At 41.6% G+C, this 72,089-nt stretch overlaps 2 protein-coding genes and 1 pseudogene across 2 annotated transcripts; 2 read left to right on the top strand and 1 right to left on the bottom strand.

Annotated features, from left to right (window-relative positions):
* The first annotated feature begins 34,610 nt into the window (after positions 1–34,610).
* LOC147465065 (pentatricopeptide repeat-containing protein At3g02330, mitochondrial-like) lies at positions 34,611–37,577 on the top strand. The gene has a single exon (XM_086517845.1). The coding sequence runs from the start codon at positions 35,001–35,003 to the stop codon at positions 37,191–37,193; it is 2,193 nt and encodes a 730-aa protein (XP_086373971.1). The 5' UTR covers positions 34,611–35,000; the 3' UTR covers positions 37,194–37,577.
* Positions 37,578–39,119: 1,542 nt separating this feature from the next.
* LOC147465064 (pentatricopeptide repeat-containing protein At2g33680-like) lies at positions 39,120–43,134 on the bottom strand. Its single transcript, XM_086517833.1, has one exon. The coding sequence runs from the start codon at positions 42,873–42,875 to the stop codon at positions 40,050–40,052; it is 2,826 nt and encodes a 941-aa protein (XP_086373959.1). The 5' UTR covers positions 42,876–43,134; the 3' UTR covers positions 39,120–40,049.
* Positions 43,135–64,294: 21,160 nt separating this feature from the next.
* LOC147465063 (uncharacterized) lies at positions 64,295–65,077 on the top strand (annotated as a pseudogene).
* Positions 65,078–72,089: the final 7,012 nt, after the last annotated feature.

Below are 72,089 nucleotides of genomic sequence, written 5' to 3'. Positions count from 1 at the left end.
TATTTGAAAGTAACCTGAGTAACCATCGCACATAGTGTACTTCTCATGACCAGCTACCTCATTTAGTATCTCATCCTGGAATGGGAGGGGAAAGTGCTCTCTTTTTGTTGCCTCATTGAGGGGACGGTAATCCACACACACCCTCCACTTGCCATTTTTCTTAGGAGTGACAACAACAGGAGAGACCCACTCTGAATTCTCCACTGGATAAATGAAACCTGCTGCTAGAAGCTTTCTTACCTCCTTGAGTAGAGCCTGCTCCTTTATAACTCCTAGCCTTCGTAGCTTCTGAGCTTTAGGTGAGGCCTCAGGCTTTAACTCAATCTTGTGTTGAACCACATCTACCCCACGCACGTCGGTGTAGTCTTTAGCAAAAACCCTAGGAAACTTCCTTAGCACACATTTGAACTCCTCTCTTTCATCCTTTGTAAGTGTTGTTGATAGCATACCTTCCAGCATCCCTTCATCTTGAACACCTTCGTTCTCTTGAGGACCTACCTCCTCCAAGCCTTGACAAGAGGTATCTTGGTTGCTTGGCTTAAACCTTACCCCCATGACTTCGATGGAAGATTCCTCTTCAGTAATGCTGCCGCTACTTTCTTCTTCTGAAGTGCTATCGGTCCAACCTTCTTCCGTCTCACTTTGAGATGATTCTTCATGGAGCTCCTCTTGGCGTTGCTCCTTCATGTCAAAGACAACCTTCTTATGATTGTCATTCCTGCAAATTAATTTCCCACTCTCCCAATCCTGCAAAGCTCGCATTTTCATTAGCCATGGTCATCCTAGGATAAATGGATAACCACTTCCTTTGGTCGACATAACATAAAAATCCACCGCTTTCTTAATGCCAAAGGCCTCTACAAAGACATTTTTACAAATGCCTACACACCTAGCCTTGCTATTGTTTGCCATCTTGACTTTGATTTCAGGTGTCTCCTGGATGTGCATGCCTAGTCTTTGCATGAGTCCCTCTGTCATGATGCAAATTTGTGCACCCCCATCCACTAGACCTTTCCTAACCAATCTTCCTTTGATGTAACAGTCTAGCACTGGTGTAATGTCCTCATTCATTTCAGCTTGTGCAATTTTTACAACAGGCACACTCTCTTTTACCTTTCTCCTAGTGCTAACTGCCCTTGTTAAATCCCTCCTAACTTGTGGACATAATGCAAGAAATTGAGGCCATGAAATATCAGGACCCTTACCTCTCATGTCTTCCAACAAGTTGTACGGAGCCATACCATGTCCAAGAGGGAAGTCTTGGAGGTTGATACGACGTCGAGTCCTCTTGGTTTCCTTGGTTTCCTTTGCCTTCTTGCCTTGTCCATGGTCACTCTGTGATGTGACTCCTTCTTTCTCTTTACCTTTTCCTCGGCCACGCTTAATGCCATTGGCTTCCATGTCAACCTCATTTGAATTTGTCACCTCTACCACATGCACGTTTGGGTCTGGCAAAGGTGGAACTCCTTCCACTCCTTGTGGAGGTGGTCTTGCTCCATTTGGCCTTTGTATAAGCCGTGGTTGCTGACTAGTTCCTTCACCTGCATTCATCACTGGGTAATTCAAGTTAGGTCTCCCTGGCTCCCCACGGGGCCAAGGACAATTATACATCCCATGTCCAGACTCACCGCAATTCCAACATTGCAAGACTCTCCTAGGTCGTGGGTCTCGCTCTTCAGACTTCTTTGCTTGTCCCTTTGGACCTACAGCTTGCGCAAGGTGAATTGACAAGCTGCTTAAAGATTCATTTAACTTCTCAATCACTTCCGCCGTTACCTCAGGAAGCTCCTTACATGTTGATGCTTGTGACTTACCTTTGGGTCTAAGACCTTCTATTGGAACCTCCCCCCTTAAGCACTTGAGTTTCCTATATTTCTCAGCAACCCTAGTTTCAGCTGCATCAAAGGTAGCAGGTGCACCCGCCTCAACTTTTACCCTAAGGTCAGGAAAGAGTCCGGCTATGAACCTCTCCTTCTTTAGAAATTCTGCACCATCACCAGGGTTAGCAACATTTCGTATCCATAGAGCCCAAAGACGTAGGAACTCTTGCTTGTACAAGTAGTAGTCATCTAAGTCTTTTTGCTTACGAGAAACAATGTCTTGCCATAATTTCTGAGTGTTTTGGGGATCAAAGAAGTATTTCTTGAAACGATTCAAAACTTCCGTGTAATTCCCTTTAACTTCCTCAGGCAAAGAGTCAAACCAAGTGCTAGCATCTTTCCTAAGGACCACCTCAAACATTTCTACACGTTCTTGATCAATTACTATCCTCTTGATACGGCAAGACATCTTGAAATTCGCTAGAAATAATTCTGCATCCTCTCTAGGCTCTCCAAAGAAAAGAGGATATCCAGACATTTGGCGTTGGCTCTCCATTGAATTGATTTCAAAGTGACGCGTTTTTGTTTTTTTCTTTCTTTAAAAGATTTACACAATAATATTTTCTAAATTGCAATCTATTCTACAACAAAATAAAAATATTCACATCAAATGACCTATGATAATCAATAAGAGGTAGAATGACAGGGTTTGGTGACGCGAGAATTTCTCCTACTCTTTGGGCACCAAACATGAATACCATACGTTGTTGAAAATGGATTTTTCTACTAATTGCAATGTTTACTCTAATGTGTGGAGTGAAATGAAAGGGAAAAACTTGTATTCCTGGGCCATTATCCATGGTCTATGCATGACCTAATTCTTAAAACAAAACAAAAATATAGACGTCCAAACTAAGGTCATACCTAATGAGAGGCAAAATAAAAGGATTTACTGATGCGTTTATCTCTACCAACCTAAGAGGACCTAAAATTCTACGAATTACTCGCTGAAATTGCAACTTAGTACTAACAATTATGTGTACCTTTTTCCTTGCAATGGGAATGAAGGGATCGTACAAATTCTCGTGATTCATGCAAGCTACTTGATTATGCTAAAGGTTGAGCCTTCACAAAACATACACAAGCCTGTCCTCAGTGGGGGCACCAATTTGAAGCGGTCCGGGGCGGCCCTCCCTGCAAATGCCTCTGCAAATTCATCCACAATTGGACCTGTACCTACATTTCTAATTGTCACCTTGTTCACTGGTTGCATATCTTGGATGAAGCGTAGAGAACCATTCTTCTTTGGAACTGTGAACCACCTGTTTGAGTATGGAGCACAAGAAGGCTCCAAGATTCCCATTTTGATTTTCTCATTCAGTAGCTCTACTAACTTTGGCAAATGAGCCTTTGCAACCGGAATAGGCCGCAGATTCCAAGGCACATGAGGTATTGTGAAAATTACCATAGGAGCTACAATATAAGGATCAACACATCCTATCTCATGTGGCTCAAATGCAAAAGCCTTACCATGCTTTGAAAGCATTTCTTTGAAGCACTTTGTCTCCTCCTGTGTTAGAAACTCCTCGCAACCAATCTGCAACTCTTGAAAAGACTCCTTTGTGAAGGTATGCCCGATCTTTTTAGGATTCCGCAAACTTGGTTGTAAAGAAGCCTGTTCAATCTTTTCCCTGTTGTTGGGTGGTAAGGGTGAAGCTACTGGTTTCACCTTCTTCGCTACACTCTTGTATTTAGTTTCAACATGGACTTCTGGGCCTACTGTTTGGCTTTCTTTAAAGGCTTCTATTACTTGATACATTTCCGTAGAGCAAACTTCCACAACTTCATTTTCAAGATGCAAACTAGACCTCATTATAGCATCAAGCTCACCCATAGTATCTACAAAAGAAACTTGTTCACACAAACCCAAAACATTTTCAGTAGGCTCTAGCAACCCACTCTTTTTCATGCCTATTTGTACATTATGCACATATTGCTTCTCACATCTCTTCAAATCTTCAAGTTTTGTAAAACATACTGATCCATTCTTTGTTACCAAGGAGCTCGTTGAAAATGCTTCACCTATTTTTGGATCAGGCGAGACCCTTTTTCTTTCTGTACCACTGCAATCCCGCTTTACAATGGTACTTGGCCAAAACCCATCATTTCTCTATGATCATGAAACTCTTTGCTCACCTTTGGTAGAGGTTGTTCTCTGAGGTTGTCACGATTTCTTTCATGGTTTACACAAACTGTGAGAAATTGGACAGCACATTTACCATCTTTGCTACGTATCCTAGCATATGCTGAACCATCGTCCATTACCTTTGTTTCCATTCGAACTCCCACAATGTAGGGCTGTCCAAGGATGAGATGTTATGAAGATGTATCCTATACAAAGAAGTTTTGGTCAATCTTTACATCACCTATTGTTACCTTCACACCTGGACATGCTGCATACAATTCACCGGATGAATTGTTTGCCACTTTTACCATCCAGCCATGATCTGTGTCCATTGGCCATTTGCACTTGTTGTAGAGACTCTTTGACATTATGTTTATTTCTGAACCATGGTCAATCAAGGCAACAAATGGCTCTTCAAGATCACCTACCTTGACCAAAGTTTCTGTAGTAGCCCTTGCCCAATGACTTCGTGAATAGTAACTCCTAGGAATATCTTCAACTTCTTCATCATCATTTGAGAAATACACTTGCTTCACTCTCCCACTAGATTGGTAGCATCCTACCACAGCTCCATCATTCTCCTTATTTTGCAGTTGCATCCCTTGTGTCTTTGAGGTTTCCCCTTCAACCTGTGGACAAGAAACTTCAGCAAGGGTTTGCCTCTTTCTCTTGATGATGTCAATGATCTCCTCATGGAATTCACGCTTTGCAATGCCAAGAACTTCTCCCAGAGTAAACTCAATCTTGCTATTCAAGATCCCATCTCAAAAGATGTGAAGATACTATAGCAATTGTCCAAAGATGTCAACTGGAAGCTAGCCATGTAAGCTTATTGATCATATAACCAAAAACAATTCTGTCTTAGCATACATCCAAAAACAAATCTACTGCCAAGTAACCTGCTACTACAGGAAAATAAATAATATCTTTGAATCTGCAAGTTGCTCTTCAATAGCTCCTCGGATCAAATGGGATAATAAGAAATTGCCCCAATAGTGGCACAACATAATATCCACATGAGCATACATATCCTGTATCCATCAACTTCAAGCATTTCTGCTCCAAATATGCTATTCCAGGATCTAGTAGAAAGAAACCACAATATATACCCAGAAATACCCATCCATAGTGAACCTACTTTTGAAGATCTGTCGAATCACCTGGATCAAATACCACTAAGATCACATAGCATTGATGGCCTCCGCAATATACTAGAGCAACAGCCACATCTCATAAACTTTTGGTAACTTAAGGTCGTTACCAGCAAGAATTAAAGAATTTTGACTCCCTTTCACTGGGAGCCAGGACATCATTGACATAAAGAATTACTAGGAATAGTATCCAAATCTAGTCACATTTGGCACATTGTCCAAAGAAATGAAAAATCTTGTGCACTTTATGCAGTATCAAGGATGACCTAGCCTCATCACCCCCTCTAGCTTCATAGCCATTAAGAAAACCCTTAGGACATTATGAACCTGTATCATCAGAGAGATTTTTAACTGGGTTTTGAGTTTGATAATGGAGAATAGCTTTATCCTGAAGATCTTCATCCATAGGATCCTTGGGAAAATCACCCCTTGAAGTATCAACATTCATCTAAGGTATAGGAGTTGGCTCCTCTAGCAGCCCGTATATAAGCATAGAGGTAAAATCCATGTCAACATCCTGTTCACAATCAGCATGATGTAGGCAATCTTCAATAACGTCCTCTGCTTCCTCATTTGCATCCATGCTACTTAGGAAGCCATTATAACTTTGAAAAGGTTCATCAGGCACCCCCTTTGAAGGAGTACATGCATCACAAAGCTCTTCTATACTAATATAACCTTCTTCTTCAGATTGGGCCAAAAAACCATCAATTATGGAATCTGCTTCTGTGATAATAGAATCAACAAGCATATTTCTAGGAGCAAGCATAGGTTCATTAGCATTATCGGGTTCATCCTATGTTCGGTCCACAATCTCGGCCACTTCATCAGCTATTATATATATAATAGCTTTATTTATGTAATCATCTGTAGTAAATCTCTTGCCTTGCTCAGCTATAGTGCCGATAGATCCATTAGAAGCATGTAGTGGCTCATCTTCTTGATAGATGTTTTGAGAGCATCCCATGTCAAGGTCAGTAGCTTGTAATATTTTTGTTGTACAATCTAGCTCTTCACTAGAACCATTATTTGAGGTAACTTCCATGCGAGTAATCTTTGAAAAAAAATCATATATTTGTGTTTCAGCATTAAATTCATGATTTACCTTTGCTAAGTTGCTCAAAATATGGTCCTTTGAAGTTGAATTTGCTACTTCCAAATCTGTATTTGCCTTGGCTTTACTTCTTGCAAAAATATGATCCCAAAATTGATCATAATTAAGGAACTACGTCTGATCCCCTTCTTCTTTATAGAAAACAATCTGGCTTCGTTCGTTAATCTCCTTCATTGCCAACTCGATAATGTGTTTTCCTGTCTCAGCCAGGAGGGTTGTGTAAGCCGAGTGGTGCCCCATAGTGTGTGTGTGTGTGTGTATCATTCCAAGAGTGTGTGTCGGGTCGTTATAGAGGCGTTCTGTGTGTTTCCATCCCGCCCACATTCTTTTGGTGCCCCCACTGAGGATCTTCTTTGAGTACCTTCTGCTTCGAGCTTCAAGCTTCGAGATTCGGGACTACAGGTTGCAGAGTGCAGATTACAGGTTATAGGTTACAGGTTACAGGGGCAGGTACAAGTACAGGTGATTCACACAGGTACAGGTAGCTCGAGTACAATGGTATACTACCGGTGAAGTCACTTGTAGTTGTTGTGGGTATGCATCATTTGGCGCCTGTTTGAGCGCATTGTCTCTACTGGTATTGTACGTTACTTGTGGAAATTGCCATTGTACGCCTTTGTGGAGCCTACTTGATTTCTTTGGCAGTCCCAGCCATTTCTGAGACTTGGTCTGGAAGATAGTCATTTCTGAGACTTGACTATACGCGATTTGCATTAGCCTTCGTGTGAGGGTCGATAGCGTGAGGTTTTATTGAGCTGGGGGATTCTCAAATGTGGAGATCCTTTTGGTGATACAGGTAGCTGGAGCACCCTTTTCGTGACCTCGCCATAGGCTATGTACTAGTGATTCCTACTTGATGCTCGCGTTCTATTGTTGGCAGTGTATGCATACATATACAATCTATATTTTGGGTTCTCACTGCTCTACTTCTGGGGAAACTCTGCCAAAATTTTTCCAAAATGTGATGGCTGGTTTTTTGGTCTTTTAAGCCATTTATGCTGTTATGCTGCTGAAATTTTGGCAAAATCAGAGGATAGGTCAGGTGTGCCTTCTTGGGAGCTGTATGGTTGACTTTAATGGATGATCAAAATGGACCTCAGTTCACTCCTTTTCATTTAACTCAAAGAATCCAGATAAATGTTCATGTGTCCAGGAAGATTTTTTTCCAGCAACGCGCATAGTCTTTATGTTCGGGCCAAGAAGATTAAGAGAGACATTGGAATGTCCTTTGCCTGTGGTAATTCCGATGATCAACTATGAAAACTCATTTAATTTGCATGTGTTTGTCCTCATCAAAAGTTGAGCTCCATTGAAGTTTCTGGGAATTGGGTAGTGAAAAGTTTTGGGTTCTTGCACGTGTGTTCGAAGGGGTTCTCAAAGCATCGTAACTTGGGTAGCAATGGCTTTCTTTTATTCGGAGTTTCATGGAAGAAGTGATAAAGATGTGGAAGACTTTTTGGAAAAGATGGAGGTTGCCTGCATTAGCAACTAGATTCATGACCCGGCGCAGATGTTACGCCTTCTCCAAATTTGTTTGAAGAATGATGCACGAGTTTGGTCCAAAGCATTTGAAGAGGATTTGGGTGTGGCTGATCCACCCGTAAGGTTGAGTTGGGACAATCTACGACATGGATTGGAAGTGGAGTTTGTGAAGACAGAAGATCCTGACAAAGTGTGGCAAGAAGTACAGGCTTTAGTGCAAAAGGAAGGTGAGCCGATAGATTTGTACATACGAAAGTTTTCATTGGCATGGGAGAGGATGTGCAAGGCTTTAGCACCACAGGTACCTCCACCTAACATGATGAAGAAGGACAGGTTCTTGGCTGGTCTTTGGGAGAATATACGATGGAGAGTGGAGCTAAAGAAGCCTAGGACATATGAAGATGCACTAGAGGTAGCAAGAAACAAAGAGTGGAAGCTGAGGAAAATGAGCCAGTTAGGGATTGAGTCTTTGCCCATGAGGTATGAATTTCAGCCTATGGATTCTTCCCAAGGTCGCATGCCAGGGGTTCATCATGAACCAGTGGTTGCTGTTACTCCTCAGGTTATGCCAGCACTGGTCACTACAGCAGTGCAAGATGATGGGCTAAGGCAAGACATGAGGCAAGTGGTAGATTTAATGAAGAATCTCAACCTAAACATGCTAGGTCAAGTGGGAAATAATCGAGGTCGAGGGAGGTTTGAAAATCAGCCAAGAGGTGAAGAAAGACCTAGGAATGGTGTTGGACAAAGTAATGGTAGGTTCTGGAGGCAGACGCCCACATGTTATAATTGTGGAGAGTTGGGCCACATCAGCCCGCAATGTGATAAGCAACCAAGGATGGGTAGAGACATGTATCCGTTGCCAAAACAGGTGCTAACTAGGTCGAACGACTATGGCATCGAAATTAAGGGAGATGCAGGAACCAATGGATTACCCTAGGAGGAAAAGGGAAAGACAAAAGTGCTAAGTGTAGTCACCTTGGAGAAGGAATCAAAGCTAGAGGATACATTAGTGATGCCTATTGGGAAGAGGACTACACAGGACAAGGAAGGAAGAAGTGCCCCAGGTCCTAGTAAGAAGAAGGGAAAAAGCCATGAAGGCGAGGATGTCAAGGCCAAGAGGAAAAGGAGGGCTCGTCGCAAGTTTCATGTTTCAGATTTTCCACTAGGGGATGGGAAATTAAGCTATGACTTGAAGGAGGATCTGACAAGCAGGAAGGCAAATGTTACTTTTGGGCAGCTTATGGAGATGGTGCCTAAGCTAAAGCGACAGTGGAAGAGAATGGTTAACCCAATGGAGAAAGAGCCAGAGAGAGGTTCAGTGAAGGTGTTGGTGATGGATGAGCTACCATACATTTGTCCAATAGTAGATGTGTGGCATAAAAGAAAAAATCTAGGACAAGGTTATGTGGATGGTGGAGCCCAAATGTGTGTCATAACACACTCATGCGTTGAGAAGATGGGTCTTACAGTGACTGGGGTGTCAGGCTTCTGGATCAGATTGGAAAACCATCAAAAAGTAAAATGTTTGGGTGTTGTAAAGAGCTTAGAAGTGGAGGCATATGATGCAAAGGCAGTGGTTGATTTTCATGTGATGCCAGCGGGGTTGGGAGCCTATCCTATTATACTTGGTAGACCATGGTTACGTGAAGTGGGAGCTGTTCAAGATTGGCGACATGGTACTATTAGCCTCTATGGAAAGACAGGTGCCAAGAAGCTTTATAATATGGACACAAGGAAACTATTGGAGGAGCTTTATGAAGATGAGGATGAGTCTACTGATGAAGACTATTCCACAGTGTCTGATGAGGACAGTGATAGTACTACTAGCAGTGATGAGGATGCTGATGTTGCATTTCTTTTGATGGACAAAGGAATCCAGGAGTCTGGTGTAGTCGCATTTGCAAATGAGGTTGAAGATGAAAGTGAAGGGCCTTATGAAGTGATTGAAGGGCTGATGCAAACCAAGGTTGAGTTGTCAAAGAAGCAGGAATTGATGACACAAATGATCAGTGGAGACTTCTAAGCTATGGAGAAGGAGATATATTTGCACATGCTGGCTAGTTTTCCTGATTTGTTCATTACTTCATATGAAGAGATCAGAGGGTTCAAAGGAGAAGAGATGCATATAGAGCTGAAACAAGGTGCTAAGCCAGTGATGCAAAGGCTAAGAAGGATGGGTCAAGAGCAAATGGAAGCCTTGCGGGAAGAGGTGGACAAGCTATTGAAGGCAGGGTTCATAGTCCCTGTGGAGACCACAGAATGGGTGAGTCCAGTAGTAGTCAGTCCAAAGAAGGATGGGAAGTGGAGGATTTGTGTAGATTTTTAACCCTTAAATGCAGCCACTAAGAAGAACCCATATCCTTTTCCATTCATCGATCAGATCTTGGATTCAGTGGCAGGTTATGAGAGGTACAACGTGTGTGATGGTTTTTCAGGCTATTTTCAGTTGAAGATTGCTCTTAAAGACCGAACAAAGACAACTTTTATTACGCCATGGGGCTGCTATTGCTACACAGTGTTGTCGTTTGGGTTATCAAATGGACCATCTTTCTATCAAGAGAGAGCAAATTGGGTGTTGGAACCATTCATTGGTAGTTGTGTTAAAGCTTTTATGGATGAATTTTGTGTTTATAGCAGTAGGGCTGAACACCATGAGAAGTTACAGATGGTATTGGCTCGATATGATGAATATGGAAGACAACTAAATCCAAACAAATGTCATCTAGCATAGCCAAGGGTGAAGTTGTTGGGCCACATGGTGTCAGAAAATGGCATTGAGGCTGATCCAGACAAGGTTAAGTCTATTATTCTTCTTCCATCACCTACGAGTACAAAGTAATTGGCAACCTTTATACACAAGGTGAAGTACATGGCGCGGTTTATTCCATTGTCTTCTCAGCTTCTTTATCCATTACAACAGGTGGCAAAGCATGATCCATTGCAATGGGATGACAAGTACGAAGAGGTGTTTCAAGAGGTCAAAGAGGTGTTAGGGGGGTTATCAACCATGTAGGCTCCAGATTGGGAGCAAGTGTTTTATGTAAATCCATCAGTAGGGGATGATGCCATTGGGGCCATGCTACTGCAAAAGGGGAAGGGCAGCCATTATATGCGGCCAAGGTATTGTTCAAGCCGAGTGAAGTTGGTAGCAGAGAGAAAGTTCTCGGAAGTAGAGCTAGTGATGGCTAGTGTAATATTTGCTTGTCGACGATTTCGTCATTAGTTGCTACTACGACCTTTTGTTTTCTTGACGAGTTATGCCTTTTTGCCACAATTAATTAATGGTACTAACATGTCAAATGTGGTGAAGAAATGGGTAATTGAGCTGCAAGAGTTTGAGTTCTCTTTTCTAGTGGAAGACAGTACAAGGGCTACCCTAGCTGATTTGTTGACCTACAAGGAGAATCCCCTTCTTGTTAAGGAAGAGGTGGTGAGAAAGGTAGTTGAAGAAGTACCACAGATCAGCAATGCACATGTGTTGTTTTTTGATGGATCATACAGAAAGAGCCATGATGCAGCTTCAGGGGGTATAACACTTTATGATCCAGAGGGGAAGCTAGTATGCAAGAGAGGGTTTAAATTGGATGCACATAGTAACAATGAGGCTGAATATGCTACTTTGGAAGCTGGATTACACATTTGTTTGAAGCATGGGATTAGAAGGTTGAGCATAAAAGGTGATGCCTTGTTAGTTGTGAAGCAAGTGCTGGGTGTGTGGAGGAGCAAGAACACCTCATTGAAGAAAATGTGTTTCAGAATTAAAGGCCTGTTAAAAAAGTTTGAAGCATGGAGCATTAGACACATTGAACGTGCTCTAAATGGAGAAGGCACATGAAGCAGCTCAAAGCATGATTGGGGAGCTATTTGTGTTGAGGACCACTTTACCTCTTTACCATGGTCGGGAAAGTTTGGCTCAAGAAGAGGAGTTTTTGCTAACAGGAATCATTCCAAAGGAGATTCAGAAGTCTAAGAAGTATGGTTTTGTGCGTAGAGCATCCAGGTACAAATTGATCGGTGATGTCTTGTACATGAAAGGGGCTGATCTCGTGTTGAGACGTGTACCTTGGTGGGAGGAGCTTTATAGAGTGCTGGAAGAGAATCATGAAGGTGCATGTGGCGGACATTTTGCTCTAAAGATCACTTTGCATAAGATCTTGTTCACCATTGGTGTAGGTCTTGCAATAGGTGTCAAGCATTTGGGAACAGAGTGTTGAAGCCACAGTTACGAAAAACCATTATGGCATTTGATGTGTTTGAAAAGTGGGGGATTGATGCAATAGGCCCGTTACCTATCACAAGCAGGGGCAAAAGCTATATTTTGACTGCAATGGACTATCTCTCTAGATGGGCAGACGCTATCGCAGTAAAACAGATCACTGCAAAGGATGTGGCAAAATTTGTGTATGATGAAATATGTTGAAAGTTTGGGGTGCCACTAGAGCTACTTTCGGATAAGGGGCCAAGATTTAGAGCTAAACTGCTAATCTTCTTATGCGCAAAGATGAAGATTAGGCACCAGCATACCACTCCTTATTACCCGCAGTGCAATGCCTTAAATGAAAGATTCAATGGTGAGTTGGTACAGATTCTTTCGAAAGTGACAGAGCACCAAGGAAAGAATTGGGATTTGGAATTGCCTAGTGCATTATGGGCTTACCGTACTTCGGTGAAGACAGGTACAGGGTTTACTCCATTTCATTTGGTGTATGGAAAGGAAGGACTATTGCCTGTAGAAGTAGAGTTGCCTGCCGTAAAGATGTTAGAGAAGTTGCTTGGGCCGCCTAGTTATGCATTCAAAGAGAGGCTCTTACAGTTACAAGAGGTTCAGTTGGATAGGATGAGCGCATTGGAACATTATGGGCAGATGCAAGATAGGGCTTTGGCAAAGATAAATGAAAAGGTCAAGAGTAAGGGTATTAAGAAGCATGACTTGGTTTTGCGCTACAACAGTAAGCTGGACAACACCTTCCAAAAGAAGTTTCAAATTAAGTGGAAAGGCCCTTTCAAGGTAGTGGAGTGTTTCCCGAATGGTACATATCAGTTGGCTAACCTGGATGGGATTTTACATAAGTCAAGGGTAAATGGATTGCGTCTTAAGTTGTATCATGCCAGGTTGATGATGGTGGAGCAAGATGTGTTTTCTGAAGAGCAAGTGATGTCTGTGAAGGATGAGGAGACCTGTGATGCGGCGAGTCTCATATCTCTCTTTGTTGCTGCTGATCATGAATGATCTAGCAGGCTAGGGGATGGGCAAATTATGTCAGGAGTTTTTTGGAGCAAGGGATTGCGCATAGGTACATATCCATGCATGGTGCATCGAATAAAGGATTGCCCATTTTCCAGAGACAGGTGGTTACGTGGGGCCCACATGTGTACAGGTAGGACATCATGTACATAGTGCATCGATTTTCACTATTACTAGTACCAGTGTGTTTTTTCTAGAATAATGAGGATTTGGTAGCGCGTAAAACTTCTTGAGGAAGCTATCCACGGGCCGACGACATGAGGTAAGCAGATGCGTCAGATAGCATCTAGTGGCGTCAGGACGTCGAATGGGGTCAAAAAAATGAACTCTTTTCAGGATTCAAATACAAATGATTTTGTGCAAGCAGATCAAATACACGTGTTAAATGTTGTTTATGCTCTTCTTCAGATTTACTGAATACCAAAATGTCATCAAAAAATACAATCACAAAATCTTGATGGTCAATGAAAATTCTATTCATCATGCGTGTGAAGGTGGCTGGTGCATTGGTCAAACCAAATGGCATGACAAGGAATTCATAGTGTCCAGTTTGTGTTCTAAAAGCAGTTTTGTAGACATTATGTTCAAACATTTTAACTTGATGGTACCCGGATTTGAGGTTAATTTTACTGAAGATGTTTGCCCCCTTTCAGTTTGTCTAATAGATCATCCACTCTAGGAATAGGAAACCTATTCTTAATGGTGATCTTGTTTAAAGTCCTGTAGTCGATACACATACGAAAGGTTTCATTTTTCTTCTTGACAACTTACAAGAAGTACTGAAGCGCCGTATGGTGAACTACTAGGTCGGATTAGGCCTCGATCAAGTAAATCAGCGATTTGAGTTTGTATTTCCCTGTGTGCGGTAGGATTTACACGATAGGGTGCTCTACAAGGAGGTTCACTACCCGGTATAATGTCAATTTTGTGGTCTTCTGGGCGTGATGGTGGAATTCTAGGTGGCAGATCATGCATGAAACAATCTTTAAATTGTGAGAGAAATTCATCGTGTGTGGAGTTACGTGAAGTTTGAGTTTTAGCAGAAATTTGATTTACCAATACTAGATATGTTTTCCCCTGTTTTCAAATTGCTCTTTTTGCTTGAGTGTGAGAGAGGAGTGGAAATTTTTGATGTCCCAATGTTGCTTGGATGGAGAAATTTTTATTATTATGAGTGAGAGACATTGTACGTATTTTATAATTAATCAACGGATCAAATTCATGACAAAATGGCATTCCCAAAATCATATCAAGACCATGCAATGGTGCTACCAGAAATGTACGTGCTTGTGTGAATTCACCAATGCAAACTTCAACAGTGACTTGGGTTTTACAATTAAAACGTTGATTATTAAAAACAGTTTGGACCTTCTGAGGTGATGAGATTTCAGAGAGAGATAGTTGCTGTGCCAAGTGTGTGGAAATGAAATCATGGCTACTACCATCATCTAACAGAATGGTGACATTTTCACCCTTAACAGTGCCTTGCACTTTAAACAAAGTGTGAGGGAGGATGGGTTGTCATCATTATCATAATCAGGATCATATCCCTCACCGTAGTTAGCTTCCACTTCATTGTCGTCGGGTGTAGCATCTTCGATGAGGGTAGCTCCGTTGGGGCGGTTGTTGTTGAAGGGTTTTTGACTTGGATTTTTGTTGACTCGATTGGAATGGCCATTGGATTGACCATTGCCCTTAGCATGACCAGTTGGGCACTTATCTGCATAGTGACCATACTGAAAGCATTTAAAACACTTCACCTTTTTGTTACCATTAGAATTTGGAGGAGAACGTTGGTTGAAAGAATTTTGGTTGCCACGTTGCTGGGTGGTGTTGTTGTTGTTGCTTGTATGAGGTTGAGCAGTTGTAGGAGAATTGTCAAATCTACGTCTCTTGAAAAAAGTATGGCTTTGGTGTTTGTTTATGTCAAAGTTAGTAGAGAAAGGAGGTCTCTTGTTGCGGTTAGTGTTAGCAGGTTGATCAGTGTGAGAGGATTGTCCACCTTTCTTCTTTTCTTCGTTGAGAGCCAAATTAATAACCTTTTGAAAGAGAATCTGGTTTGAACATATCTACCTCAGCATCAATTTGTAGTGCCAAGTCTGATATGTACTTTCACTTCAATTTCCTGCAACTAACATGTTCAATAGCTTGCAATTGAATTAAAAAATTCCAAAAACGGTCAGTGTAACCCTGTACATCTTCATTTCGACCCTGTCGAATTAGATCCCATTAACGTCGTGCTTTAGCTTTATACTGTGTGGGCAAGAATTGGGGTAGAAACACTTTTTTAAATGCATGCCAGGTGAGTGGTCTTCTTCCATGTTATTTGGTGGCGTTCCACCACAATGCAGCGCTGCTAGTGAGATGATTTGATGCACATTTTACCATTTCACGCTCGAAAAAGTCTTCATCATGAAAATAGTCATCTAGTTGACTAACCCATGCTAGAACCGTGCTAGCATCTTTAGTGCCATCAAAATCCTTGAAAGTGAATACTTTTCTGCTAATTTTTTTTTCCATGGGTGCCGGTGCAGATTCGGTAACGTGCAGAATGCAATAATAATAATTTCAAGTTCTTGCCTTTGCATGCATTCATATGTGAGTGATTATTGCAGATTTTGAAGTTGTTTCGCAATCGTGGGTGCCTGAGAAAGGTGTGCCATGATTGTGTGGTTTTTATATATATTTTTATTATTTTTAAATGAGAATGCTTAAAAGGGCTATTTAATGATATTTACAGATGCAATATGCGGAATAAAATAAATAACAGAAATGTAATGTACTTAGCTGAGAAATAGCGATGGCGTCCAGTCCGGAATGGCGATGCGCTAGGAAATTGCCAGAAAAGAGAGTGGTCCGACGGTGCGTCAGCGAGCCGGTCTCCCATATTCCCAAAATTAATGGCAGTCACAGTTGGTAATGTAAGGTAAGAATTACCATAGCTTGAATGAGTAGAACCGGCTTCCGTGAAATGAAAAGCCAAAGGTCATCTAACGTTATTTTTCTTGGTAAGTGTACGTCGATTGAAGAGTTCGCCCCTTTGAAATTATAACTGTGATCGTTGAAAGGGAAAAGAGTGGGGCTGACGGACTTCCAAGAATAACTGATCAATTTTTGTTGAGGAGAAAGGGGAGATCGACCGCTTAAATAAATCGGTGTTTTGCCTCCTTTTTGTTTTTTTATAAAACAAAAACCTGCAATGGGCAGCCAAGGAAGCAAGGAAATGCTTTGGAGCTTTATTTAAAAAGGAGTTGAATGTCTGCAGTGGGCGGCCGAGGTAGCAAGTGAAAAGCCTTTGAAGGTTTGTGGTTAAATTTTTTTTTTGGTAACTATAATGGGCGGCCGTGGAAATCCAATGGGCAATCACTTGCATGCATGAATTTTACTTTAGAGAATAAAGTGTGAAAAGCTTGTAATGGTGCTACAGGCAGCGAGGACGATAGCGCACTGGGTGATGATGGAGACTAGGTGTCGTGCAGAGGCCTTTTAAGGCTGCGAGGAAGAAGAAGAAAGTACCCGGCAGACCAAGGCACCCCTAATGGGGTTAACCGGGTGGACTTTGGTGAAGGTCGATACAGGCGATGTTGGCTATGCTAGGGACGGTTCCCACTGCAGCCTGTCATCTCCATGGCTGAATTGTTTGAGTATATTGAAAAAGGGGCACCATTGATTCAAGCTGATGCGAACTTGAAAGATTTTTTTTTTTGGAAATCCTGTAGCCCAAGCTGCTTCCTAAGTGTTCCTTCCTCCTTATTCTTGCTAAATCGCAATTCTCTTGATTTTTTTGTTTTGTTTGTGCCACCCGATGCCGCTTCCCAAAGTCAAGCCGAATCACTAACGCGATTCAATTGTCACTGCTTTCTTCGTCTCTTGCTCTCTCTCTCTCTCTCTCTCTCTCTCTCTCTCTCTCTCTCTCTCTCTCCCTCTCCCTCTCTCTCTCTCTCTCTCTCTCTCTCTCTCTCTCTCTCTCTCTCTTTCTTGACTTCACAATCCGCAATTATTAGCTATTAATTTGGAATTTGAGATTCGACATACGGTATATTGGTCGCCATGAAGCCAAATTGGAAACCAGTTGCCGATTTTCCACCAATTAACAACCAAGTAGAATTTCTTCTGCAAATTCGATCAATTAAATTTTAAATTTCCACGAATCATTGAATTGCAATTTGGAGTTTGTCGATTCGAGGAATTCCTTCTTGAGATTGAAATCTGGTGCCGATTTGTCCTCGAACCACTGTTTGGAGAAGAGGGGGGAGATCCAACACAAACTCCCAAGCATCACCATCAACCTGTCCACCTCTTCTTCCAATTTCCAAGCACACACACACACCCCTAGACTATCACACACACACACACACACACACACACAGTGAACATATAATTGACATAGACATGCTTGTAAGAGAGTGTAAGATATGTGTAAGGGATGGACACTAGATTAGAGAGTACACAGCAAAATAACCATAGCATAAGAGAGTAGAGAGGAGAATCTGCAAGAGAAAGGCCTAAATCTAGCCCCAAACTCCATGGCACCTCTCTTGTGGAGTTGGTATTTAATATATCACTTTTGAGTTTAAGGTGCCAAAAATTGAGGCCCCTCTTTTTACAACCACTTTACTTTTGTAAATGAGTGAAGCTCATTAGGTCTTGCATGACCCATAAGGGGAGTTCCCACTACAACTATTACAGAGCCATAGTGGCTTATTGAAATGATATTCTAAAATACTGTGCAAATATAAAATGGCCAAGAATAATTGCCATCGCCGCTTCATCAACTCCCCGCATTCCACTCTACAAAACCATCATCAACTCAATTAGAAAATAAATAGAGAGCACATAATTAACCATTACGCCAGCTATCCCAATTGGAGCTAACCACTACAACAGGAGAGTGCCCAGTCTCGTAACAGGAACTCTCCACCATCACCAGGGTTAGCAACATTTCTCACCCATATAGCCCAAAGACGTAGAAACTCTTGTTTATACATGTAGTAGTCATCTAAGTCTTTTTGTTTGTGAGAAACAATGTCTTGCCATAGCTTTTGAGTGTTTTGGGTATAAAAGAAGTATCTCTTGAAATGTTTCACAACTTCCGTGTAATTACCCTTAACTTCCTCAGGCAAAGAGTCAAACCAAGTGCTAGCATCTTAACTCAATTAGAAAATAAATAGAGAGCACATAATTAACCATTACGCCAGCTATCCCAATTGCAGGTAACCACTACAACAGGAGAGTGCCCAGTCTCGTAACAGGAACTCTCCATCATCACCAGGGTAAGCAACATTTCTCACCCATATAGCCCAAGGACGTAGAAACTCTTGTTTATACATGTAGTAGTCATCTAAGTCTTTTTGTTTGTGAGAAACAATGTCTTGCCATAGCTTTTGAGTGTTTTGGGGATAAAAGAAGTATCTCTTGAAATGATTCACAACTTCCGTGTAATTACCCTTAACTTCCTTAGTCAAAGAGTCAAACCAAGTGCTAGCATCTTTCCTAAGGACCACCTCAAACATTTCTACACAATCTTGATCAGTTACTATCCTCTTGATACGGCAAGACACCTTGAAATTTGCTAAAAATAATTCTGCATCCTCTCCAGGCTCTTCAGAGAAAAGAGGATATCGGGACATTTTGCGTTGGGCCTCCATTGAATCAATTTCAAAGTGACAACACGTTTTTGGTTTTCTTTCTTAAAAAGATTTACACAATAATATTTTCTAAATTGCAATCTATTCTACAACAAAATAAAAATATTCATATCAAATGACCTATGATAATCAATAAGAGGCAGGATGACAGGGTTTGGTGACGCGAGAATTTCTCCTACTCTTTGGGCACCAAACATGAACACCATACGTTGTTGAAAACGGATTTTTCTACTAATTGCAATGTTTATTCTAATGTGTGGAGTGAAATGGAAGGGAAAAACCTCTATTCCTAGGCCATTATCCATTGTCTATGCATGGCCTAATGCTTAAAACAAAACAAAAATATAGACGTCCAAACTAAGGTCGTACCTAATGAGCGGCAAAATAAAAGGATTTACTGAAGCGTATATCTCGGTCAACCTAAGAGGACCGAAAATTCTACAAATTACACGTTGAAATTGCAACTTAGTACTAACAATTATGTGTACCTTTTGCCTTGCAATGGGAATGAAAGGATCATACAAATTCTCATGATTCATGCAAACTACTTGACTATGCTAAAGGTTGAACCTACACAAAAAGATACACAAGTCGTCCTCAGTGGGGGTACCAAAATTGAGGCAGTCCGAAGCGGGCAACAAGAGAGGCGACCTCTAAACACCTCTCAAGGCTCCCGTGCTGGTCAATTGGGGCTGGGGCAACCATAAGCAAGAAACAACAACAACAAACCCACAGCCAAACAAGTGAAGGGGCACCACCTAGTTATGGTATGCGAACTAGGACGCAAGAGAGATTTTGGCACAACCAAGAAGATGCGCCACAAAACACACACAAGCAACCTCACACCAAGACACACACAAAATGGACCAGAGAGAGCTAGAGCAAAGGGAAGAGAGAGAGGAATGGATCTTGCGTAATACATTATTTGTGACTTGCAAATGGAGATGGTTCATTATGTTGCTATCGTAGAGCTTGTACAAAACTCACTCAATGCTTAGTGAATGCTAAACATTACCAGCACACACACACTGTCTTAGGGTGTGGGAGACCTCTCACCACAATACTTTCTTACAAAGGACACAAAATTGGCAATGAAAACACACTAAAACACTTTCTAAAACAAGATCAAACGATAGAACTCAAAATACACAAGTCACCTTGAATTCACTAAACCGTATCACACAAGTGGAAGGACGAAAATTTGAACATCGAATCACGCCTTTGATGCACCAAACCTCAATTCATTGATGATGGAGGAACATATACAATAGTTGTTTTGAGATTTTGAACTCATGCTCTCTCACTTGCAATGTGTAGCTTGAAAGCTTTTCTCACACCAAGAGTGAAGCTCACAAAGTGGTTGCTACACCTAAGTCTCTCCTCACGCATAGAGTGTTGGGGTGCTATGTGAGATATTGGAGGTTGTTTTACAAGAAGGAGAGGCGCCTATTTATAGGTTGGAGACCCCTCATTAAGATTATTGGAAATCCTAATTTACAAGCTAACAAATCCGGATTATGATTTTTTTGAATATCGAAACATTGCGGGCCTTCTTTGTTTGCTTGAGTCATGGATGTGGGCTCAAAAGAGAGCATTACTGATGGTAGTGAGGCGGTCCGGGGCGGGCAACAAGAAGAGTGGCCTCTAGACACCCTTCAAGGCTCCCGTGCTGCTCAATGGGGCTGGGGCACAACACAACACAAACCAAAACAACAAACCCACAGCCAAATCCCAACTACACAAGGGGCACCACCTAGTTTAAGAGCGAACTAGGACGCAAAAGAGGAGAATCGTTGGAGCAACCCACAAACAAGCAAGGAATTTACACTAACCCTAACACCAATGGAACACTCTCACACACTAAAACACGAAAGAGAGAGAGAGAGAGAGAGAGAGAGAGAGAGAGAGAGAGAGAGAGAGAGAGAGAGAGAGAGAGAGAGATAGTGCCCGGGCTGCTTTGAAACGTATCGGCAATGATCAAGCAAACACAACTATATATTTAAGAAAGAGAGAGAAAGGGGGAGGGGGTGCTTGTTGCATTAATACCTTCTTACAAATCTGTCATGACAAATCAAAGTGAGATTAGTATTTGTTCAACATAGCTTGCGTAAATTTCACCACAACACATCACAAGAAAAGCCACCCCAATCACTGTCTTAAGGCCAGGGGAGTCCTCTCCACGCTGTCGCCCTCTTACAGTATGTGGGACTTATGGCTAGATTGATGACAACACCAGAGACAAGCTATCAAGAACTTAACAAAAAACACCAAGACACTTACGCATCATTGTTGTCCATTACTTCACGTTGGAAGGGAGACAAGGTATCCAAGCTTAGTCCAAATCCACCCTCCTTGATTCAGCAAATGTTGGGCTTACACTAGTAGGAGAAATGATAGATTTTCTACTCTCAATTGAATGATCACTCTCTCTTTTACAATGGCATAGAGTTCCCTTGCTAATCCCCTATTACAACACATGCACATGCATAAGACAATGAGCTTCCACTCAAGAGCTCCTTGTAGAGAGGTTGAGCTTGGCTTCTCAAGCTATAGCATAGTGCTCTTGCTTATGGCTCCCCCTTTGTGCTAGCTACACCCTCCTTTTATAGCAATTTTGAAGGCTAGGGTTACTCCTCTAACCATGGTTGGGTTAGATTTTCAGCAATTTATCTAATTTCTTTTGCTTGGAATTATCAAGAAGTTGGTGAGGAAAGAGAGAGGAGAGAAATGGAGGTGATAGGACTTTTCATAGTGGGTTAGTGTTAGTAGAGTTAGTATTAATTTACAAATGGAATTGGATATTTACAATGGGAGTATCCATGTAGGATACAAATAAGGAAGAAAAAAACTCTTAAGAGGTAAGAAAAGGTGGCTTTCTTACAAGGTTGATGCTCCAAGTGTCTTGAGTAGGGCCGATTTTGATGCCTGTTGACGGTCCACTAGCTTTGACGGTACATTTTTTCTCGACTCTTGACCTTCCTTGAGAGACAAGGTAATTGAAGTTGAGTAATCAACCACCATGATGCTGTCTTTTAAGAGAAGAGGCTGAATTTTGTGGTTTTTTTGATAGATATGGGTAAATTGGAGGAGGAAAAATGACTAAGTGGTCAATTTTGGAATGGAATTGTGTGTGGGAGGTATGAGTTCACCATGGTTTCTCTTATTCTTCAAGGTTGAGGAGAAGGTGAGTAGTGTGCAGAGAGGAGTGGTGAGAGAGATGGGGATGATGAGTGGAGAAGTGTGTGTGAAAGAGGAAAATGATAAAGTGGAAGAGAGAGTGTGGCTGCATAGCATGGGAAAACTGGGGTCCACTAAAAAAATCATAGCTCACAGCTCGTAGCTCAAAAAAATATGAAAAAATTTGAGGCAAAAGTTCAGCCCACGAGCTACAACTTTTGTTTGTATCACCTTTTCAAATTCGGAGAGCAAGTGAACTTTAAAAATTCAGCAAAATCGATCGTTTTTTTCCACTGCAAGGTCCTTGTGGGGTCCTTCTTTGGATGATTCTTTTGAATACTTCCAAGAGTGAGCCCTCCATAGTGCATGTATGCATGCCACCTACCCTTGACCTTATTTGGTAGGTCTATAATTGAAGATATTGTTGAGATTAGGATATAAGTGAATAGTACAACTAAGAAAATCAAATATTGAGGGGTCTAAAAAATATGTACATGTCAAATATAAATAATATAAGTGGAAAATATAAAGGGGTCAAAAGAAATCTCTCTCATTATGAGGCTACCATAAAAAGATAAATATTTTTGGTGTTCTAATTTTTTAGAAAAAAACAAAATAGATATAGGAAGGGAAAAATCAAAATAGTGAAAAAATATACACATAAATAAAACTAGTTTTTTTGGATTTTTGTTGGGGTGGAGTTACACCAAATATAAGAGAAGCTTACATGAAAATATTTCTATATGGAATAAAGAGTATGAAAAATGGTAAGAAAAAATTGTGGTAATGGTGAGGCAATGTACAGAGCATAAATAACACACACCTAGGTAGAAATATTTAAATAAATACCAAAATAATTATGAAAAAAATCTTTTATTTAGGCCCTATATATAAAGAAATATTTACATACGCATGGGCCATAATATACTTATATTTTTTATTATTTTTATTTTTTATTTGGCTCAACTAGCCCAATGACTAGCTAATTGAGGGTTTTTTAAGAAGATATGGGAAAAGTCCCGTGACTCACGCACGCCTATGTACAGTGAAATGGTAGGGATAGCCACAGTGTTTGGGTGATTTTAGTAGGGTGAGGTAACTCACTGTGGTAATTACAGAGAGCCGAAAAAACGGCTATCAGTAGATAAGGTAAAAGTAGAGTTTTAAGGGGGGAGAGAGAGAGAGAGAGAGAGAGAGAGAGAGAGAGAGAGAGAGAGAGAGAGAGAGACTATGCACATGTCTTGAGGTGATGTGTCTTTTATGGTTACGTCAATGGCTATTTTGTGTTAGTATGTTAGTGGTTAGTGTTAGTAATCACTAGAAAGTTAATGATATATTTACAATGGGTAGAATGAGGTGGATGGTTGAAGTAAGATGGTTGAATGAAGTGAGAAAATCCTTGTGATGGTGAAGCTTGAAGAAGTTTTGGACTTACTTGTGTAGGTTCCAAAAATGACTATCGATCCTCTTCTTCGTCTTCTCTTCTTTACGCCACCGACGCGAAGGTTGATTATCGTGATGAAAATGGCACTTCGGTTGATGAGATCTCTCAATTTTCAGAGGTTAAGCATGGTATACATGCTGAATTTGATGTATATAGAAAAGGAGTAAGATGGAATTGTACTTTAGAAGTAATAGAGAGAGGCATAGAGATGGTGTATGTACATGTAGAGCTCATATGAAAGCTATGGGAGTAAGAGGGGAGGTTAATGGTGAAGAAGGTGAGAGAAACCATGAAAGGTACAGGTTTGAGTGAGGGATTGAGAGGAATGAGTGTGTGTGTGTGTGTGTGTGTGTGTGTGTGTGTGTGTGGAAGTGTGGAAAGAGGTGAGAGAAGACTATGGGCTACTTGTGAGAAAAGTGGGCAGACTGGGATCCACTCAAAAAATCCTAGCTCACTGGTGGTTTCTCCAAAAATCACCAAACTTTTTAAGGTGATTATTCAGCTTTTGGTCCACATTTTCTCTATTGACCACCGCTTCAAATTCAGAGTGGAGATGGATATAGAAAATCCCACTAAAATACCTGTTTTTCTTCACAAAAAAGTCTTCAGTGGCCCCCCTTTTGTTGAATTTGCATATAGCTCCAAAGGTGAGACCCTCCTTGCATGAGAGAATGACCTAATTGATTCTTAGGGGTTTGAAAATATGCATGATTGTGGATTATGCATAAATATGATGGAAAAAAACAGGCTAGTATATATAAACCATTCATGAAATCTAAAATAGTGTCAGCTATATATAAATATAAAATGAAAAAAAGAGATATATGAAAATATAAGGAATCAAATGAGGAAAACCTCATTTTTTTAATTGAAGTATATTTATTTACAAGAGATTAAAAAAAATACCTCTAGGAAATAGGAATTTAGTGAAAGGCAATGACTGATGGTGAAAGGTATTTTTGAGGTTTTTCCTTGGAGTGGATTCTTACCAAAAATGAGAGAAACTTGCATGAATATATTTATATATGGAATAAAGAGTAAGCAAAATGGTAAGAAAAATTATGGTAATGGTGAGTCAATGTACATAGCATACATAGGAAAATAACGCACACCTAGGTAGAAATATTTAAATAAATACCAAAATAATTATGAAAATTCTCTATATTTAGGCCATCTGTACAATGAAATATATACACACAAATGAGCCATAATATATATATATATATATATATATATATATATATATATATATATATATATATATATATATATATATATATATATATATATATATATATATATATATATATATATATATATATATATATATTTATTTATTTATTTTTGTTTACTTTTTTGGCTCAATTAGCCCAATGACTAGCTAGCTGAGGGTTTTAAGAAGATATGGGAAAAATTCCCTAACTCACACACGCTTATGTATAGTGAAAACGTAACAATAGCCACAATGTTTAGGTGATTTTGGTAGGGTGAGGTAACTCACTATGGCGATTACGGAGAGCCAAAAAATGGCTATCAGCATGAATTGGTTTGGTCACTTCGAGTTGTCACACGTACCAGAGAGCTCCTTCAAAAGAGAGCCGTCCCCTCTTTATATAGGTTGCATGGAGAAAATTCCTATTTTCGGCCATCCCATTAGCGATATCCTAATGGGAATGGCTTCTTGATGATGTGGCAGGCCGAGTGTGGAGCAGGACCGAAATTGGCGAGACAGGTACCGAAATGGTGCGCCTTGCTGAGCATGGACTTTTTTGTTCTCGCTACGAGCTCGTCCGAGCCTTGTGCAGGCCAGCGCGAGCACAACAGTCTCTTCTCTCGTCGGCATTCACTGCCTGCCTGGTCTACGCCATGGGCCCCTTTATTTTCTTCTTTTTCCACACTTAAGTCCCTTATCTTCTTTAATGGGCGGCCTTGCCATATTTTGGGCGGCCAGTCCCTTGGTGGTCACTATTGGGTGGACTTAAGAGCACCACATTAAGCATGCATACCAGCCAAGCAATGCCAAGCACTCGACAACCTCCTCTAGTCGCCATTGACTAACAATATCATCATGAATTTTGATGTCGTGAAAGTCTTCAATAGTGCCACATGCTCGCAAGATGCAAGTATAAGTGATTGCATTTGGAGAGTTATCCCGTCTTTACATTTGTTGAAAATAACCAGCTTCTTGGCCCTGCCTCTGTTGGGTTTCCTGTAATCATTGCATTCCAAAACCTGGACGAAGACTCAATATTTTTAAATAGTACTCCGACCGAGCCAACTGGACTGGTACAGAACCAGCCCCTGGTGCATCTTTAACGGCCAATAACTTGGCAACCGTAAATCCTATTACTGATCTGAAAAGACCGACGTGCTCCACAAAGTGAGCACTTTAGGTCCATGCATTCACTTCATTTTTATCCCCTCAGTTGCAGTTGCCCAATCCGGTACGGATCTCCAATCAATTCAAACTTTAAGCTGCCATAACTTCTTATTTGTAGGTCCGATTGACGAGCCGTAAAGACAGGCCTGTAGAGAACTTCGAGTACTTCAACCTTAATCAATAAAATCCCTACTATGATCACTTCAAGCATACTCACTGTTTAGCATTACCAAGACATCTTTTGGCCCTTAGAGCCGCATCTTGCACACTTTTAGCTTAAAATTGGCTTGTTAGCAAGCCCTTATAACTGCTGAATAATCCTGTAGGATTCAAATAAACTTGATTGTCATTCCTTTGCTCATTTTCTTGTCATGGAAGTGGAGCGGCACGACACCAGGTGATCGCATGATCAAGGAACTTAGGAAAATGGTGAGTTTAGATCTGAGTGAGTACAAGCAGGGGCTTTTCATAGCATATGGGAAAAATTGGTATAATTTTAAAGAGGCTTTTGTGAAAGTAAGTGCACATAATTTGGACTCATGGATAGAGCAAGCTCATTTTCATATCGAAAATTACCTGGGAGAACCAAATAATGATTTGCTTAAGAAGACAAACCGTTATGAGAATGTTCAAGGATCCATTTCTACCAAGTTAAAAGCTGTGATCGATGCATGTCAACTTGAAGATGAACAATTAATTCATGCTAAAGATGAAGATATAATCAAAGTAATTTATGCTAAATGGGGTCTCCCATATTTTTTTCAAAACATAATGTACTTTGGGATGATATGCAAGCTGGCTCCAAGGTTAATATTCAAGGTGAAGAGGAAAATTTAGAGTCTATTTATGCTAATGATGCTATTCCTAGTCCATGTGATAATGCAAATATAGATGCTTGTACTTTAATGAGTGATGTACAAGAGAATATGCTTATGGATTGTTTGGTGTCAGGACATCGGCAAGGCCGGACTAGACAAGGGCAGGGCCGGGCTAGGCAGTGTGGAAAGGGAGTCCAACTAGGGCAAAGGGACAAGGGATATGCTATATAGTGGGTGGTTGGGTGGTGGACTCTCAGGTTCTAGTACCCCTTGTCTTACATTGGTATCAAGAGCAAGGTTCCTTTTTTTTGGGAAAGGCACAGCTGTGGAGGAGAGGAGCCACACAATTGTGCATGTTTTGGTGCATATCGGGATCAAGGGGGCGTGGAGCAGTCCTCCTATGAAGAGGACGACAAGGCAAGCGCCCTGGGCAACCCCCCTTGCACAGAGGAGCCGCCGAGGCGGAGTTGCACGAAAAGCGCCGTGGGCAGGCTCTACGGCTGCGCGTTGGGCAGGTGGAGACTTCACGTCACTGGGCCGGAGCCCCTACCTCAACGCCTTGAGCGCCATGGCGTCGGCTGTTCCCTGCGCGTTGCATTAAGCGGCCATAGCCGACTGGTTGCGTCTTTTTTTCCGACTTGAGGGCGCCCAACCCCCTTAGGGGTAGTGGCCATACACAAAACTTAAATCATAAGGGGCGATACCCACAGTGGGTACCCTGCCCCCCCTACTCCACATGCGGGTACGGCAAGGCTGGAAAGGACGGCATCAACGAAGCCGGCACACATTTCGACACAAACTTTCTACGTGTTACACAGAAACTCAGAGATTTCAAGAACACCAATTTGACGGAGTTCCAATACAATTTTTTTGGTGAAATCAATTACCGCTTTCAAGCCTAATTGATTCGGCTATCAAGAACTTGTGGAATTCCATATACAGCGAACAATTCGAATCACTCTCCACCGAACTACTCTCGATTTTGACGGAATTAGCAAGGCTCATTATACTTTGCGAGTGCTCTCAATATCAGGTATTTTTTCTGAGTACTCCTTGCACCGCACTGTGTCGCCATGGATTCGGATATCAATATGACATTCAATTTTGAGCAAAGTATGCCTGATCCTGCCAATGATGGCCCGCGACCGGATCCTCTCAAGGAGAGTACCCGCGATGCTACGGCAGGTGAAGTACGTACGAATTGCTCGATATTCAAGAATTTCGTGCACTTCAGACATGCATGACAGTCATGGATGAAAATTTTAAAGCTTTAAATGAAAATGTTACTAAATTATCCACATTAGTAATTCAATTAATGCATGAGCAGTCTAAGAGTCTTGTTGACACGCACATGCATGAGCACGTTTCCACACAAGGGCAAGGCATTTCTACTCTAGGGCAAGGCCCAAATGCTGATATGTTGCATACTCTCACTGCAAAAGAGGTGGATGAACTGTTGAAAAACACCAAACCACCGATTTTTTAGGGAGAAGATCGAGACCGCAATAAGGATGCAGTGAATATCTTTAGCAGGAAGTGGGATGGAATTCACACCTTACGGCGTACTCCGAACGCAGTCAGAGCTCTACAAACGAGCTTAACTGTGGAAGGCAAGGCCTATAAATGGTGGATGTCTCTCAAGGAGAAGAACATCATACCACATAGTTGGGCAGCTTTTGAAGCAATGTTTAGCAAGGAATTTTTGCCTACAAATGAGGCCGATCGGAATTGGACGGCTTGGGATACATGTTCCATGCACCAATACCCATCACTACTTGAATATATCTCTCACTATCGGGATGTTATCCTCAAGTTGGAAGGTTTAGATACCTTTCAACAAGTACGGGGTTTCGTACGAGGTCTGACACCTGAGCTTAAGAAGTATGTCAAGACCCAAGACCCTAAAACACTTGAGGAAGCCATAGTGAAAGCACATATTCATGATGATCCAGATGAAAAGAAAACACATAATAGTCACGTGCTTGCTAATATACATGGTAATACACGCACTCAGTATGGGCACAATAAAAGAAAATTTATAGTTGCCAATTCGCATTTATCTAAAAAACCCAAGGGGTCTAGGGGTCCTCTCTCTCCTAAGGACTTTGATAAAGCCAAGAAAGAAAAATTATGTTTTCAATGTTTAGGAAGAGGTCATGGCAAAAAGGATTGTCCCAAGGGGAAATCTGCTACTTAGGGCAAGGAGAAAGCAGTGCACACGGTGCAACTGCTACCTCTAGAGTCTTCCTCACGATTCTCTACAGTGGAAGTAACACACACTGAGGTGGTGCATGAATGTTGTCTCACAGCTTCCATGTGGCAACCAACCTTTGGACCACACGAGTTAGTACGTATGCACGGATATCTACAAGGGCACAAGGTGCACATCTTGGTAGATGACAGTGCTACTCACAATTTCATCAATTATGGATTGGTGAAAAAACTCAAATTTCCTCAAACTCCGAGTACCCACCGCTACAAGGTAGCAATGATGAATGGACATGATAGTGAAATCTGGGATACTCAATGTCGAGCTGTTCCATTGGAAGTACAAGGGTACTCCACATGTTTGGATTTTTAGGTCATGAACATGGAAAGGGCTGATGTGGTTCTTGGTAGAGAATGGTTGCATAGCCTAGGGCCATCATTGAAGCGTAGCTATGAGCACAACATTCCTCAACGCCACATGCTTCTCTCTCCTCTATTCTACCAATTGCTAATTTTAAGCAAGCAAACGTTGCTAGTCAATTATAGAAATTATTAAAGGAATTTCAAGATGTATTTCCTAATGATTTTCCATCAGGATTACCGCCGAAACGATCAGTACAACATAGGATTGACGTGGCTGTAGGCTATAAACCTGTTAGTAAACCACCTTACCGTATGAGTTATTCAGGAGCTGCTGAGGTGGAACGTCATCTTGCTGACTACCTTAGCAGAGGGTTTATACAACCCAGTTCTTCACCATGGGCTTCGCTTATCCTCTTAGTGAAGAAAAAGGACGGCAGTATGCGCATGTGTGTAGACTACCGTGGTTTAAATGTGGTTACAATTAAGAACAAATACCCATTGCCCAGAGTAGATGAGTTGTTTGACAAGCTCACTCATGCTCGTATTTTACGAAAATAGACTTGTGGTCAGGATATCACCAAGTCCGTATTCGACTTGCTGATATACCCAAAACTGTATTCCGAACACGGTTTGGACACTACGAGTTCTTGGTAATGCCCTTTGGGTTAACCAATGCGCCTGCAACATTCATGACACTTATGGATAGTGTCTTGAAGCCATATTTGGGCAAATTTGTCATTGTTTTCCTCGATGAAATCCTAGTCTTAGTGCTTCTGAAGAAGAACACTTACAACATCTCAGGTAGGTGTTTGAGTTGTTACGCACAAACAAATTATATGACAAGGAATCTAAATGTGATTTTCTAAAAGATGAAATTCATTATTTAGGGCATGTTATTTCAGCTAACGGGCTATACATGGATCAATCCAAAGTGGATACCATCCGGAAATGGCTTCCTCTTAAAAATCTGGAAGAATTATAGATATTTTTAGGATTAGCAGGTTTTTACCGAAGGTTCGTTAAAAACTATGCTCAAATTGTTGTTCCTATGACGGATCAACTAAAAGGAAAAAGTAAAGCTTTTCAGTGGGGATCCGCTCAACAGCACAGTTCCGATATGCTCAAGGATGCATTAGCTACAACTCCTATACTGGATATTGTAGATCCTTTGAAACCATTCGTTTTGGAAACAGATGCCAGTGACCGTGCTATTGGAGCAGTCTTGTTACAAGACGGACGGTCGATTGCATTTAAAAGCAAGAAGCTTGATGCAGCTCAGCAGAACTATTCGGCTTACGAATGCGAACTCTACGCAATAGTGTCTACCTTAAAAACATGGCGGCATTATCTGTATGGTGCTCATTTGAAATTGTGTTTGACCATGAAAGCATCAAATGGTTTACACAACAAACGGATTTAAAGGGTCGAAAAGCCAAGTGGGCCGAGATCCTACAGGAATATGACACCAAGCTAAGGTATCGCAAAGGCCGATACAATGTAGTGGCAGACGCTCTAAGTCGAATGCCAGAGATCAATTCGCTCTTGTTCACGGAACTTCGTAGTGAATTTTTAGATTCTCTCAAAGGAAAATATGAGCATGATGAAGCATATTCCAAAGTGTGGAGCCATGTTCAAATGAGGGATCCTTCTCACTCCAATGACGGTAGTATACAGTTAACCTCCACACCTAGTTCTCCTTTATCAAGTGATGAACTACAACGATGGAAGCATTTTACCATCGACAATGGGTACCTACTCCATAAGGGGAGAGTTTGTCTACCGACGGACACAGACATTCGGCGCCAAATTCTTTATGAATGTCATGATAGTCCAAGTGCAGGGCACCCGGGGATTAGAAAAACTTATGCTCTCGTACGACGACAGTTTTACTGGCCAGGTATACATGGCTTTGTTCAAGCTTATGTCTTGCATTGCCAAAAATGTCAAGTTAACAAAGCAGAGCGCCTGAAAGTAGGAGGACTCTTACATCCTTTGGAGATTCCCAATGGAAAATGGGAAAGCATCTCTATGGATTTTATTGTGGGTTTACCAACCACTATACGAGGTCATGACTCCGTATGGGTGGTCATAGACGGATTGATTAAACTATGTAAGTTTATTTCGACCAAATCAACGGTTAAGACACCAAAACTAGCCAAGTTATTTGTGGACAATCTATACAAATTGTATGGTTTGCCAAGTAACATTGTTAGTGACCGTGATCCCAAGTTTAACAGCCACTTTTGGACAGCTGTATTTAAAAGATTGGGTACACAACTAAACCTCAGTACAGCTGATCATCTAGAAACGGATGGTCAGACGGAACGGGTTAACCAGGTGCTAGAGGATATGCTAAGAGCATACGTCAACAAAAAATAGTCAGATTGGAAAGAATACTTACCTATTCTCGAGTTTGCCTACAATAGTGCTAAGCATGTCACAAGAGGTTTTAGTCCTTTCATGCTCATGTACGGGTTTCAACCTAGGTCACCAGTTACGGTGGGGTTGGCAACCAAAAAACTCCAACAGGTTAAGGATTTTCTCCAAGACTATATGGATATGTTGAAACTTGCTCGTCAGAACGTCCGACAAGCACATGATAGGTATAAGAAGTATGCTGATGAGAAACGTTGGCAAGTTACCTTTGAAGAAGGGGAGGAAGTATTTTTACGTGTGCCAGAACATTCAAAAAGTCTGAACACAGGGCCGACACCTAAATTATCTACCCGATATTGTGGGCCTTTCAAAATACTCAAGCGAGTAGGTGATCATGCCTACCTTCACATTCTCGCATTCATCCGGTGTTTCATGTAAGCCGTTTATGTAAGCGGTTACATGGGGACGGCAATGTCATTGACCAACAGGTTTTGGTTGATTTCATTGAACCTCCTACCTTACCGCATGAACATGAACGTGTTCATGATTATCATGAGTTGCGTACACGTCATCACGTACGTCAACAAGCCTTAATCAAGTGGAAAGACCAACCTGAGGAAGGTGCCACTTGGGAAAATATTAGTGTTCTTAAGAAGAAGTTCCCCACTTTTTTTTTCGAGGACCAAAACTCTTCTTAAGGGGGGAGTAATGTCAGGACATCGGCAAGGCCGAACTAGACAAGGGCAGGGCCAGGCTAGGCAGTGTGGAAAGGGAGTCCAACTAGGGCAAAGTGCCAGGGGCTATGCTATATAGTGGGTGGTTGGGTGGTGGACTCTCAGGTTCTAGTTCCCCTTGTCTTACATTTGGGCTTATGCAATTTGTTTCAAAGACAAATGATGAATACTCACACTGTGTTGCAAGACATTGATAAGAAGAGGCATGAGGACTTAAATCATGATATGGATATTGCTACAATGAAAAATTCTGGGTCATGTGATAGAGATGACGTTTCTATTTGTGGTGCATATGCGTGCGATTTGATATTTGATGAAGATTCCAATGAAAGGAGCGCTTATTCAGAGATATTTCAAGAAGAGATTTTAATGGATCTTTAAGTACCATGGAAGCATGTGAAGCCAAATAGAACGACGATTTCACTGAAGAGGATTGCATAGATAAAACCATTTGTATGTCTTTTACACATAGAATTACTAATAAAGTGCAAGATATCACAAAGATGAGTCATGATGTGTATGAGGAGATGCTTGAACATATGTTTTTCACTGATGGTATGCTTGCAATGTTGATGCTACAGGGAAAGATGGAGATGCTATTATTGATGCTTCTTTATTGAGACTGGAAGAAGAGGATCCCATTATTGATGTTTTCTTATCAGGCTGTGATGCATTTGAACAAAACAATATGGGTGGATTTTTTGATGTAAGTACCTATTCAAAGTGGGTACAAGAAGAGCCTTTACAACGTGACAATGGATCTCTAGGGACCATAGAAGCATGTGAAGCAGAAGAGGATGAAGAAACATATGAAGATAGCATGCATTGGGCAAAGTTTTTTGTGTGTCTAACATCTGTGAAATGGCTATAGTCCTGGATATCCATGAAATTTCTCCTTATATGCTTTCTCATGAGTTGCAAGAGGAAGCAACTTATAGATCTTCAATAGATGATTAGGCAAAGGATGATATGACATATTGAGGTCTTTGTAAAGGTGTTGTGGATAGGTTAAAGTTATTTTTTATGATCAAGCTAGAATCCCAAGTGAAGACCTCTCTAATACAAATATAGATTGTTCAAAGTTTCATGATGTCTATGAAGTTAGAGAGGGTGATGATTCTAAATCGCCATGGTTATTGCCAGGGAAGAAGTCTTACATGCACAATTTCCTTAACTGGCTATGGTTATATTTTGGTGTGTTGTCTATTGATGTTTATGGTAGTGATGTAATCGTTGTTATCAAAAGGGAATCAGTAAGACTTGTATGCTTGCTTTAAAGGAGCAAGCATTGCCAAAATTTTATGGGTTGTGGATGTTGCACCATGTTTTAGGGAAATCTCTAGTTTTTTGTGGGGATCATCAATGCTATGGTATTTGATCCAGGAGATTCTAAGGATCTTAAAGAGTAGGTTCAATATGGATGGATGCTTTTGGATGTGCGCTATGATTGCTTTTTGTTTGACCTATTGCTTTTCGTTTGACCTATGAATAGGAAGCTTGTACCAGGATCTAGGAATAACAGGCTTGTACTAGGATTGTTTGGGACATGTGGTGTATGATTTTATGATGATTATATGCTTGGGCATTCAATTATATGCTTGGCCAGGTTTCTTGTTTGACCTATGAATAGGAAGCTTGTACCAGGATCTAGGAATAACAGGCTTGTACTAGGATTGTTTGGGACATGTGGTGTATGATTTTATGATGATTATATGCTTGGGCATTTAATTATATGCTTGGCCAGGTTTCTGGTAGTTCGCTTGAATCTGGATCATAGCCATGTATGCTGAGACATTTCGAGCTATCGGATGTCTCTTGCATGCTCTCTTGGCTTGGTTCATTTCGATCTCAATTTCTGTAACCACTGCCCTTGGCACTAGAAGGCATACAATAGCTACTGATGTCAATGTGATTTTGAATGTGCTTCGTGTACTTATGTTGCATGCTCCCTAACAAGCTACAATGGCTTGGCAGTGATTATGCATCCAATACATGGAGCTGTGCTTTTGTTTTTTTCTCCTTTCAAAAGAGAGACTGGCCAACAAAATTTGTAACCGCTGAAAATACAAGCCTTGCTCCTTAATCAGGACATAAACATGCTGCAAAAAGCAACCACTTTTGGACAAGTATAAGAAGCTTTCAAGATCGCCTCTTTTGTGATTGCAAATTTAGCAGGATAAACAACACTCGGCGCGTAAAAATCGAAGGAGTAATCTGAGAGGTTTAGGCTAGAAATTGTCCTACAATTTTACCCCCTTTCAAAGACAATGGTGTGGCCAGAATCTTCAACGGAGTAGCAGATTAGAAGTTACACTTTGATGGCAAGGGAGACGAAGATCGTGCTCAACAACATCTCTTTCTCTTTCTTTTGCTCTCGAATAAGAAAGGCGAAGAAGAGGATGACAAAGGCGGCTTCAAGGATTTGGCATTGATTTTGTTCCTCCCCTCTAGTATCCGCCACATGTTGTGAGCTGCATAGAGGGAGAGTGAATGGTGGTGTTTGCCATTTGTGTTGAGCATACATAGGGCTCCAATTGTGTCAATTAGCAATATAGTAGTTTGCATTCTATATTGCATTTTTTGTGCTTTGAATCTTCACAATCACTCTCCTATAGCCAGAGATCTTCTCCCAAACCAGGCAAGGCGGGCATGCATGCTACACAAAGGTAGACAAGACGATGGAGAGGGAGAGGGAGGGGAGAGACAGAGAAAACTGGAAGCATGAAGGTCTTTACAGACTGCGATGGCAAGGTGCAAGCTGTTCGAAACAGGCAACAGTATGATCAACAACCTTGAGGACTTTGAATCATAGGCAGAATGAGGCCATGCATCGATTCACGCCCCACTGAGGCATGCCCACATCTCATGCAAATGTCAGGACAACAGAGATTGCTTCATGCAGACGATGGCACTGCCTATTGTACTTCTATGCGGGCCAGGACCCAGTTACTAGGACAGAAGATTGTCTTATTCGCACCTTTGCATCGCATGGAACCCTGCTTGAAGCAAGCCTTGTCTTTTGTTCTGCCTCTAGAACTTCCATTTACGCTTGGCAAGCAATCATTTCCGCGCATGCAGCTCATGGGCATCATACTGGAGTTCTGGATTTGTACCAAAGGATGCAAGAAGAAAGTGGTCGATTGGACAAGTATGTTTTTCCTTGTATCATAAAATCCTGTAGTACGCTGGGTGCTATACACCAGGGTAAGCGTGTGCACGATGACATTTTGAGGTATGCGGTAGAGTGTGATGGCATGATTGGATGTGCCCTGCTTGACATGTATGCACGGTGTGGGAGATTGGAGGATGCACGCAATCTGTTTGACAATCTACCAAGCCGGGATGTTGTTTCATGGGGTGCCATGATTGCAGGATATGCTCAGCACAAGCAGGGACTCCCAGCCCTACGGCTTTTCGAGCAAATGCAGGAGGAGGGTTTTGAGCCTACTAACATTACATTTTTATGTGTGATTAAAGCATGTGGCAGCATTGGGGCTATTATGGAGGGGCACTTAATCCATGATCATATTGTGAGGATAAAATTCGAGTCAGATGAACCCATTGCAAATGCTCTTATTGACATGTATGCAAAGTGCGGGAGTTTGGATGCTGCTCAAAATGCCTTTGACAGATTGTCAGATCTAAATATTATAGCGTATAGTGCTCTCCTTGATGCCTATGTTCGACATGGACATTCTTTTGCTGCCCTTCAATTTTATGAAAAGATGCAGCACAAGAGAATAAGTCCTTGTATAGTTACCTATCTTTGTGTCTTGAGGGCATGCTCCGATCTAGGAACCTTTGAGCCTGGTATGGTTTTACATAACAATATTATTGTGAGTGATGTGGAAATGGACGTGACAGTAGCAAATACGCTCATTGACATGTATGCAAAATGTGGGTGCGTAGAGGAAGCCCGTAGAGTCTTTGATCTTTTGCCAAGGCGAAGTATTGTTTCATGGGGTGCAATGATTGCTGGATATGTGCAGGGAGGTTGTAATCATTGTACTCTTGAGCTTTACAAGAAAATGCTAGAGGAGCGAGTGAAGCCTGATAATGGCATGTACATGTCAGTATTGAAAGCATGTGGGAATATAGGATGCATAAAAAGAGGTAAGGCAATACACAAGCAAATGATGGACTCTGGAGTCTGTTTGGATGCCATGCTTGGAAGTACCCTCATAGACATGTATGCAAAATGTGGGGACTTGAATGAAGCAAAACAAGTTTTTAGCGCACTTTCGCAACAACATGTGGTGCTGTGGTCAGCATTGATAACTGGTCATGTTCAGCAGGACCAACACGATCAAGCCATGGATCTTTTTATGAGAATGCTACAGAATGGTGTGAAACCCGACAAGGTCGTTTTTCTGTGCGTAATCAAAGCATGTAGAAGTATTGGATCTTTGCAAAAAGGGAAGATTATACATCATTTTGCTAGGAGACATGGCTTTGACTCAGACTTGATTATTGCCAGCGCACTTATCGACATGTATGCTAAGGGTGGCAACATGGAAGAAGCCCGCACACTATTTGATGGGCTTCCACATCGAGATGCAGTTGTTTGGAGTGCCATCATAGGAGGGTATGCACATAACGGTGATGATAAACAGGTGAAGAAGTGTACTAAAGAAATGAGAGAGCAAGGTTTGATGCAGAGTCCTTCTCATGTCTTATCCGCATGCACTCTTTCAGGTAATATAGATGAAGGGCAGAATCTTTTCAAGGCTACAGTGAGAGGTGATTTGGCTAGGCCAAGTGTTGAGCACTACAAAGCTGCAATTGATCTGTTTGGTCGTGCTGGCAAGCTAGAGGATGCGGAGCAGATGCTTCAGTCTATGCCCATTCCAGCTGATGTTGTTTGCTGGACCTCATTGCTCACTGCATGCATCTCACACGGCAACTCAACCCTAGGCAGAGAATGCTATGAGCAAATAAGCCAGTTGGAGCCAAATGAATCAGTGGCTCCTTCCTTGATCTCCAAGTTGTATTCTGATGCAGGTACGTGGGAAGGCTATGTGCCACAAGTCGATACTCCACCGTAGCGAGTTGGAAACAGGAAGCCAGAGTTTTTAACCTTGGCCTAAGACCCTTGCATTTTTGCAAGGGCAAAACTGGCTATCCCCGTGGGTAGAGGTCAATTCACTCTTTTCGATGCATGTGTTAAACTCGTGGAAAAGTTGAAGGTTGCTTGAGGCCAACTAACCCTCGCAAAAAGGCACCTTTATGATCGAAGGCGACATGATGATTATGTACTTATAGTCCAGATTCCAGTCTTCTACAGCTCAACTTGCAGGTACCATCTCTCTCTCTCTCTCTCTCTCTCTCTCTCTCTCTCTCTCAAAGGTCTCTTGGGATAGTTTCCTACGGCGTTAAAATTCTCTTCTTCTCTCTCTCTCTCTCTCTCTCTCTCTCTCTCTCTCACTCTCTCAAATGCACGACAATAATACAGTGTCAATAGGAGCCATGAGGATGTTCAAATGGGCTGCCCAGAGATAACCGAACACAGACTTTGAAATCAAGGTGGCCTATCCAGGCGGAGTGTAAGGCCTTGCGATCAGGCCGTGTAAGGGAGAAAAATGTCGTGGTATGAGCCCACAGCTGCAGAAAAGACTGACAGCGATCTGCTGCTCTGGAAGAGCCTCGGTCTATGATGTGCGCGTACAAATGCGGCTGAGAGTATTCCCTGATGTGGAAGGGTGCATGCATCTGGCCCACCATGAAGGAGGGTACTCAAAAAACGAATCATATAGAGCAAATATAGTTTTATAGTATTAATGATGGCAAATTTTACTAAATTAAAGAAGAAATTATAATAAAGGGCAACACTTTTGAGCCACAAGGAGGAAGATAATGATAAAGAGGAGGAGCAGGTGCTTCTTCTTGGCTGCTACCATGCATTATACAAGTACTTTTTGCTTGCATCTCGTTTTTAGGTAATAACTATGATAAATTGTGCAAACATTGATCATCGTCGTGCTGTGTTGGAGCCATATGCCCACACTTCTATAAGTATCGTCATGATAGGATGAATGATTTCTCTTTCAATACCCGACTCACACCAAGTCCTTGCTATATGAACATGCATTGCTCATTATGTGCTAAGTTAGAATGTGATGGCCATGGATCGAAGCAAATGTTTTTTTCTTAACCACCCAATTACTCTCTGATCCTTCCTCCACACCAAATTGTACACATCCACACCCTCTTCCTGCTTGATTTTGTGTTGTTAGCTTTGTGTCCGAGAAATGATCGAACAAAAATTTGAATAATGAAGAGTGGAAAATGTGAAGCCGCGAATGAAACATCCTCTATATATGAGATATCGTAAAGTGTTAACATCTTAAGCTTTGCACAGACATTGAAATATCGGGTTTATTAAAAAAAGTCAGCTCCTTGAAGGCGTACAAAAGGTAATCATTTCCACATGTATATGTTGTGAAAGTTTTCTACTAATCTTTGTAATGTTTTGATGAAACAGAAAACATTAGTCATGACTGCGTCACTAGGGAGCGTTAACACATAGCTTTGATACCACTAGATTCAAATATAAATGGCCATCTATCATATCTACAACTTGAAAGGATGAGATAGTTGGATGGAACAAAGTGGGTAAATGAATAGATTCATTGGTAAACGTTATATACACAATTCTCTCATGTCGCAATGTTTGTACACTACACACAAGGCTCAAAACAATGTTCGTTGGGCTTGATGGAGTTAAAAGTGTTTTGACACTGAGATCAACATGGAATACATAAACTCTCTCATCATTACAACCTTCCTCCTCAACTTGTCACTTAGAAAGGTCATACGGTATCTGCTTTGAGTGTAAGTGAGAATCTAAGGCAAACACTATGGACGTGTACATGCAATTTCTTTGAATGAATTGCAAAGCCTATGGATAGATATCCATGCACATAGTTAGTTTAATCATCAGTCAATTCCTTATTCCTACACAACAAGAATCATGGAGAAGCTCAATGGTGTATTAAATATTACATTATGCCTTGCTACTCACATGCATGCACCCACCACTTTATCAACTCTAATTTTGGCACTAGCCGCTAAGTCAACAAGAGTCAAGGCAACAATAGAGATGATGGCCTGTCTCATCTTCATTTTTTGCTTGGTCCCTTGTTGACTCTTTTTCAACCTGTATTAACCTATTTGTGTAGCTTCTTTGACAGCATAATTATTGCAAAGGTGTTCTTTTCCTTTTTTAACCTCCAGTGATCTGGGCAACTGGCATTGTTGCTACAGAGACTGGTTAGCTGTATCCGAGTTATCTTTTGGCATTTGAAGTGTGTGGCGAAGTTTGCCAATGGAGGTTCCGTAACAATTGCAGGTTCAACCCCGTCATTCTCCTTTTGTTGCTCAGCTTTCACGCCACCATGTTCTACATATCTTTCCGTCATTTTGCTTCAGCTGATCGTCCATCTTTTCCTAGTATGCTTCCTTTAGACTTCAGCATACATGTACTTTGCATAGCCAATTGCGCAGATGAGGACCAATTCTTCAGACTCCATACAAGCACTACTACTTACCCTGTAATTTATGGTATCAAATGGCCTTCGCCCATCTGTTTTTCTTCTTCAAAAGGAAAATTAGTGAAACAGCGGTAGGCTGCTTCTTCCACTTTAGTATTGATGATGTATCAGCAGTCTGATGAGCACTTCTCATTAAGGTATATATTGATGAGCGTACATGAAAAGCCTACTTCTCAGAGTACCCACTTACAACATGCACTGTTTAAGGATCACGCGTTCCGTGTTCCCCTATTCGAGTACCATTCCTGCTAGATTGAATCAGCAATATCCTCTAGCTTCGAGTACGTCACTTTGCTATGCACATGCAACTAAAGCACCCTGAACTCATCCACCAACTGTACATGGCTGCTCCTATGCTTTGTTTTTTAATCTCATTGCTTCAATGCCTTTGGCCTTTTCAGGCATACCAGCTGCTGCATATATGTTTGCCATAAAAACATAGAGTGCCCCGTCATGTTTATCTAGCTCTACTGCTTGTTCGAATGCCCAAGCTCCCACATTGACATCTACCCATTCCCAGCAAGCACCCAAGAGGCAAAGCCAAATATCAGAGGTAGCAGAGAAAGGCATTTCCTGGATAACTTCTGCTGCCTTCACTAGGTGCCCAGCACGTCCGAGAAGGTCAATCACGCAAGTGAAACACTCTATATCAGGCTTTATACCATAAATTGGTTCCATACTACTAAAAAGCTCGTGGCTCTTTTCCACCAGACCTAGATGACTACACAAGTTCAGCAGGCAAAAGAACGTCGCTCTACTTGGAAGAATGCCCTCATCCTGCATTTGCTCAAAACATTTCAGTGCTTGGTCACCTTGACCTTCTTGAGCATAACCTGTGATCAATGCATTCCACACAACAACATTGCGAACAGGAAGCTTCTCTAGTACACTTTGCGCTTGGGAAAGAGCGCCACATTTGACATACATGTCCACAAGGGCACCACTCAAAACTAAATCATGCTCCAATAATCCATTCCTCGAAATCTCATCATGAAGTTCCTTTCCCTTGTCAATGGCTCCAACTATAGCACAAGCTTTCAAGATGCCTACGAAGGTCACTGCATTTGGAGCAATGCCTTCACGCTGCATTAGATCGACACATGCTAGAGCCTGTTGACATTGCCCATTGTAAGCATATCCTGCAATTAAAGCACTCCAGGAGACGATGTCACGTGAAGGGAGATTCTCTAGAACATGTTGCGCTTGCATAAGAGCACCACACTTCGCATACATGTTCACAAGAGCACCACCCAGCACTATGCTATGCTCCAGCAGCCCCTGCTTCAGAATTTCGTCGTGAATTTGCTTTCCCTTGTCAATGGCTCCAACCGATGCACATGCCTGCAGGATGCACACATGGGTCACTACATCTGGAGGAATTCCCTCATGCTGCATTTGGTCAAAACATTCAATGGCCTGTTGGCCTTGTTCCTCATGTGCATAACCCGCAATCAAGGCATTCCAGCAGACTACGTTTCGAGAAGGGAGTTTCTCAAGAACACTTTGCGCTTGAGGAAGAGCACCACATTTGGCGTACATGTCCACAAGAGCACCACCTAGCACTAAATCATGTTCCAACAACCCCTGTCTCGAGATCTCATTGTGAACTTGCTTTCCCTTGTCAACAGCTCCAATTGCAGCACATGCTTTAAGGATGCCCACATAGGTCACTGCATTCGTATGGATGCCCTCATTTTGCATTTGATTGTAACATTCTAGAGCCTCTTGGCCCTGGTTATTTTGTGCATATCCTCCGATCAAAGCATTCCAAGTCACAACATCGCGAGAAGGGAGCTTCTCAAGGACATGATGAGCCTCAGAAAGAGCACCACACTGGGCATACATGTTTACAAGAGCACCACCCAACATTATGTTGTGCTCCAGGAACCCATACTTCAGAATCTCATCATGAATTTGCTTACCCTTGTCAATGGCTCCACTAACAGCACAAGCTTTCAAAATGCCATTATATGTCACTGCATCGGGGGCAATACCCTCACTTTGCATTCCTTGCAAACATTTCAAAGCCTCTTGAACTTGCTCTTCTTGAGCATATCCTGCGATCACAGCATTCCATGAAATGACATCACGAGAAGCGAGACTCTTTAGAACACTCTGTGCCTTGGGAAGAGCACCGCATTTGGCATACATGTCCACAAGAGCACCACCTAGTATGGTATTATGCTGCAGCAACCCCTGCCTTGATATGTCATTGTGTATTTGCATCCCCTTCTTGATGGCCCTAATCGCAGCACAGGCTTTTAAAATGCACACATACGTCACAACATTTGGGAAAATGCCCTTCTCTTGCATTTGTTCAAGACAATCCAGAGCATGTTGACCTTTACCCTGTTGAGTATATCCTGTAATTAATGCATTCCACGAGACAGCATCGCAAGAAGGAAGCTCCTCTAGGACACACTGTGCCTCCGGAAGAGCACCACACTTGGCATACATGTCCACAAGGGCACCACCCAGCACTACACTATGGTCTAGCAAACCCTGCCTGGAAATCTCATCGTGAATTTTCTTTCCCTTGCCAATGGCTTTGACCACAGCACAGGCTTTCAAGGCACATGTGTAGGTCACATCATTTGGAGAAATTCCATTGGCCTGCATGTCTTGAAAACAATCCAAGGCATTCTGGCCCTGCCCCTGTCGGGCATAGCTTGCTATTAAAGCATTCCATGGGATCGTATTTCTGCATTTATGCTCATCAAGTAATGCTTGTGCTTTCTGAAGCTCGCCACACTTTGCATACATAGTAACCAAAGCATCTGCATGCTTTCTCTCGACCAAACCCCTTTTCTGAAGCTCATGATGTATCCTGGTACCTCTTGATAAATCTTTACTCTTACTGCATGCCCATATGAGCGAGGGCAGAGAAGCATCTGCACTGCTTTCCGTTTCAAAGCATTGCTCTACTATAAATCTCTGCCTGATGATGTCATTCTCAATGCCAGATGAATTGTCACGGCTATCCTTCCACGAAGGCTCTTCGGTGAGTCTACACTTTTCCGGAAGTCGGTGCTTGACATCTGGCTGCATGGAGCCTTGCTTGCTCCTGGGATCATCCCGCCAGTTCTCCAAACGGTGGGGCAGGGCAGGAAGTGAGGAATCGAAGAAATCTCGTTCTGCGATGCCAATGGAGAACGCAAAACTGTGCGTACCATGCATTTGCAATGTGGAGTATCTCTATCCAAACAGCAAACGTTCCGCGAGTAACTCAGAGAAATGGCCGTGCTTGGCAACGCAACCTTCAACGCCGGATACTCTCAACTCAAGTGGAGCTTGTATGGATTGCTGCACGGTTGTCTGGTCGGATCCTCCATTGTGCCCACAGATAGATCATAGGGGAGACTCGAGAACGTGCCTCGTCACTATCTGACACGGGGTCAGCCAGGAGGGATCGGAGGGTCCATATTTGGGCGCAGATCTCACGGTGAACTAAACTCGGGGTGAACTAGACGGCTGAGATTACAGCCGTCTCGTCCCCCCCAAATTTGGGCCCTAGATTCCCTTTGGGTCGTATGGTTGTGCCATATAGTGACGAGGGTGACAAAGCTGTGCTGGTGCCTCTTAAGTACATAGCCACATCGTGCATTCTACAATTTGTGCTACTGTGGGCCATTAAGTTTAAATGGGCACCTGCCCAAAAGATGGCGGCCTACCCAAAAGATGGCAGCTTGCCCAAAAGAGGGCGGTGGTTACACATAGCCAAATGAAAAGAAACACGAAAAGTTGTACGTTGTTTATTTTGATTGGTTGAGGAGTTTTGTGATTGGTTAGAAGCATGGTCGCCATATTTGGCCAGCATTAATGCTCTGTCGTGCCCCTTTGCGGGCACGGGGTGAAAGATGCAAATCTGCATACATTTGCGAGGTTTTGCTAAACTTATGAACAATGTTAGTAGCTGTTATGTCATCAAGAGGACTGAGATGTATGTAAAATATGGATTTTGGGGCCTAGAAATGAAGTTGGTGCTTGCAGGCCAAGTTGCAGTGATGCTGCCAAAATGTGGTTTTATAGGCCAGAATTGTAGTGCTCTCCATGCTCTCCATGCCTGTCTTTACGACTCATCAATCGGAGTCCGAAAGAACGAGAAAGTTATGGGCATTAGAAGTAATTCTAGGGGTCGGTTCTGTTGTGTTTGGTCTTGTCATGGGATGGGTGCCAGGAAAGTTGAGTAATGTCTAACATGGATTTGATGGATAGTGCTCGAGAAGGGCTACTACATGTGTTTTGGGCTCAAATCGGGTATTTAATGCTCAATTTATGGCCAAAATAGTTCTCCTTATATTTTTGAACATATTTGGATGAGGCGAGATCAATGCATTGATAGGCCAGGTTGAGGGTTTGTGTCTTGGAAGTGAACTCACATTGTGGAAAACAAGGTCAAGGACTTTCATTATTTTTCACTGGCCATTTCGGATCCTGGAGAAGGAGTTAATGTGCAAAACAAGTCATTCTGTTTGTGTGCTTTTCTAAAGACCCTAGACCCTAGAGGGGGGGGGGGGGGGGGGGGTTGGTTCTCACCCTACCTGTAGGATGGTGGGCACGTACAAATGTTGCACACATCATGGGGCAACGTTTCATTGGTGACGGTGGCACTCCATACATTGAGAAGACGGCATAGCTACAGGTGGCTAAAGATGGCAGCCTTTTCGAATGTTGTGTGCACGGGAGCTTTCGACCGCCCAACCTTAATTTGTGAACAACCTCTTTTGAAAACTTTTTTCAGAAAGAGAAAAGTAAAAAGGTTGGGCAAGCAATGACGACGCCGTGGTTGCCCACCCACCCTTGCTTTAGAAATCAAGATGGTGAGGTTAAGGAGATAAAAAAACACAAAAAAAAAAAGAAGAAAGGAGAGTTTTTTATGGAGGGAGGAGATAAAAGAAAAGAAGGGTATTGAGGGAAAGGGAGAAGGATAATTTTTTTGGCAGGGTAAGAGGAGGTAGGAGATAGGGAAGTTGTGAAGGACGAGAAGCGGGAGGCAAGAGAAGGGATTTTTGGTGGAGCTTGCAAAAAGGGAAGGGTTCGAAGGAAGGAAGGATTTTCAGTGGAAGCTCTTGCTTGATCTCGGTGAAGAAAGTGCACAAGAGAGAGCTGGAAAAGGGAGTTTTTTAAATTATAAAACCAGAGGTCGGAGGAGATCAAGCGAGGAGACATGAACACAAGGGGAGAACAGGCTGGTGGGAGAGAACGACAGAGCTTTCTCGAGCTTGCAAGACTTAGAGAAGGATTCTCTCTCTCTATCAACCTTGGAGAGGAGAAGCACAAGCATAAGCAAGAAAATCAAGGAAGGGAGTTTCTTGATCTCTCTCTCTCTCGACCTTGGGGAGAGAAGACGCAGACAAATCTCAACCGAGGTCCGAGCACAAGGTGGAAGGGTTTTTCTTCTTTGAAATCTGTTAGGCAAAACAACTATACATGGTGAAATTTGCCTGGCGATTACATATAGCTTCCATGGGGTTGGGGATTTTTTATTATGGGTTTGCACATCAACATGCATACCGATGATGGAGTATGCAACCGATTCGTAACAAGGTTTCAGATATCAATTTGTTGGAAGCATCTTTTGATTGGTAGCATCAATTAAGTGTCGATAACTGATTTTAATTTATTTTCCATTGGTATTTGTGTTCCAACTCATGATTTTCTTCCGAGATTTTCTCTATAGTCATCTTTATATCTTCTTACTAACACCAGGTCCTAACTACACTCATTTCGCTTGGTTTACATCTCGTCTACTTGTCCGTCGTCTACAGCCAGAAGCCCAACGCTTTCCCGATCGACCTTGGAGAACCGTGCACTCTGAAATTTTGGTGAGCCCGACTCGAAATAGATCGGGGTAGATGGAATTAGCAATATCGGGAAGCCAAGATAATGGTATGGAGCAGTTAATGCAGCAATTTATTACACTTATGCATCAACAACATCTGCACCATCAGTAGATGATGACTCAAAGTTCGGAAAGGGAAATGGAATCTCCGATTCGTGAAGCTAGACAAGCAGTGAAAAATAAATTGGGGCGATTTGAAGGTCGTGACATTTCCAAATTTTGCAAAGTATATGAACAGGTTATGGAAGACAAGGGAGCATAAGAGCACCTAGTTGTCGTGCATGAATTACGGCCACGGATTGAGGAACTTCGAACTGCACATGGTGCTACATGGGCAGCGTTTAAGCAAGCTCTCAAAGATGAATACTTTCTTGAAGATAAGGAGCGCATTACAAAGAAGAGTTTTTTGAAGTGGGTGCAACAACATAATAAGGGGCTATCTGCTCCTAAATTGTAGAGAGAATTTGAAAAGACATTTGGTCAATTATCTGCAACCGAGCGTACTGCTCTTAATTCGGAGAAACTAGAACTTTTTGTGCAGGCTGCAGACCCAAAATTGCAAAAGAGCTTAGTGGATCTCCTTGAGGATTCCGCAGGGGAGTTAGGGATGAAATCAGATTGGAAAGAAGTGATTGAAGCAGTCAATATGGTGGGTGAAACGACAAAAAAGACTTGATAAGTTAGTTGGAGTGAATGCAGATGTGAAAGAAAAGGAAGAAGAGGTTTCTGTGCCAATAAAGGAGAAGATTCCGAAGCTAGAGGAGTCATTCATGGATGAGCTTGTAAAGGGAATCCAGGAATCCATCAATCTGAAAGCTGCAAAGCTTGAAGATAAAAGATCAACATCCCGATCGAGACAAGGTGGTCCACAAAGAGGAAGTGGAAATCAAAACCGTATGTGGTGTGACAGTCTCAATCATGTTAGGAGTGAATGTGAGGAATTTGCCGAAGCCAAGCGTAAAGATGTGGTTTTTTGGAAGGATGGCCTGATACACTCGCAGGAATCAGGGTTGCCTCTAAAGACCAAATATGAAAGAGGTGGTATGAAGAAAAGCATGGAAGAGATGTTGCAGGAACACCACACGAGTGTAGCTGAAGCACTGACTTATGGTGTGCAGATTGAGAGCAAAATGCAGGAAAAACCAATTGAAGGTTCTAGTAGGAATGGGACCTTTTGGCCATATGCTATGACAACAACAAAAAAGAAAAAAGTTGCGTATCAACAGTTGTGTCAAGTGGGAGATTGTATTACAAAGACTACCGGGTGGGAAGATCCTTAGATTCCCTCTCGGTATATGCATACATAGCTAAATCTCAAAACAATGAGGCTTTTGTAGAAGAAAAGTGGAAGAGGGAAGAGGATCTGGCAAGAACTTCAAAGAGGACAACTAGATCAGAGGTACCAAAGGGAAAAGAATCTAGCTGAGGAGTGCCTCCTACCCCGCCCAACGTCTCAATGGATAAGGCCGAGAAGGAGAAAAAGGCGAGAAAAGCACAAGGTCCTTTATATAAGCTAAGATCTGATATTGAACATGCTATTGATGTGAAGAAGGTACTTGAGGAGCACATTCTGAATAATAGGGTGGAGTTCACCCTAGTTGAGATCCTAGGTATTGCAAAGCGAGAATTTCATGACAATATCATTGATATCATTAAGAGAAAGTGCCAAATCTTGTACATGTCTGAAAATGACCCAACCAGGACACAGAGGGTGCAGAGCATTTATGAACAAATTGAAGCTATTTTGAGTAGTGTTAATGAAGAAGAACTAGGTGAAGATGAATGGGGAAGGATAGTGGTTGGACAATGACGAGCTTCCAAGACGGGTAAAGCATGTCAGATTTTATGAGGATGAATATACACATAATATATCTCACAATCATTTTACTTGGAATTATTGGGCAAGGGCTATCACTGAAAATTTGGTGAAGGTAGGTGACTCGGAGGAGCCGGTTATCGTATTGGTAGATCATGGGTCAAAAGTAAACCTTATGTCAAAGAGCTTATATATAAAAGGGAAGTGACTTGTTGATGTGGAGCATGGGTGGCGTATCCGAGCTGCCAATGCACAATCAAAGGATTTGTATGGTGCATGCCCTAATGTTAAAATAACCATAGGGGATGTAAGCTATGAACAATTTTTTTAATACAAGATCACTCGACCTATCCAGTCATATTAGGGCAGCCTTACATTACTTCAGTGCAAATGAAAACCAAGGTTTTGGATGATGGATGTGCGTATGCTAGGATCAAAAGTCGTGACGGTAAGAAAGCAGTTCAATTTCTAACTGTTTGTGAGGACCATGCTAGGAACAAGGATACCTTAAGAGATCATCCATTACCAAAGTTGACGAAAGAATTCAAGAGAACAGGGGTTTTTAGGATTTTTTTCAAGTGCCATTGTAAAGCGGGACTACGATGGTGCTTTGGAGGAAAAGTTCTTGCTGACAAGGGTTGTTTACAGAGAGACTTTTTCTTCAGGATTTTTGGGATTGGCTTCAGAAGGTTTGATAAATTCAATGATTTGCGCAAATCGGAGAGGCAACATGTTTGCAATGTCCAAGGTATACTTCGAGGATGTGAAATATTGGACCCAGATGAAGCAATTTCAGGTATTTTTGAAGAACACGCGTTTGTGGACACAATGGGGGAATTGGATATAGTCATGCAATCTAATGATCAAGCTGGGATCGATATGGTTAAGGTAAATCTCTTAACATGTACGATTTTCTTCTTCAATTCAAAGAAGAGCCAGATGCAGAAGAGGTACAAATGAATACAAAATACAAAACAGTGGCAAAGAAGGTCAGAGCTGTGGCCATTTCATTGCCAAAAGAGAGTCATACAGTTATGGAGAAAGCATATCAACAGCCAATTCTTTGAGATCTAGGTAAGAATGGGCATTTATCTACTAAAGAAATGCTACAGGAATTGAAGATAAGCGACACAGATTTTCTAAATCAAGAGGAAAAAGAAATGCTACAGGAATTGAAGATAAGCGACACAGAAATGTTAAAGAGGCATGGGAAGGATTTTGATTTCCAACCAGGTGATATCGATTGTGTGGATCCTAATGTGGTGGCTCCAATGGTGATATTTACGATTGCGCAGTTGCCTTGGAATATACGGCCTATTCCTTGTTCGGAAGGCTCATCTTCCTAAGTTGGTTGTTCTGTTAAATGAGAAGATTAAGATGGGCATTTTGGAAGCTTCATGTGTCCCTTATTCTAATATGTCATAAAATCTAATATCTAACCAACCCAAATGATTTTCTCATATTAAACTGATCATTTTTTATGGGAGAATAAACAGGAACAAAGGTTAGAATATTGTAACATTTAATGGCCTAAAATCTTATGTGTAGCGGAAATTAGCATGAATATAGTGGGCATTTCATTAGAATAGATTCCTAATGAGAATTACAAGAGTGCTTGGGTGGAGAGAGCAACAAAAAGCATAACACTTAGTTAGATAGCATCGACAATACTTTCAAAAGAGAGAGCAATTAAGCTATTGACAACAGTTGAGGACCGGATTTGCATGGAGCCGGTCCCCCCTCCAAAAGGCTTTGTATTATGGTTTCTCCCATCAAGAGAGACATTGTACAATACAATTCTTTGTGTTCCTTCAAGACTAGCTAGTGCAATGAAGATGGAAGCTTCATACACCAAGCAAAACACTTAATCAAACACAACTTGAATTATCCCCGTTCTCAGACCCAAGACCTCACACACCTTCGAAGATGGTGAGAGCTAGCAGGGTATGAGAGTAGATTGAGAAGAAAAAGAAGTATCTTACGAGAAAGATGTACATCTCCTCACATAATCACTCATATTAGCATAGCTTAGCTTAGTAATTAGCTTGGTAGAGAAGATGAGCATGCATTGAAGCTTGGCTCTTGGTTGGATTTGCATCCATATGCCAAGAGAGTGTTGATGTATGCTTCTATCTCACAAGCTTGGAGTAGGTGATGAGCTCTCCATTAAAGCTTGGGAGGAGATAGAGTATTCTTCCTTCACACATGGTCAAGTGTGAGTGTGTGTGTGTCAATGCCAAGCAAAAATCAGCCCCCCCTCTCTCTTGGGCGAGCCCTAGCTGCTAATTAGGTCTGGCTTTTGCCTCATTGGACCTCCCCAGGTCAAGCCAATAGGAATTAAGCAGCATAAGTGATAGCCTTCTGACATGTGTCCCCCTTTCCCCTTTTGTGAGAGCTTTAGGTAATTAAATAATTAAACTAAACTCTCATTGGACCCCTTTGCCTCCTGGCCAATAGGAATCAGGCAAGCCATGGGGCTCCTGAATGCTCATTGGACCCCTTGGGAGACTGCCCAATAGTCTTCTAGGAGACTTAATTCTCATTGGTTTCTTTTATTAAATGTTTTTAAATTAATTAAACTAGATTTACTCTAGCTTAATTCTCATTGGTCCACTTCAAGGGTCTTCCAATAGGAATTGGGCACACCTTGTGGGCATCTGGCCTAGGGAGCTGACATGTGTCCCTCATTCCCTTTGTGTAAAGGGAGCCTGTGTGTGTGTGTGTGTGTGGCTTTCTCTCTCATCCCCTAGCTTTGGGGCTTGCCCCCTCCCATGTAGGGATGTGCAAAGACTTTTTAGGGCACACACTAAGCATCCAATTTTCCCTAGGGTTGACCTTTGGACACAACCTTTGAATTTTGGAACCTTAGCATTTTGGAAGTCTTAATGGGCTGAACCTTAGGGTCTTTTTGGCCCATTGTTTCACATGGCTCTTTTGCAGATGGCCCCCCCTTTGGATCCCTATTTTCCCTCCTTTGGATCCCTACTGTGGCCGGTCTGCTAGCTTAACCAATATTCTAGCTTTTTCTCCCTTGGCACTTCCCCACATTAAATGATCAGTTTAATATGAGAAAATCATTTAGGAGAATTAGATATTGATTATTATGACATTACCTCTCTCTTGAAATCATAGTCGTCCTCGACTATGGTGTAGAGAAGATAAAGCATATGCATGAGTCCTTTTCTTTAGCGGGTAGAGGATCCCTATGTTACCCTACGACATCATTCCATAATGGATGACTAGTCCATTTGGCGCTTGAGAGCCTGAGGCTGCCGCAAGCATGTCTGCATATTAGTCCTATCAGTCTTCCATAGTAGAGTGACAAGCTCTACTTGGTGTTCGGGAGACGTCGTCTCCGCAAACTTGATCTAAGCATGCATACTACTTCATTTTTGTGCACAAATAAAGAAAAAGAGAGTCTTATAAGACAAAAATTTTTGTTCATTTTTAACATTTTGTACATTTGCTTACTCTTGGGAAGCATTGTAAGCATTGACAAGGTTTAGGTTATCCTTTAATTGTATGCCTTGCATCCATCTAGCATCTTCAAAAGGATAATTCTTAAACTTAATAAGATATCGTCGGATAGTCTTACCGCCTCTTAATACCTTGTCTTCATGTCGGAGAATGGACTCGGGCTGCAGCACCTCCTCGTGGTCCTCGATCTCCGGTGGATCTTCAATAGTTGGTTCTTGAGGTGGCTCTCCTTTGTAAGGCTTTAATAGGCTCACATGAAAAGCATTGTGTATGAGCCAATGATTGGGCAACTTAAGTTGATAGGCCATCTCATTGATTGGCCTAAGAATCTGGAAGGGACCATAATACCTTTTTGCTAGTTTAGCATAGTACTTTTGGTGGCCCGTAGGATTCTTGCCCGTCGTGTGCCTTAATCGAGCCTTGGGAAACTTTAACAAGACCCAATCGTTTTCTTTAAAGGCTTGGGCTCTTCTGTGCTTGTCAGCAGCAGCCTTTTGCCTTTGCTGTGAGATAGAGATAGCATCCTTAATCTTTTGGAAAGATTCTTGTAGGTCTCGGCTATACTCATCTGCAGCGAAGATCTTCCCATGTACCTTAAGTAGCAAGGGACTTTTTGATCTTCCCTCAATTACCTCGAAAGGTGCTTTTCCTGTGGAAGTATGTACAGTGTTATTGTAAGCATACTCTACTAAGGGTAAGTACTTCTCCCATTGGGATCTTTGATCTACTTCCGTTACATAGGCTTTTAGTAGATCAAGAATGGTTAGGTTAGCTATTTCACTTTGGCCATCAGTTTGTGGATGATAGGCCGAAGAGAAGTTTAGCCTTGTTCCTAAATTCTCAAAGAGACCCTTCCAGAAATTACTGGTCATTCTAGGATCTCTATCCGACACTATGGACATTGGCAAGCCATGGTACTTGAAAATTTGTGAAATGAAGAGGGTTGCCATTTGATGGGCTTTGATAGTCTTTTTGACAGGTATAAAATGAGCTTGTTTACTGAACCTGTCTACTATCGTCCATATTCCCGTATTCCCATGGATAGACTTAGGCAATCCAAAGATAAAATCCATGGATATGCTCTCCCACGGTGAATTAGGGATTGGCAAGGGTTGAAGCAATCCAAGTTGCTTCCCTCTATCAAATTTTGTCTTTTGACATACCACACATTTGGAAACATACTCGTGTATGTTCACTTTCATGGTAGGCCAATAGAAATATGTTTCAATTCCCTTTAGGGTAGACTGAATCCCTCTATGCCCCGCATATGGGGGAGCATGAGATTCATACATTACTTTCTCACGTAGTGAGTTAGTAACGCATGTCTATTGCCATAGAGAAGATAACCATCTTGTAAAGTAAATGGTTCTTCTTTCTTCCCTAATGCAAGGGCTGAAATCACATCTCTAAAATCGGGATCAATAGCATACTCATCTATCATTGAAGATAGATCATTGTGAGTTGCTATGGAAACCGCATTCACTCTCGGTCGTCTTGAGAGTGCATCGGCTACTTGATTATGCTTGCCAGCAATGTGAGCAATATGAAAATGAAATTGCGAAAGGAAATTTGCCCACCTCATTTGTTTGTCGGAAAGCTTGGTCTGCGTCATGAAGTACTTAAGACTTTGGTGATCCGTTCGCAGAATGAAAGGAGTCCCCAATAAATAGTGCTTCCATGAGTCTAAGGCATGTAGAACTGCAAGGAGTTCTTTTTCGTATATGCCTAGAGCTTGCTCAACAGGGTCGAGCCTTCGACTCTCATAGCCTATGGCGTGCCCTTCTTGGAGCAGAACAGCGCCAAGGCAATCACCACAAGCATCACATTGGACCTCAAATGGTTTTGAGAGATCCGGTAGTGTAAGCACAGGTTGAGAGATAAGCTTTTCTTTAAGCTTTTCGAAAGCATTGTTCTCTTTAGCAGACCACGTATACCTAACATTTTTCTTTGTTAGGTCATGTAATGGTCCCGCAATTTGTGAGAACTTTTCTATGAAGCGTCTATAGTATGCACACATACCTATAAAGCTTCTTAGTTCATGAAGATTCCTTGGTTTAGGCCATCCTTTTATTACCTCTAACTTGGATGGATCCATTTGGATTCCATCTTGAGAGATAATGTGACCTAAATATTGAATCTCTTGCAAGAAAAATTCACTTTTCTTTCGATTAACATAAAGTTTATTCTCTCTTAAAACTTGAAATATTACCTGGAGGTGTTGCTTGTGTTCCTCCAATGAATTAGAGTAGATGATAATATCATCAAAGAACACTCCAGTGAAGGTTCGATGAGGCCTGAACAGCTTCTCCATCAAGCGGTTAAATGTGGCTGGTGCATTAGTCAAGCCAAAAGGCATGACAATGTATTCGTAAAGACCAAATGTAGTACGAAATGCGGTCTTTACAATGTCTTGATCAACTATCCTTATTTGATGATAGCCACTTTTTAGGTCAATCCTACTGAAGTAGGTCGATCCTTGTAGCTTATCAAATAGGTCTTCTACCCGTGGAACGGGAAACCTATTCTTGATAGTGATCCTATTTAGTGCTCTATAGTCGACACACATACGATATGTGCCGTCTTTCTTTTGCACTAATAGCACAGGTGAGCAAAATGGAGATGAGCTAGGCCTAACCATGCCCTTCTCAACTAACTCATGCACTTGCCGCATAATCTCCTCTTGTTGAGCTTGAGAAACTCTATAAGGAGGTTTGTTAGGCGGTGAACTTCCTGGAAGAAGTTCAATTGCATGGTCGTCATTACCTCGTTTAGGAGGTAGCTCACAAGGGATGTCGTCAATAAAGACATCTTGAAACCCCTTGAGAAAATTGGATAACTCTAATTCCTTTTGGTTGCTTTTATTTTCTTTTGCTAAAGCATTAGGTTCATTTTGAGAATCTTTAACAAAAATCATGTACACGGAAATAGAGCTCTTTATTGACTTGTTGAAAGCTGGTGTATGTACAATGGGGATGGTGTTACCCATCTCCTTAGCATCTATATACATGTCCTTTTCCTTGAACTTAAAGGAGATTCTCCTTTCAGGAAATTTAACATGGGCAGCCAGGCAGTCAAACCATGGTGCCCCTAGGATTACATCCTCATGCTTGAGAGGAGAGATAAAGAAGTCCTCTTTGTCCACATAGCCTTGGACATGAAGCCTCAATTTCCCGATTAAGGGAGTGACTGAAGCTTCTTGCCCCTTGAAGGCACTGTCTGCGGGTAGGATATCTCCCATCTCGTAGGATTGTATGCCTAGCTTGGTGGCTAACTCCATAGATATGAAATTGTGAGTAGAACCAGGGTCAAAGAGAATAAAAGCATCATGTTCTCTTACCTTTCCCCAAGCATGGCATAGAGGAGATCCTTTGTGGTGAGTTTGGTGAATCTCCTCCTCTTGGATTTCAACCAAAGAAGCTCTAGGAGGATCTTGGCGGTTGTTCTTTTGGGGACAAGCGCGGTACGCATGCCCTTGTTCGCCGCACTTGAAACACCGGTTATCTTTACGATAACGCTCAAGCTCTTCAGGAGAGAGTTTATTCTTTCCTTTGTAAACTCCCTTCTCTTTAGCTTTGTTGGAAGTGCCCTTAGGAGACTTTTGGACATTGTCCTTCCCCTTAGGCTCATTGGAACCCTTGTTTTCCGGGGGCTTATTATTTCTTTTACCCCCCGTTTGGAAATTGATTCGCGAGGCCACCATAGTATGGTGTATTACCGCCGATATGGTACGTGGCCTTTGGGAGTTGACATACTCCGCCATTTCTTCGGTTAAGCCCGCACAAAATTGTTGCTTTTGCTCTCCAAAATCCAACTTTTTGAAGACAGTGGCTTTGAGTTGTAGGTCCCAAAACTTGTCTACATATTTGTGGATGGATTCATTGGGAGAGAGCTTTAAGCTTCGCCATTCGGTGAGTACTTTATCTTTGGCATCGGTGGCCAAAAACTGCTTCATAATGGAAGCTCTTAAAGCCTTCCATGTTCTTGGAGCTTCACCGTTGGCTCGTAGGCTAGACCACCATTGTCTGGCGGACTTTTGAAAGTGCATAGCTACATGGCGTAGCTTAGAGGACTCCGTGAAGCCCTCATCTCCAAACGCCGCATCGAATTGCTGGATAAAGGCCAAAACTTTGTCTGTAGCACCGAAGGTGCCATCATAGGTAAGGAAAGAGATGCTCTTCCCTCCCTCTTTGAATTTCTTCAGCTTGGACGACCTCTTCCATGCGGCATAGGATTTCCTATGGCCTCTTCTTTTTGATGGTTCAAAAGTTGCACCATCACTTTCTTTTGAAGATGAAGAATTTGAAGAAGGTGGAGAAGAGGGTGACCTCTTTCTCGCCTTTTTCTTGTCTTGATCTTTGTCGTCTTCACGATAGCTTTCATAAGAGGAAGAGGATGAAGAAGATGGAGAAGAGGGTGTCCTCTTTCTTGCCTTTTTCTTCTCTTGCTTTTTATCATCCCTCTTTGAATTATGGCGTGGAGAAGAGTGTGATGGTCTTCTCCGCTTTGGTGGTGATGGAGAGCGTTTAGCCCGCCGTCTTCGTGGAGCCATCTCCGCCGAGGTGGCGGGAGACTCGCTTCTTTCTCGTTCCTTCGGTGGAGGCTCTTGAGTTCTCCTTTGGGAAGGAGATGCATCATCAAGAAGTAAGTTCTTGAGCCCTTCATATGGATTCTCTTCTTCTTCCCGAATCGGAGAGAGACCTCTTTTGGTAGTCTCACAAGGAGGCTTCCTAGGTGTTCTCTCGTCATGGTGATGAGCTTGGAGAATCCCGTGAGCACGGAGCTGCCGTTGCACTTCACTTTGGAGAGATGGATTGCCCATGGCTTGTTGAAGCCTAGAAACAAGATAGTTAACAAGCATTGAAGCATCATTAGTAGCTTGCTCATGAGAAAAATCAAAGTTATCAACATTAATTTCACTCTCTTTACTATTGTCAGCCATTCTAACAACTTTTAGGTGTAAACTTTTTAGGTGTACTTTGGCACTTCAAGCCCTAGTTGCTACTCCTCTTTACCCCTTTAGAAAAAGCACTCAAGCTACTATACCCGCGGCTCGAATACCATTAATTGCAAGGAATAGAAGAGAGGGTCTTTCGACACCAAAACAACACCGGCTCCTGTCAAGCTTCTAATAGCTCAATAGTGGTTAAGCCGTAGGCAAGCCCCGTAGGACTCCACTATTAAGACCATAGCTCTCGACAATGATGCCCCGTTAACTGCACAAAGGCAGGCGCACTGCAAGGCTGAAAAATCCCTATTCTACTTACTCACAGGCAATTAATAATACCAACCATTTGTAGCTAGCTTGAGGACCTCCCTTCTTGAGCAAGAAAAGAGAAACCTTGAGCTCTGATACCAATGTAACATTTAATGGCCTAAAATCTTATGTGTAGCGGAAATTAGCATGAATATAGTGGGCATTTCATTAGAATAGATTCCTAATGAGAATTACAAGAGTGCTTGGGTGGAGAGAGCAACAAAAAGCATAACACCTAGTTAGATAGCATCGACAATACTTTCAAAAGAGAGAGCAATTAAGCTATTGACAACAGTTGAGGACCGGATTTGCATGGAGCCGGTCCCCCCTCCAAAAGGCTTTGTATTATGGTTTCTCCCATCAAGAGAGACATTGTACAATACAATTCTTTGTGTTCCTTCAAGACTAGCTAGTGCAATGAAGATGGAAGCTTCATACACCAAGCAAAACACTTAATCAAACACAACTTGAATTATCCCCGTTCTCAGACCCAAGACCTCACACACCTTCGAAGATGGTGAGAGCTAGCAGGGTATGAGAGTAGATTGAGAAGAAAAAGAAGTATCTTATGAGAAAGATGTACATCTCCTCACATAATCACTCATATTAGCATAGCTTAGCTTAGTAATTAGCTTGGTAGAGAAGATGAGCATGCATTGAAGCTTGGCTCTTGGTTGGATTTGCATCCATATGCCAAGAGAGTGTTGATGTATGCTTCTATCTCACAAGCTTGGAGTAGGTGATGAGCTCTCCATTAAAGCTTGGGAGGAGATAGAGTATTCTTCCTTCACACATGGTCAAGTGTGAGTGTGTGTGTGTCAATGCCAAGCAAAAATCAGCCCCCCCTCTCTCTTGGGCGAGCCCTAGCTGCTAATTAGGTCTGGCTTTTGCCTCATTGGACCTCCCCAGGTCAAGCCAATAGGAATTAAGCAGCATAAGTGATAGCCTTCTGACATGTGTCCCCCTTTCCCCTTTTGTGAGAGCTTTAGGTAATTAAATAATTAAACTAAACTCTCATTGGACCCCTTTGCCTCCTGGCCAATAGGAATCAGGCAAGCCATGGGGCTCCTGAATGCTCATTGGACCCCTTGGGAGACTGCCCAATAGTCTTCTAGGAGACTTAATTCTCATTGGTTTCTTTTATTAAATGTTTTTAAATTAATTAAACTAGATTTACTCTAGCTTAATTCTCATTGGTCCACTTCAAGGGTCTTCCAATAGGAATTGGGCACACCTTGTGGGCATCTGGCCTAGGGAGCTGACATGTGTCCCTCATTCCCTTTGTGTAAAGGGAGCCTGTGTGTGTGTGTGTGGCTTTCTCTCTCATCCCCTAGCTTTGGGGCTCGCCCCCTCCCATGTAGGGATGTGCAAAGACTTTTTAGGGCACACACTAAGCATCCAATTTTCCCTAGGGTTGACCTTTGGACACAACCTTTGAATTTTGGAACCTTAGCATTTTGGAAGTCTTAATGGGCTGAACCTTAGGGTCTTTTTGGCCCATTGTTTCACATGGCTCTTTTGCAGATGGCCCCCCCTTTGGATCCCTATTTTCCCTCCTTTGGATCCCTACTGTGGCCGGTCTGCTAGCTTAACCAATATTCTAGCTTTTTCTCCCTTGGCACTTCCCCACATTAAATGATCAGTTTAATATGAGAAAATCATTTAGGAGAATTAGATATTGATTATTATGACAGAATATAGACATGTGCTTATGGGTCTATCTCAACACGGGGCCAAAGGTAAAGGGGTCCAAATGAGAGATGATATGTCAAAGAGGAAGGCTAGCTAATGGAGCTTAAAGACCTTAGGGATAGCTTTGTTAAAGACCTCCAATGGTTAGTGTTAAAAGTCCTTTTACCTTAGGTAAGCTAGGACTGAGCTTGACGTGGAACCGTGTCTAAACTTGAGGTGCTTGTTGTGCTTGCTGACTACGATGCTTGAGGTGCTTGTCATGCTTGCTGACTAAGATGATTGAGGTGCTTCTCGTGCTTGCCGACTAGGGAGCTTGAGGTGCTTGTGGGAACACTGCCCAAGCTTGAGGTGCTTTGTGGTACTTACGGACTAAGGTGCTTGTGTTCCAAAAGTCAACAAAATCCCTACAAAGGAGGGGGCGAGCCCTAAAGCTAGGAGATGAGAGAGAACACACGTGGGCTCCTATCTTATTGCAGACATAGCGAGAACCACGAATATAATTGTCAATCCAGGGGACGAAGCTTACTCGACTAGGGCATAGAGGCTACAAGAGGTTGTCAAACTCTTGGAAAACAACAAACAACTCGCATCTAACTCAAGCTACACTCAAATGACAAGAATCACCAAAAGCTAGTCGCTCATCGGCAAACAAATCATAATCGTTACAGCATCAAACGATATCCAAATGTTATGAAACTTCTAGGAAATGTTTATAAGACCTAAGCACACATGCTTATGGTTTCAAATCTCACTTTAGGTCAAATGCAAAAATCACGATTATTAACAGCAGTGAGTTTTTGACCTAGTCGTTTTCGACCCAGAATGCATCTAAAAGCATAGCAATGATGCCCCAATACCCCTTCTATACTTAGTTTATGATTTTGAAGCTTAAATTCCTACTTATAATGAAATTAGGCCACGAGTTGGTGACGCCAAAAGCTATGGATTACCATGAAATGCTTATGTCAATGCGAGTTGTTTTTTGCTTTTCGAGGGCTTACTTGATTGATTTGATGAAACCAACCATATACATTGTGTATAGACCCAGTCTATAAGCTGTCTGTGGAGTCAGAATCCAATTCTGGCATCTACCAAAAACCTAGCTTTTCTACTTGGGACCCCCCTCGACCCCTACTGAACGGTCAACTGTTGATATAGAAGTGTTCTATAATGTTGGGGCATGCTACAGTTCAATTCTCGTCTGATTTGGATGAGCCGCTATGGTCAATTTTTGGTCGTAGGTCTTCGTGCACTGCTCGGATTCTAGGGTTTTTTCCTAGGGTTTGGACTAGCTATCGGCTATACAGAATGGATCATTGATAAGTGTAGAACTTACCCCTCATGTCTTGTGTGAGACAGTGCTGTAAACACGCGACTGTGGACTCCAGAAAATGCGCGCGAAGAGGGTCGAAAGCTCTCTCTCCGAAGGCGACAAGTGGAAATGAGGAAATTTTAGTCTACCCTAGATATCTATACTCGGACTTCTCGAACCATTTCCTCAAATTCCCCTGTTAGTCCTACTAGGCCGTGAGATCTATGTTAGACTAAAAAAATTTCTCAATTGGATTCCTGTCGCTCATTCTGTAAGAATTCTATAAAAGTAGGTCTGGTCGCCTAGTTTAGGCTTCCCGCTTTCATCTGCCAGATTAATTGAAACTTTTTGTGCTTGTCCGCCTTGTCCTTTTGATCATCAGCGTGTCTTCACTTCCATCTGAGCTCATTTGCTATTTATTATTAAATTTTGACCTATTTATTAAAAAATTAAAGAAAATAACAAAATGCACTAAAAAAGCAAAGTGAAAATCCAATAATTAAAAAATTGTATTGAAAAACATAGCTTTATTGTTTTTTGTTGGATTTCACCATTTTTAAGTCCCAATATCAAGAAAAATGATGAAGATTAACCAAAAAAGACTATTTTTTGATGATTTTTTGATAGTATATACACTATTTACACTCATCGGGGAGATAGTATCAGTTAAATTCTTCAGTGGATGATTTATAAGGGCATTATTATGTAATTTTGCAAAAAATCACACATTAATATCAAACTTTTTTCCTCCCTCTTCAAACATTGCCCTTGATTACTTAGTTCTCTCCACCCCTCCTAGGTGGCATACTCTGGGACAACTGTGTGCATGGGTTGAACAATCGTGTCTATGCATAGCCTTGGTTGGCTCTACCATGCTTTGAAGATCAATGCAGTTCAAACCATTATGTTGTGCAAGAGTTGGGTCTTGAAGCTATTTTCAGTCACTCATAAATTGCCCCCAATGAAGAGAAGGTTGCCCTTTTTATAGGTGAGGGAGCCATAGTATAAGGATGTAGCAGATTTTGTGGAGTCTTGTGTCACATGCCAAATGTATTCCACTGTACGCCATTGTGATGGATTGCATCCTACATACCCATTAGCCACACACTATAAATGGGTTTTTGATCTAGTCACAATGCCTTTAGGACTTTGGCAAATGATATACTTGGTACTTGCACGAGAAGACTTGACAAACCAAGTTGTGGGACGGGTGTCTAACCCCACCCCTATCTTATTGCATACATAGCGAGAACCACAAATAAATTGTCAATCCATGGGACGAAGCTGACTCGACTAGTGCATAGAGGCTACAAGAGGTTGTCAATCTCTTGGAAAACAACAAACAACTCGCATCTAGCTCAGGCTACACTCAAATGACTAAAATTACCAAAAGCTAATCGCTCATTGGTAAACAAATCACATTCGTTATAGCATCAAATGACATCCAAACGTAATGAAACTTCTAGGAAATGTTTATAAGACCTAAGCACACATGCTTATGGTCTCAAATATCACTTTAGGTCAAGTGCAAAAATCACAATTATTAACAACAGTGAGTTTTTGACCTAGTTGTTTTCGACACAGAATGCATGTAAATGCTTAGCAATGATACCCCAATACCCCACCTATACTTAGTTTTTGATTTTGAAGCTTAAATTACTACTTATGGTGAGATTAGGCCCTGGGTCGGCGACGCCAAAAGCTACAAAATATCGTGAAATGCTTACGTCAATGTGTAGATCTCTTACCTGCGGTTGCAACAACGCAACAGTTGCGACTGCAATGTGACAATCGGGGAGTGAGTAGGAAGCGCGAGAAGGAGAGAAGTGAGCACCGTTAGCTCTCACTGTGTTTCTATTATCCAAAACTTATGAAAACTTACAAAAATTGGCTTTTATACCTTAGTCAAGGTTTTTGGTGGTCAAAGCTAATAACCTGGGAGCTCTAACTAAAGACAGGTTTATAAAATCTGGAAGCTTGTAGCCCCGGCTAATCAATTACAAAGTTTATCTGGAAAATAGGAGTGACAATATTTCCGATTCATCAAAATAATAAATATTTTTACAATGAAAGCTCCAAGAAATGGTATCCAAGCTAGCTTGCTGCTAATATGTCCCCCGTCCTCGCCCAGTTAGATGCTAAAAATGGTATCTTGAGTTAGCTTGCTGCTAATATAAAGTACTTCTTCGGAAGGCTAGTCATTGAGGTTGTAGTAGAGACCCTTATTGCCTTCGAGGAATGACATCCACAGTGCTCCTGCTTGCTATGGCTCATGAAAAGCTTCAATGCATGTGAGCAGCATTCGACATATATTGTAGAGCATGGCACATGAGATATCAGTGAGACTTTTGAAGAATGTCATGGCGCCCGTGAGGGTTCTCATCATGTATTCCTCTGTCGATGTTCCCTACTATAGAGCTGGCAATCTTGGATAGTTCAGCTAGGTAGCTCGCTTCCTAGTCAGTGCTTCATGTGCTTGCCATGTCCTTACTCGTGGTACATGACAAAAGGTTGGGTCTTTTTGAAGAGCGGTAGGTGCTCTTGTGAACATAATCAAATATTTGGGATTCTTGTTCAACCAACTCTTTCTCCACTTGGGTTGGACTTCCTCTGCACCTTCAGTCTGCATATCTTTGTATACTCTTTCTTTGACTTGTAAAAGTGTTGACTGTGATATTGCTGGGTCTGATATTTGGTCAGTCAGATTATTGGTGAGTCAGATGTTGCTCAAGCAGATCTTGCTGAGTCGGATTCTGGATTACTGCTGTTGAGTCTGATATTTGTTTGAAGTCGGATTTCAGTGCTGAGTCGGATTCCCGTTGAGTCTGAATTCTGCTAAGTCAGATTTTTATTGAGTCAGATTATGCTGATCCAAATACTATTGAAGTGGATGTTGGGTCTGAATATTTGCTGGGTCAGATTTTTGCTAGGTCGGATTTTGCTGAGTCTGATATTTTATGTCAAGAACATTTTTGGGTTGGACAGTTATAACCATCATTTGGTACTTGTATTGGGACAAGTTATGCGTAGGGGAAGGCAAGAGAAGCTTTAGCCATGGTGTTCTTTGCTCTGTCTGATCTATTCTCTATGTTTTGTTTGTTGAATCTGAAGTTATCTGATTGTGTCTTTTGTTGAGTCTGATCATGGAGTGAGTATCTATTCTCTGTTTGAGAGCATGTGTGAGAGAGATATTCTTGTGTTGTTGAACCCCAACACATTTGGCGATCCTACTGTGTTTACAGCTTTGTTACAGTTTGGTCCAAATTCTCTCAGTGTCAGCATTGCTGCAGGTATCTCTGTTTCATTAACTGATGATGTATGTCAGAGCGACCAACTCTGATTTTTTCATTTTTCTCGTTGGGCCATTGAAGGTTTCATCAACACATTTGGTGAACCTATTGCAATTGTTTGTGTGTTATGTCTAACATTCTTGTCTTGTTGATTACCTACTGCAATGGTATGTTTACTGGGTCTGATTGCCTTCTGTGTTATCATTCAAGGTTGGTGTTTGTGTTTCACAAGAGTAATGATGCTATGAAAGAACCTATCCCGAAGGAGAAATTTTTAGACTAAGGAGTGGAAATTTTGGAGCAGCAGATTATGTTTGATTAGAAGCATTGCTGCAGATTCAAAATTCAAATTGTGCTGCTATAAGTGCTGCAGATTTAAGTTGCATAGATTCATCAAGGTGTTGCAGATTCAGGTTGCACACATTCAACAAGGTGCTATACATTCAAGCTGCACAAATTCAAACTGTGCAAAATGGAAAAAATTTAGATGATTTGCAGAGACAAAAGAACAAATTCTTGAAATCAGATAGAGAAATTTGATGCTGAATCTGATGTTGTTGCAGATTCAGGTTGCACACATTCAACAAGGTGCTGTACATTCAGGCTGCACAAATTCAAATTGTGCAAAATGGCAAAAAATTGGATGATTTTGCAGAGACAAAAGAACGAATTCTTGAAATCAGGCAGAGAAATTTGATGTTGATAATCGGATCTGCCAAAACAAATAAACTCAAGAATGGTATCTTTTACTGAATCTTTCCAAACATATAAATACATCACTAAAATAAAATATCCCAATCAATTTAAGCAACCAATTAAATGGAATATGCGGATCCCAGTATAGCATCCGTGGCTCTTCATATAACGAATTTAATGGGTCTCAGATTGGTGTGGTGCACCAATCTTGAGGGCTAAACATGATTTTTGTATCTTAATGAAGTGAATGTTATGGGGAGTAAAAGAAAGAAAGAGAAATGTGAGGTTTGCATGAGTAAGAAGCATGAGGTGGATGATTGTCCATGTGTAGTTGATGAGTGCTCAAAGAGAGATGCTTGTAGGAAGTGGTGCATGGTGAATTTGTGCACAAAACTTCATAACATTAGCCGCAAATTGCAAAAGGAAACTTCCTATAACAAAATGGAAAGAGCCTTAGAGAAGTTAGATAGTTTTGAAGATGACTTGGAGAATGCATATGAATGGCTAGATGATCATAAAGGGGATAGGCAAAAATCATGTTCTAGTAGAAAGAAGGTTTTCAAGTTGCAGAAAGCATGTGAGAAGCTGAGGGATGCATATGAGAATGATTTTGAAGGGGGTTTGAGTGATGATGATGGATGGAGCATGGAGCCCGTAATCCACCAAGTAGGGATACCAAAGAGGGAGGAGAAGGAGGTGCAAAATGAGGTTGGCTAAAAGAGCCTAGAAGAGCCCCTAGATACCCCTAACCTACCACTAGAGTATTACCCATGGAGTGGAAGAGGAAGATCCATTGCTTAAAATTATGTTGTTTGTATATGGAAAATATTGTTACCCTATTTGTGGGGAGAAGCATGTCATATGTAACCATGATGTTGTTCATGTTATTCAAAGCCCACTTGAAGAGGTGGATAGTGAGATGAATGCAGAGGAGGAATTGCTAGAAATCATATTTCCTAAAATAAGATTCCTAAAATAACATTTCCTAAAATCAGCTTTGTAGAGGATGAATTTTTGGAAAACATATCAGTTCAAGAGGAGACTCCACCAAAAATATCCCTACATGTGAAAATGCTACAAAAGGTGTTGAAGGAACATTGAAGGAGTTTACAGATGTTGATTCTGTTGATCGGCAAATTCAGACCACTATGCTAGATGTTGCGGATGATCAAGCGAATCAAAATTTTGGTTTTGAATGTTTTGAAGGACATATTTTGATGTCACAGGTTGATGTCAAGCAAGGATATGTTTCAGCTGCAAAGAATTCGAAGAATTAGATTGATTGTTGTTCCAATCTAAATAGGGATGAATCAGGAAAAGGTCAGATTGAGCATGAGGAATGTCAAGAGCAAGTCTTTAAGGAGTATAAAACAAGTTTAACAGGTTTTGTGGAGCATGCAATGATCTTTGAAATGCAAAATGATGAAATATCAATGGATGTGCATTCTGAAATTGATGTGGGACAGGTTGTTCTCAATCCAAAATACTTTTATTAGAGGATGTTTGTTTTAAAGTTGATGATGTAGTAGAAGTGGATTCTTATAGAGTGGATTGTCAGATTTGGATGGCAAAATATTAGAATTTAGATTTTCATGTGTTCCAAATTTTGGAGTTGCTAATTTCTGGAAGAGGAATGTGCTACATAGTGCATAATGATCAAAATTTATTGTTTGTGGATCGGATTTCAACTCAACAGGTTCAGAGAATCTGTGCAGATTATAAGAAGCTTATATACCTGATTTTAATGGATATTCAAAAATTTCAGGAAAATTTGCATGTTAAAAAATTGCAGGTAGAATTGATAAATGGATTCAGTGGATTGTGCTTTACTAAGGAGGATACTCAGATTTTGAAAATACAGGATTGGATAAATTTCATTGGAAGTGCGGATAATCCGCAGTGCGGAATATCAGCAGTGCAACAGATTTGTCAAATATTTGCAGAGCAGTATTTTCCAAAGGGAATGTCAATTGATGTGCATAAACAGGCGGTGGATGTGAAAAAATAGGTTGCAGATATGGGAGAATTGATAGTGGATAATCAGAATGTGGAATTTCAGGAGTTCTTTTCCAAATCTTATATTGGAGAAATGGTTTTTACAAATAAAGTGTCCATGTGAATGTTGATTTTGATGGTTTTGCAAGTTTTCAGCAAGGTGGATGATTTGATGGAGTTTATGAGGAGTTTTTCCAACAAGGAGGATGATCCGATGGAGTTTATATGGTCTTTTTCCTTTTTGCCTACGCTTCATCTTTGGAGTAGAGGACTTCTCATTATATTTTGGTTCCATAATTTTATTTTGTATGATTTGGTTTGGATGTATTTGTATTTGAGAGGTTCCCTACCTTGGCATGTTGTCAAAAAGTGGACTACAATGATATGGGATTGCACATGTAAGGTGGGAAAACATTCAAATTTTGAAGCGACATCAGAAGAAGAACATGTTGTTGAAAGGACAATAGAATGGTTGTCAAAATGTTTGCAGATGTGCAGAAGTACATTAGTATGCAACAAATTCAGCTAGGGACTCAGATGCAATAGGTAGCAAATTTTGGTGTATCTAAAGTTTTGCTGCAGAAACAAACTCAGTTAATCGATAGTTTGAAATCAAAGATGGAATCTATGGAAGAGAAGCATAAACAAGAGATGCAAGAAATTTTGACACAGCATCAGAGTGAAGTGAAAAAAGTTAAAATGTCACTTGGCATGTTTAAGGAGTGGACACAAACTTTGGAGATCATAGTTCAGCTTGAACTAGAGCAATTGGAGAGAGGAATACAGATTTGCAGGTTCAAAATGAATTTTTTGAATTAGTGGCTTCAAAATTTGTTGGAGTTGAAGAAGCATGCATTAGATGAAGAAGATGCAGATGTAAATGGTGTGTTGATGTTTGAGGAAGATCTTTCAATTGCAAATCAAAAAATGATAGAGAGCATGCAAGAAGTTTGGAAGGTCATTAAGGTCCATGAGTATAGAGCCAAAGAATTGGGGAATGTTTTGGCGATGTTTAGTTTCTATCTATGATGTATTTTGTGTACCTTAGTTTAAGTACCAAGAACTAAACTTTGCTTCATATGAAGATCCTAGCATTGAGTTTGTCATAGTGCTATATGGTGTATTTTATATCTTGGATTGGGTTCTAGGCACTATACTTTATGCTATGTACTAGGGAGTTTTGGAAAAATAGGATAAGGCATTTGACTTTGATCAAGGGATGTGTGGATCTGGGTCAAATTTCTACAAAATCCACCATCGGGACGTGCCCCCGGGGAGGTCAACTATTAAAAATGTAACCTATCACGTGAGTTCAACAGAAGGGTATTTAAAGTTCTTGAAACTTACATAAATAGATATACATAAGGGTATTATTATTTTTTAATTTGAAAAGAACTTACAGATTTTTAAAAGAAAAGGGTACATTATATTCTTAACAAAATTCACAGACAAGAAATTTTACAAACATATCTTGAACACACGTGATATGGTAGTTTTACACATAGTGAACCCCTCGAGGATGTGCCATGTGTTGACTGGGATATTGCTGAGTCTGATTAGTTGTTGACTCTGAATATTGGTGAGTTTGATATTTGGTCAATCAAATTATTGGTGAGTCAGATGTTGCTCAATCAGATCTTGTTAAGTCGGATTTTGGATTACTGTTGTTGAGTCTGATATTTGTTTGAAGTCGGATTTTAGTGTTGAGTCAGATTCCCGTTGAGTCTGAATTCTGTTGAATTAGATTTTTGCCAAGTCAAATTTTTGTTGAGTCAGATTATGCTGATCCAAATACTGCTGAAGCAGACGTTGGGTCTAAATATTTGCTGGGTCGGATTTTTGCTAGGTCGGATTTATGCCAAGTCGGATTTTGTCTAGGTCGGATTTTGCTGAGTCTGATATTTTATGTCAAGAACATTTTTGGGTTGGATAGTTATAACCACCATTTGGTACTTGTATTGGGATGAGTTTTGAGTAGGGGAAGGCGAGAGAAGCTTTAGCCATGGTGTTCTTTGCTCTGTCTGATCTTTTCTCTATGTTCTGTTTGTTGACTCTGAAGTTATCTGATTGTGTCTTTTGTTGAGTCTGATCATGGAGTGAGTATCTATTCTCTGTTTGAGAGCATGTGTGAGAGAGAGATTCTTGTGTTGTTGAACCCCAACAAAAAGCTCTACCTTGATCAAAGGATATGACAATGATGTTGATAGCATTGTGCATTGATTTGGTTGGGAGTGAGTTGAGTGACGTTGACTGAATGGAAAACCCTCAACTCCCGATCCATCGCTACTTTCCATTGTTCATCTGTCTCTTGAGCAAACTGCTCCTCGAGTGCATCTTCTTTAGCTTTAGATAGCTAGACCATTGGCACTTGCTCAACATCTGTTAGTGGTACCTAGAAATCTTCCTCTCCTCTTGCCCTTCTGCGGGCTGTGTTTCCATCTCAGTGAAAGAGACTAAGGGAATTTCAATGCTTGGTTGCTCTAAGGAACCAGCTTCTTGTGTCTCTGATTGTCCGTCTTGTAGCAGCTGATTGGCTCTCTTTCGCTTGGCTATCTCCTTGAGCAGTTGTTATTCTCTTTGTACCCGCATCGATGCAAGGTCTCTTCATTGTGACTGCTCTAGATTTAGCTCGAGTTCAAGATCTTTATTCTTCTTTTCCAATGCCTTATATACTTTGTGTGTACCTTTGATTGAAGCAACTGCGAGAGTTTCCCTTATCTGTCTTAAGAAAGATACGTGATCATTGATCCTTTGCTATGAATATTGCAGTGAAGTGTTTGTTGCGTCGAGATGCACTTGGATCTTTTGTAATGACAGAGTTGTGGTTAAGAGTTCATTTGTTACCTTTGTCAGCTATTGGTCCTTGATCTTGCACGCATCTCTTAACTTGTTAAGAAGTTCATCGAGCTCCTCCATTTCCTTTTCTTGCTTCTCTTTGGCTAGCTGGTGTTGTTCAGCTTCAGATCTCAGCTCTTGAATTTGTCTCTGCAGATGTAAGATGACATTCATTCTATCATCTAATTCTCCTTGGAGAGCGTTGATGACCATCTCCAGCTCTCTAGCCTTAGCACCGCGACTAAGTGCTGATGTTCGAATTTTCTCAGTCATCTCTTGCATCTGCTTGGTATATTCATTAACTTGCAAGATGACTTCGTCATTTGCTTGCCAATTTTCATGCTCTGTAGGCTGTTTAGATGTTTCAACAGCCTCTGTGTGTGGCTCCTTAGGTGGGGCTGTGGTTGCTTGTGGTTGCATCGGGGTTTCTACCTCTCCTTGAGGCTGTGCAGTTGCCTCGACTGCTTTTGTTGCTTGAGGCCTTGTGGTTGCCTCCGTGGTTTCCTGATAGGTGGTTGTAGAAGCTGTGGCCTCTGTCTCTGCTGCTTTGAGTTGCTCAAAGCTGGTTGTTTTCTGTGGTTCAGGCTCCTTCTCTTTGGCTTGCTCACCCTCAGTGGGTCTAACTGTTGGTGAAGAGGCAGGGTTTGGCATCAGATGGTCTGCTTGTTCCGTAGCGGGTGAGGTAGGATTCGGAGGCATTTCCTCGTAATAGTGCTGTGCCTTGCTCTATGCAGTAGCCTCCTCTTGAGATTGTTGCTCTGCTGCTTCTGCTCTTGCTTTTCTTTTGACCTCTTGAGCTTCCTTTAGCTTTAGTTCTTATGCCTCTACATACACTCTTTCAAAAAAATTAGTGGGGTCCTCTGTTTCTTTCCTTGCAGGGTTCTTAGTTATGGGTCCTCTAATCTCTTTTGGTACCTAATTTTTTGGGTCCTTACCTGTAGCTTGACGACTTCTTTCGTAAGTGTGATTTTATCTTTCAGACCTCGCCTTCTTCTGCTAAGGTTCATCTTGGTGTGCAGCCACTGGTTTTCAATTCATCTCTTCTACTGTGCCTCTTCTCTCTTCATTATCTGAGCTCTCACTGCTATGAGCTTCATGGGAGCTTTCAGAAAATTCCTCATCAGATTTGTAAACTCTCTTTGACGAGCGACTGGTTCTTGGAGAAGGCTGTGCAAACATAATTCATGGGCAGGCGGAAAATTGTTTGCCATGCTAATAGCATGGTATGCTATTCTTGTCAATACCTTAGGTGCATCCAGACACATGATTTTTCCTTCTTTTTTGGTGCCTTTTAGTGTTGATAGCACATAGTGAGCATGATCAATCGGTTGCGTGGTTGTCGACTTCAACACTTGTTGAATGTAGTCGCAACTGCATGATTAGGTGTTGTGTACCTTGGCTGTCTCTTCGCTGGAAAATGGAAGTGCTGATGATATAACCGTGCTGGTTCTTCCACTTGCTTCTGGATGAGGTCGGCAACAGTCTCCTTGGTGAAGGTGCTTGCTGTCTTTCTGTCTCAAGCCCTCATTGTCATCCCCTCTGTTGGCAACTTCAAAGTCTTGGCCACAATTTCCTTTATGATAGCTACTTCGACTTTCTGCCCTTGTTGGTCAGTAATTTGGACTAATCTATCTTCCTTAATTGTAGACAAGAGCTCATAGGCTTTCTGGAAGTTTACGACACATGGTTCTAGGTCGTAGAAATCCTTGAGGCCGAGCCTTCTGTTGGCCTCCTTTCTGTGTGGCTTTGCCGCAACATCATAGATTTCTTTTGGTAATAGTTGCAACTCTAGTTGATGTCCTTCTTCACTTTTAAACCTGCCTGTGAAAACCGTGGTGTTGTTCTCTTCAAGATGTTCTCTGGACAGATATTTTGCTTTGGCCGTCTTTACTGAACTGGGGTCCAGTTGATATGGTGACAACTCTTGCAACTTTTCTTTTTGGGATACCCTTTTCTTAGCTTTCTCCGTAGCTTACATTGCTCCTGTTAGGGAAAGTCACTGCCAAAGTTAGAAAATTTTGCAGATTATGCGTTGAAATGCCCGTGAGTCTGAATTGCTGACAAACATCCTTACCAAACCCAAAGGTGTCCTCATGGTTGTCAAGTCTTCGATTCCAAGCTGAAATTGATCATACCCTGAGTAGAGATCCCCCATTGAGTAGATTGCCCTCCCTGCAAACGCCTCTGCAAACTCATCCACAATTGGACCTGTACCTACATTTCTAATTGTCACCTTGTTCACTGGTTGCATATCTTGGATGAAGTGTAGAGAACCATTCTTCTTCGGAACTGTGAACCACCCATTTGAGTATGGAGCACAAGAAGGCTCCAAGATTCCCATTTTGATTTTCTCATTCAGTAGCTCTACTAAGTTTGGCAAATGAGCCTTTGGAACCGGAATAGGCCACAGATTCCAAGGCACATGAGGTATTGTGAAAATTACCATAGGAGCTACAATAGAAGGATCAACACATCCTATCTCATGTGGCTCAAATGCAAAAGCCTTACCATGCTTTGAAAGCATTTCTTTGAAGCACTTTGTCTCCTCCTATGTTAGAAACTCCTTGCGACCAATCTGCAAGTCTTGGAAAGACTCCTTTGTGAAGGTATGCCCAATCTTTTTAGGATTCCTCAAACTTGGTTGTAAAGAAGCCTGCTCAATATTTTCCCTGTTGTTGGGTGGTAAGGGTGAAGCTACTGGCTTCACCTTCTTTGCTACACTCTTGTATTTAGTTTCAACATGGACTTCTGGGCCAACTGTTTGGCTTTCTTTAAAGGCTTCTATTACTTGATACATTTCCATAGAGCAAACTTCCACAACTTCATTTTCAAGATGCAAATTAGACCCCATTATAGCATCAAGCTCACCCATAGTATCTACAAAAGAAACTTGTTCACACAAACCCAAAACATTTTCAGTAGGCTCTAGCAACCCACTCTTTTTCATGCCTATTTGTACATTATGCACATATTGCCTCTCACATCTCTTCAAATCTTCAAGTTTTGTAAAACATACCGATCCATTCTTTGTTACCAAGGAGCTCGTTGAAAACGCTTCACCTATTTTTGGATCAAGCGAGACCCTTTTTCTTTCTGTACCACTGCAATCCCGCTTTACAATGGTACTTGGCCAAAACCCATCATTTCTCTATGATCATGAAACTCTTTGCTCACCTTTGGTAGAGGATGTTCTCTGAGGTTGTCACGATTTCTTTCATAGTTCACACAAACTGTGAGAAATTGGACAGCTCGTTTACCATCTTTGCTACGTATCCTAGCATATGTTGAACCATCATCCATTACCTTTGTTTCCATTCAAACTCCCACAATGTAGGACTGTCCAAGGATGAGATGATATGAAGATGTATCCTGTACAAAGAAGTTTTGGTCAATCTTTACATCACCTATTGTTACCTTCACACCTGGACATGCTGCATACAATTCACCAGATGAATTGTTTGCCACTTCTACCATCCAGCCATGATCTGTGTCCATCGGCCATTTGCACTTGTTGTAGAGACTCTTTGACATTATGTTTATTTCTAAACCATGGTCAATCAAGGCAACAAATGGCTCTTCAAGATCACCTACCTTGACCAAAGTTTATGTAGTAGCCCTTTCCCAATGACTTTGTGAATAGTAACTCCTAGGAATATCTTCAACTTCTTCATCATCATTTGAGAAATGCACTTGCTTCACTCTCCCACTAGATTGGTAGCATCCTACCACAGCTCCATCATTCTCCTTATTTTGCAGTTGCATCCCTTGTGTCTTTGAGGTTTCCCCTTCAACCTGTGGACGAGAAACTTCAGCAAGGGTTTGCCTCTTCCTCTTGATGATGTCAATGATCTCCTCATGGAATTCACGCTTTGCAATGCCAAGAACTTCTCCCAGAGTAAACTCAATCTTGCTATTCAAGATCATTTCCTCCAAGACTTTCTTTAAATCTGTAGCAACCTCAATATCAGATTGTAGTTTATAAGTTGGGCCTTTTGTCTTACCTTTCGTTGGCTCTTTCTTCTTTCCTGTTGTAGACTCCTCCATGAGTACTTCAGGTGGAGATGCTCCTTGTGTTGAGGGTGTTTGAGAAGGCATTGAGTCGCTTCTTCCCCCACTTCTAGAAGCTCTTTTTGATGGTCCTTCATCAGCATTCTCACGTCTGCGCTTCTCTTCTACAATTGC

Source organism: Adiantum capillus-veneris, chromosome 1 (assembly GCF_014529385.1).
Source record: "Adiantum capillus-veneris isolate H3 chromosome 1, ASM1452938v2, whole genome shotgun sequence".
NCBI classification, from domain to species: domain Eukaryota; kingdom Viridiplantae; phylum Streptophyta; class Polypodiopsida; order Polypodiales; family Pteridaceae; genus Adiantum; species Adiantum capillus-veneris.
This window is presented reverse-complemented; position numbering and strand designations above follow the sequence as displayed.

Bases quoted from the DNA above. Each gene is read 5' to 3' on its own strand.
- LOC147465065 (XM_086517845.1), top strand. From the start codon at position 35,001: ATGCCCACATCTCATGCAAATGTCAGGACAACAGAGATTGCTTCATGC.
- LOC147465064 (XM_086517833.1), bottom strand. From the start codon at position 42,875: ATGCATGGTACGCACAGTTTTGCGTTCTCCATTGGCATCGCAGAACGA.